Source organism: Rhinatrema bivittatum, chromosome 9 (genome assembly GCF_901001135.1).
Source record: "Rhinatrema bivittatum chromosome 9, aRhiBiv1.1, whole genome shotgun sequence".
Classification (NCBI taxonomy): Eukaryota; Metazoa; Chordata; class Amphibia; order Gymnophiona; family Rhinatrematidae; genus Rhinatrema; species Rhinatrema bivittatum.
In genome coordinates, this window is record NC_042623.1 from 150,871,442 (window position 1) to 150,943,530 (window position 72,089).

Genomic DNA, 72,089 nt, shown 5'->3' on the forward strand with positions numbered 1-72,089 from the left:
TTAAACACAGCTACACTAACTGCACTAACCACATCCTCTGGCAACAAATTCCAGAGTTTAATTGTGCGTTGAGTGAAAAAGAACTTTCTTCGATTAGTTTTAAATGTACCACATGCTAACTTCATGAAGTGCCCCCTAGTCTATTATCCGAAAGAGTAAATAACTGTTTCATATTTACCCATTCTAGACCTCTCATGATTTTAAACACCTCTATCATATCTCTTCTCAGCTGTCTCTTCTCCAAGCTGAAAAGTCCTAACCTTTTTAGTCTTTCATCATAGGGGAGCTGTTCCTTTATCATTTTGGTCGTCCTTCTCTGTACCTTCTCCATTGCAACTATATCTTTTTTGAGATGTGGCAACTAGAAATGTACACAATATTCAAGGTGTGGTCTCAGCATGGAGCAATACAGAGGCATTATGATGTTTCCTTTCATTCACTATTCCCTTTCTAATAATTCCCAACATTCTGTTTGCTTTCTTGACTGCCGCAGCACATTGAACCGATGATTTCAATGTGTTATCCACTATGACGCCCAGATCTCTTTCTTGGGTGGTAGCTCCTAATAAGGAACCCAACATTGTGTAACTATAGCATGGGTTTTTTTTTCCCTATATGCATCTCCTTGCACTTATCCACATTAAATTTTATCTGCCATTTGGATGCCCAATTTTCCAGTCTCAGAAGGTCTTCCTGCAATTTATTACAATCTGCTTGTGATTTAACTACTCTGAACAATTTTGTATCATCTGCAAATTTGATTACCACACTCATCGTATTTCTTTCCAGATCATTTATAAATATATTGAAAAGTATGGGTCCCAATACAGATCCCTGAGGCACTCCACTCACTGCCCACTCCCTTCCACTGAGAAAATTGTCCATTTAATCCTACTCTCTGCTTCCTGTCTTTTAACCCATTTGAAATCTATGAAAGGACATCGCCACCTGTCCCACGACTTTATACTTTTCCTAAAAGCCTCTCATGAGGAACTTTGTCAAACACCTTCTGAAAATCCAAATATACCTCATCTGCCAGTTCACCTTTAGCCACATGTTTATTAACCCCTTCAAAAGAATGAAGCAGATTTGTGAGGCAAGACTTGCCTTGGGTAAAGCCATGTTGACTTTGTTCCATTAAACCATGTCTTTCTATATGTTCTGTGATTTTGATATTTAGAGCACTTTCCACTATTGGTCCTGGCACTGAAGTCAGGCTCACTGGTCTGTAGTTTCCCAGATCACCCCAGAGCCCTTTTTAAATATTGGGGTTACATTAGCCACCCTCCCGTCTTCAGGTACAATGGATGATTTTAATGATAGGTTACAAATTTTTACTAATAGGTCTGAAATTTCATTTTTTAGTTCCTTCAGAACTCTGGGGTGTATACCATCCCGTCCAGGTGACTTACTACTCTTCAGGTTGTCAATCAGGCCTACCACTTCTTCTAGGTTCACTGTGATTTGGTTCAGTCCATCTGACTCATCACCCATGAAAACCCTCGCTGGTAGGGGTATACTTTGAAGTCATGAGCTTTAGCTGTAGCCACTAGGTATCACCCTTACACAATGAAGTCATCCCCCACAGCAGCCCCAGCTCCTGCGCCAGCTGGAGAATGGAAGGCACAAATCAAACTCAGATCCTTCCACAAGGCAGTGCAGAGTCCTGCCACTCAGCCCCTGGGCAGACCCATCCAGGCATTTATTTTCTATGCTGAAAGATTTAACTAAGATTTCCCTAGCGCTGAGTCAAATCACATAGAAAAACTAACTGGTAGGCAGCTGTCACTACATAATATATTAGAATAAAGGATAGTTAAAATCTTTTTCAGATGCCAACACAATTTAGGGTACATAAAAGACATACAGTTACAGCATAACAGCAAGGAATTATATATACATTGTATTGTGTGTAGATATATATATATAAATATGTACAACAAATCCCTTTTGTAGTTCTGTGGTATTCTTTGCAGCCTGTGGCACATGAGGAAGGGCAGCCACTGAAATAAGAGGACTACAATATGCATCGTTTCTGGTGTTTCTAGGCAACTTTACATTAAAAGGTCGGCTTGTTCATGTATTCTTCCATTGTCTACAACAAAAAAATAAAAGTAAAAGGTTATCTATGATATTTTCAAAGCATAACACCATGTAACTACTTTCTTTTAACAGTGTTGGTTGCACTGTGCAGAGAACAGTCATTTTGTACCCTTTTGATCCTTCTTGGACATATATTTGACAGATTTATCAGCAGAAGTTTGCAATCTCTCAAAGATATTGTTTATAAACTAGTTACTGTATGAGGGATGAACTTAGTTCTAGATACTAACCATATCTAGCTACACTATATTTTACATTTCTTTTAGAATAACAGTTAAACATGAATTAGAATTATTTCAGCTTCCATCTTCATTAGATTGTTTTTTGTTTTTTTAAATAAAAAATTTCTCTTCAACAACTTGCTCAGACAGTAAAAAATGTTTGCTGGGCTCCTCTGTGTTTACACAAAGAGCTACCTTTCATTTCATTTCAATCTGGAATGAAAGGGCTGACAGTTCCATGCTAGTGTCTAACATCAGAGGAGTGGCCTAGTGGTTACAGCAGTAGGCCACTCCTTATGACCCTGGGTAAGTCACTTCACCCTCCATTACCTCAGGAACAAATTAGATGTATGGCCTCAGGTACTATAGGTAGGGAACTACCTAAGCACCAGAATGTAATCTTTAAAATGCCCCTAAATAAAACACATAATACAATGATAACAAAATACTAACTTGGATATAATAATGCATCAGTTTATTAGATACCTTAATGCGGAAACATGATTGGGTGCCTAGTCAACTGCCATCAAAACTGTATCTCCGCTATCACCCAAGGTCTCACTTTACCCATGAGTCTTAACAAGTGATACTGTCCCAACATGTGCAAACTCCTTGGGTTGGGGTGTCTATCTGCAGGGATAGATACATGGTGAACTCTCCCAAACCAGGCTGCAGCCTAGTCACATGCACCCAGATTTTCAATGGCCTACACACGTTAAAACTGGGGTTATGCATGTGGCCAGGCCCTCTGACACATGGAAAGTACACCAAGGGCCTGCATAGGGAATGATAAAACCATCATGAAAACTGCTTAGTACTGCATCCACTGCCATCCCATGAGGATATCATGATAGCCACTGCATCATGCACTGCCATTTGACAGGGAATGGAGTAAGGGAAACTCAAGCAAACTTCACTTGGAATTGTTTTGCAATTCTTTTCAAGCACATTTGTTGGCTGGATAGGAAGCAGTACATCAATTGTAGATGTTCTTATATTAGCAATTGGTCACAGAGCAAGCTCCCCTATTAAATCACCAGCACATAGCACTTGGACCAGAGCTTCTCTTATTACCCCCTCCTCTGCCAGTGTGACTCAAAAGGAATGAGAATTTGGTTTGGCACCATAGACTTGGGCCATTATCTTGGTAAGCCACAGACCAACATCATAAGTATGCCACATGATATGTTCTTGCATGCTCTCCTCTCTTGAAAGACCTCATCATAATTCAACCCCACAAACCTGCTGTACTCTCTGTAAGCACCCAAAATGGAGTCAAGGTAGCTCAACAGAACTTGAACTAGGGCAGCATCAGTATAGATAATCACAGAGGCCATACAAGCAAATGAATGCATCCAAATGTATGATCTCCCGTTGTAGGGGGTTGCTTGTCTATCTCTTTCCCTTTCACGGTGGATCTCATCCCTCTTCCTACGTCTCTCCAGCAGCTTGAAAATATTGACGTAATGTCAATAACTAATATGGTGCCAAAGGGATCTGGGCACTTTCTCCCAAAGTTTGTGCTCCACTCCTGCCAACCACAAGAGCCCCAACATAGCCATGCTGAACAGTTGACCAGCAACAAGCAATGACTAAAGTGCTGAAAGTGGAGAATAAAGTCCATGAGGAAGTGCTGGAAACAGAATAGGAAGACTATCTGTGGCTCCTGCATTTACACTTTTGCTTTGGATTTGAGACCTGTCAGAGAAGAGGGTGGCGTGTCAAGAGGAATGGATTCACCATCCATTAGAAAAAAGTAAAACAGGATAGCTACTGGTGCCAGTAACAATGAAACAGAGTTACCACTGGCTATGGATTCTAGATAGGGGCATCACCACTGGGTCCCTATGAGAAGGACATCAGAATGAGGTGGAGCAGACAAACTGGTGGAATGGGGCAGAGCTGTGGAGGGAGACCTATGACAGTGATAGGGTTCCTGATGATGGCGCAAAGGGCTATACGGCAAACATCTTCTATTTTTATTTATTTACATTTATATTCTGCTTTTCGCACTTTTTCCAGCACTTCAAAATGGATTACATTCAGGTACTGTAGGTAATTTCCCTATCCCCAGAGGGCTTACAATTTAAGTTTGTACCTGAGGCAATGGAGGGTAAAGTGACTTGGCTAAGGTCACAAGGGGGAGTAGTTATGGTAAGGGTACCTAGGAGGAGGGTGTTCCAATGGGGGAATAGCAGCATTCCATGCGACCTAGAGAGAAAGAATGAGGAGCTATAACTGAGGAATCATCCGCTGCACCAATAGTCATAGTATTCTTTTAAGGAATAGCACTGGTAGGCATAGCTGCTTTGATACCTGAGCCTCTATGATATCACTTAGAAGATTATCTAGAACCTGGAAGGTATGGGGATCTGTTCCCGACCCTATCCCATGCATCTGGAGGGAGGTGGGTGTTAGGTTCACTAGGGACAGTAGTTCCTGGTCTGACTTTTACCTGTACCAGTGTGGTTGTCTAATGGCTGGACTGTGTCACAAGTTACATATCAGCTGTGTGTGTGGATGGGTGACCCAGAACACTGATCAACTGTCCCTCCCATATCAGGACTTCTCACTTGGGTCCCAACCCATCCCTCTCTCCTTCCACTACAGCCCCAGGGCTTCATGGCAAGGATACCTGGGACCTGCTCCACAAAAAGCTGGATGATAGTAACACAGCTCGTCCCAGACTGCTTGTGCATGACCATGGGCTGTGATGGTGGCATAGATGCCCTAATCTTGCCCCTTTGGCTTCTAGCTCACTGTTGGTCAGTCACACCAAAAAGCCAAAAGGTCAGCACACTCCTGTTCCAAATCATCAGGCACTATGGAAGGGGGGGGGGGCCCTCAAAATCCCTGCTCCACACTTTGTTGGGGTTTGCCTTACAAGGCATTCAAGGCAAGAGGCAGCCAACCATCCTGCAAGGCAAGAAGCCTTTGCTTGCCCCCTTATTATCCTCTTTAGGGGTGGGCAGCAGGAAGCCCAAACCCTGCCACCCAGAGGTTGTGGCAGGGAAGGGAGGTGAGAGTAAACAGGGGAGAAAAGTGCAATAGGGAGAGGAGAGTGAAAAGGGAATGGGATGGGGAAGTGCATTAGAGAGGGGAGCACCGGTCCTAAAGAGACAAACACCTAATGCCACATATGGTCCCAAGCCATAAACAGCCTGCCACTCCCAAACCCTACTAACTCCCAGCCCCAACACACATACTGCTGTGGTCTTTCACATGCTTATCCCATTCCGCTCCACCTATATGCCCCCTGCCACACCTTAACTGCATACATACACCAGGGAATAGAGCATATAAAAATTATAAGAAATTCATATACACCTTAAATCGAATCCATCTGTAAAAGTGCCAAAAAAAATTGTAACTTGTGGCATGAAAAGCCTGATAAATACCTATTTTTAGGTGCAACTGGCACGTACTAATTGCCTGAAATATAAACCCCTAGGATCAGAAACCATAAAAATGATCAGCAAGAAGCAAATGGAAATAAGTGGTCAGAACAGGTGCAGAAGCACCAGCCTGCATTTTCTGTGTTTCAGAGCGACCAGACAAGACCCTGAATCACTTGAGAGTGAGTAACAGCTTTGTTCATGCTTCTCAGATAAAGATTTCAGCATTAGGCATGCTTAATAATTAATATGCAGCTGTTGCCCAAGTCATAAATGTGATAGGTCTTCAGCATTTAATGCTCCTCAGGTGCAAGATCAAGTCTCTTTATTAAATGCATGGTTGATGGCTGTGTTCAGTAGACTTACAAGAGATATTCAGTCTAACTAGAAATAGTTTTGTCATCCTACCAAAAAAAAACAAACAAAAAAACCAGAAAAGGTTCTATGAATTTCTCTTTCAACGACCTGCACCACCACGTTACTGCATCCATCTTTCATGGTGATTATATTGAAACTGCAGTGAAAACACATTTCCTGGGGTAGCTGTTCAGTCAAGTGTACATATGCCCAGCAAAGATAAAATAACTAAGTTCAAACAAATCTAAGTAAATATGCAATGTTTATTGTGTCTCCTGCAGAAAATTAATTTGACGCATTTTGTGCAGCCGAGGACTACACCTGTTTAGAAAAACATACAAAATGTTTTATCACAGTTGCTGGCGACACTTGCAGCTAAGTTCATGTGAGCAACTGTCATAAAACAGTTTTTATTTTTCTAAAAGCAACCTTTGAGAATATATCTTTAACACAACTCCATCTAGGGCTGCTCAGAGATCTACTGCAGCATAATATTTTATAATCTGCATATGTCTACCTCCCCCCCCCACCAATAGACCCCCGTATGCAATGGTTATACACAAATATCCGCAACACAGTGATAGGAAGGAATGGTATGGGCTATTTTATAGACATATGCATGCATATTTTCCGCATGAAAAATATAACTTGTTCACATAAGCCCTTGATTTATACATGGAAGTCTGTATATTTTAAAACGTGTGCATGAAATTGAAGTTACCAGATTGCCAGTAATCCCCACCAGTTCACCCAGTCCTTCTCCAGATCATGGAGACATTTCTAGTTGTTCATCCTGAACTCCCCCCAGTTCATCTAAACCTCCTACCCAACCAATAGCAGACAAGATAGCAACTATCAAATAAGTTACCTAATATATTTGCATAAATCTCTTATAAAATAATAACTTACACACATTCCTCCTCTCCTTGCCCTGGAATACCCCCCTACAGTGCCCAATTTTTGCACATGTAAATGTGTGCGCAAAACCACAGATACACACATTTTTTATGTTTACAAAATGGAATGTACACAAGTACAAGGTACTTGCATGGATGTATGCTACTTTTACGCATGCAACTCCTTTGAAAATTTACTCCTCAGGAATTGTTTGTTTTGTTTTTTTTTAAACTCTTCTTGGAACTTTCTTCATGGTCGTAGTAGAATAGTGGCCCAATACCACAATAAGCACACATACCTGATGCTTGGAATCTGTGGACTGCACATATTAGAAGGCAATTTTGAACCATCACCGATAAGCGTATGCATCAAATATACATACAAGTTATACCAATTTTCAAAATGGAGAAATTACTTACCTGATCATTTCATTTTCCTTAGTGTAGACAAATGGACTCAGGACCAATGAGTATAGTGTACTCGTGATAGCAGTTGGAGACGGATCAGATTTCAATCTGACGTCAGCCCTAGTACATATACCCCTGCAGGAAGTGCAGCTCTTCAGTATTCTCCTCAAAAAGCATTGTGGATATATGCATGGCTGAATAATTTGAATAACTTGATTAATTTGAACTGGTTGAATTGGTAATAGCTGGAGACCACGAGTGCCCTCAACCGAGAAACGTCAACACCCGGTAGGATGGGTGTCCTAGATGAAGGAAAGCATGGCTTACCCGTGAATCACTCGCTCCCGGGGATGTCCCCAGAGAATTCCATGAGTAACAGCAGCCGTGGGTGGGATGCTGAGTCCATCTGTCTACACTAAGGAAAATGAAATTCAGGTAAGTAATTTCTCCATTTCCTAGTGTGTAGCAGATGGACTCAGGACCAATGGGATGTATAAAAGCTACTCCCGAACCGGGTGGGAGGCTGCCCGTGACCCACTTAGTACTGCCCATGCAAATGCTGTATCCTCCTGAGCCTGAACATCCAAGCGGTAAAACCTGGAGAAGGTGTGGATGGAGGACCATGTCGCCGCCCTGCAGATCTCAGTGACAGCATCTTGGCTTCCGCCCAGGACACTGCCTGGGCTCTAGTAGAATGGGCCTTGACTTGTAAAGGCGGTGGCTTGCCTGCTTCTACGTAGGCTACCTTGATGACTTCTTTGATCCAGCGGGCTATGGTTGCTCACAAGGCCGCTTCTTCCTGCTGTGAAGGACGAATAGATGGTATGTCTTTTTCGTAGGGATTCCGACCTTGCCAGGTATCGGACTAGGAGCCTGCCGACATTGAGATGGCATAGACTTTGAGCCTCGTCCAAATTCTTATGCTCATCCAGCGATGGTAGTGAGATGGTTTGGTTGAGATGGAAGCGAGACACCACTTTGGGGAGGAACAATGGCACTGTGTGTAACTGGATGGTTCCCGGGGTGAGTCTGAGGAATGGCTCTCGTCAGGACAGTGCTTGTAGCTCGGAAATACAACGGGCCGAACAGACTGCCAGCAATAAGGCTGTCTTCAGTGTTAATAGTCGGAGAGACAGGCCGTGGAGAGGTCTGAAGGAGGTTCCTGCTAGGTAGGACCAGGTTGAGGTTCCAAAGAGGCACCGGCCACTTCAGGGGTGGTCAGATCTGCTTGACTCCTTTCAGAAAGCGGGAGACATCCGGGTGAGAGACTATGTTGCCGCTCTCGCTCTTGGTTCCGTAGCATGACAATGCAGCCATCTGTACCTTTATGGAGTTGAGAGACAATCCCTTCTGTAGGCTGTTCGTCAGGAATTCCAAAATTGCAGGAATTTTGACAGAGCGTGATATGATGTCTCGGTCCTTGCACCAGGCTTCGAATACTCTTCAAATCCTTATGTATGTTAGGATGTGGAGAATTGCATGCTCTGAGTAGGGTGGCAATTACTGCCCCCACATATCCGCTCTTCTTCAGGCGAGTCCTCTCAATGGCCAGACCGTAAGAGAGAATAGAGTTGGATCCTCGTGGAGGATCGGTCCCTGTTGGAGCAGGTCTCTGTGTGGAGGTAGCAGAAGGGGGCTCCCTGTTAGCAGTCTTCGCATGTCTGCATACCATGATCTTCTTGGCCAGTCTGGGGCCACTAGAAGTACTGGTCCCCTGTGGTGTTCTACCTTGTGGATGATTGCGCCCAATAGGGGCCACGGTAGGAAGGCATATAACAGAGTCTCCTGTGGCCAGGTCTGTACCAGGGTGTCGATTCCTTGGGACTGGGGTTCCCGTCTGCGGCTGAAGAAACTGGGTACTTGGGTGTTGGACTGGTTTGCCAGGAGGTCCATCGTTTGTGTTCCCCAACGGTTTACTATCAATTGGAATGAGGTGGTCAACAGCCTCCATTCTCCTGGATCTAGACTTTCTCTGCTGAGGAAGTCCGCAGCGATGTTGTCTTTCCCGGCGATGTGGACGGCAGAGATCTCTTGCAGCTTCACTTCCACCCATGACATTAGGAGATCTATTTCCAAAGACACCTATTGGCTTCTGGTTCCTCCCTGACAGTTGATGTAGGCCACTGTTGTGGCGTTGTCCGACATTACTCTGACCGCTTTATCTCGGAGTCTGTGAACGAACCTTAGGCAGGCTAGTCTGACTGCCCGGGCTTCTAGGTGATTGATGTTCCATCCAGACTCTTCTTCGTTCCATTGACCTTGGGCGGTTAGCTCCTGGCAGTGTGCTCCCCATCCTCATAGGCTGGCATCTGTGGTGAGTAGGATCCAGGTTGGTGAGGATAGTTTCGTTCCCTGGCTCAGATGGGCTTCTTGTAGCCACCATCGTAGTTGGGCCCGAACTCTGTCCAGGAGCTGAAGACATACAGTGTAGTGCTGGGACAGTGGATTCCATCGTGATAGTAGTGAGTGTGGTAGGGTTCTCGAGCTCATGCCCATGGCACTACTTCCAGTGTGGATGCCAAGGACTTGTAGGTAATCCCATGCTGTGGGGTGAAGTTCGCGCAACAGGGTTCGTAACTAGGTCATCATTTTTTTTTTTCCTCCTTGTCGGTGTCAGGATGACCTTGTCTTGTTTGGTGTTGAACCGGACTCCCAAGTATTCTAGGGATTGGGAGGGCTGCAGGCAGCTCTTGTTTGTGTTGACCACCCAACCAGAGGCTCTCCAGTAGAGATTTGACTCTGTTGGGTGCCTGGTGCCTGGTGGCTTTCCTCTGGGGATTTTGCCCTGATCAGCCAATTGACCAGATATGTGTGCATGCGGATTCCTTCCTTCCTCAGTGTTGCTGACACCACCCTTTATTATTTTGGTTGCCCTTCTCTTTACCTTTTCTAATTTTACTATACCTTTTGAGATGTGGTGACCAGAACAACACACTACACTCAAGATGAGGTTGCACCATGGAGCGATATAGAGGCATTATGATATTCTCTGTTTTATCCTCCATTCCTTTCCTAATAATTCCTAGCACTCTATTTGCTTTCACGGTTGCTGCTGCACACTGAGCAGAAGATTTCAATGTATTTTCAAGGTTACCTAGATCCTTTTCCTGAATGGGGATGCCTAATGTAGCTATAATTTGGGTTACTCTTCCCTAAGTGTATCACTTTGTATTTGTCTACAGTAAATTTAATTTGCCATTAGCATGCCCAGTCTCCCATTTTTACGAGGTCCTCTTGCAATTTTTCACAATCGTCTTGTGATTTAACAACTTTGAATAACTCATTAACAAATTTGATCACCTCACTCATTGTTCCCATTCTCATCTTATTTATATTAAAAATCAGAGGCCCCAGAATGAATCCCTGGGGTGTGCCACTATTCACCTTTCTCCATTGGGAAAATTTACCATTTATCCCTAATCTCAGTTTTCTCATCTTTAACCAGTTCTCAATCCATGACTTTTTAATTTCTTAAGTAGTCTCTCATGAGGGACTTTGTCAAATGTTTTCTGGAAATCCAGATACACTATATCAACTGGCTCAACTTTATCCATGTTTATTTATATCCTCAAAAAATGTAGTAGATTGGTGAGGCAAGAATTAAACTTGGCTAAATCCATGTTAACTTTGTCCAATTAAAACTTAGCCTATCTATATATTCAGCAAATTTCTCCCATTTTTTCCTGGGACAGGACTTCAGACTCACTGGTCTGCAGTTTCCTGGATTACAACTGGATCCCTTTTTAAAAGTTGGCATCGCATTGGCAGCCCTCTAGTCTTCAGGTACCATAATAAGAGTTTACAAATTACTAATTGCAGGTCCTCAATTTAATTTGAGTTTTTAGCACTCTGGAATGTACACCATCTGATTGAGGTGATTTACCTTATTACATTTTCCAGGCACACAGGTTTATTTCAGTTCTGCTGAATCATCATCTTTGAATATCATTTCTGGCATGGGTCTCTTACATCTTCCTTAGTGAAGACCGAAGCAAAGAATTAATTTAGTCTTTCTGCTATGGCTTTGTCATCCCTAAGTGCCCCTTTTACCCTTTGATCATCTAAACGGCCAACTGAGTCCCTCACAGGCTTTTTACTTTGAAATACCTGAAAGTTTTTATTGTGAATTTTTGCTTCCACAGCAATCTTTTTCAAATTCTCCGTCTTCCCTACCGATGCTTTGCTTCTAACTTGCCAGCGATTATGCTGTTTCCTTCATTCATATCCCTTTCCCATTTCTTGAAAGATGTTTTTAGCTATTATAGCCTCTCTCACCTCACCTTTTAACCATGCTGGTAATCATTTAGACTTCCTTCCACTTTTTCTAATGCGTGAAATACATTTGGTCTGAGTTTAAGGTGGTATTTTTAAACAAATGTCCATGCCTGATGTAAACTCAACTTTTTGCAGTTGCTCCTTTAAGATTTTTCCTAACCATTTTCCTCAGTTTATCATAGCATTTAACTTTCAGAAAGACGACTATTGCAGTAGATTTCTTTAATGTCCTCCCTCTACTTATTAAGCCAAATTTGATCATGTTGTAAACACTATTGCCAAGTGTTTATAACACTGTTACCTCTTGCACCAAATTGTGTTCCACTAAGGATTAGATCTAAAATAATTCCCCCTCTTGTTGGTTCTTGCATTAGTTGCTCCATAGATCATTCATTTATTTCATCTAGGAACTTTACCTCTCTAGGATGTCCTGATGTGACTTTCGCTCAGTCAATATTGGGGTAATTGAAATCATTTATTATTACTATACTGCCAATTGTGTTAGCTTCCCTAATTTTTTAGCATTGTCTTTTTGTTCATTCTGGCCAGGTGGATGGTAATATACCCCCATTGCCATTTTATTCCCCTTTTCACATGGAATTTCTATCCATAAAGATTCAACATTGTTTCCTGCAGACATTTTATCCCCTTTGACTCAATTCCCTTTAATATATAGTGCCACTCCTCCACCAATTTGAGCACTCCTATCATTTTGATGTAGTGTGTACCCTGGCATCACAGTATCCCATTAGTTATCCTTCCACCAGGTCTCCAAGATGCCAACTATATCAACCTCTTCATCCAGTGCTATACACTCTAACTCTCCCATCTTATTATTTAGACTTCTGAAATTTATATATAGACATTTCAAAGTATGTTTTTTTGTTTGTATTAACAATCTGGCTCTCGGTTAACAGGGGTAATTTGGAATCTCTCTGTTCTGTCTGCTCTGACACCTGGTCCATTTTAGCATTTATTACAACCTCTCTACTGCGAAGCCCCAACTCCCCTGTTCGCTTAGTATCTTTAAAAGAGATACTGTTTCCTTGAATGTCTCCCTCTATATACCTCAGTTTCCCTTTGCTCCTCTAGGTCTGCCACTCAAGCCTCCAGATATTGAATTCATTTCTGAGGGCTAGACGCTACTTCCACAGAGGGAAAAATACATAAATAGAACAGCTCCAGCAAATCTCAGGCTACAAGGCATTAAAGTATCAGACCACAACTACATATACCCTCTGACAGAAACATTAAACTGAAAAGGAGAGCTGAATGCGGATGGAGATGCCACCCTTGCATGTCAGACTATCTGCCAAACCTGTAGCCCAATATGACAACCTCACATGGCGGAGCAGAGGGCATTAGTCTGTTAGGTTTATGTATGCATTAAGAAATAAGAGCATTATTGTATCATTAACAAAGACGACGAGTGTTTTATTTTTTTTTTCTCCTGAACAGCTAAAACTATTTGTTGAGTCTCGGAAACCACTCACCTCTTCCCCAGTGCCTCCATAAAAAAAAAAAAAAATTGTTACGCTGGAAGTCTATGTTAAGCCTTTAAGCTTGAGTATATAGCTTTGCCTTCGATCTCCCTTTAATTTTTTGTTTCTCCTCCCCTATTTTCTTAATGAATTTCTGCTTAGTAGTAGAATTATTTACTATCTTAAACATTTTCATGATATGTATGTTAATTGTGATTTTCCACATATTTCTTTTACAAACTGGTGTTATGTTTGTAAGTAAACATTCAATAAAGAGTAAAAAAAAAAAAAAAATGAAATAAGAGCATTACAATAAGGATAGGCAAGCCAGAGAGGGCACATTGTAAAGGGACCACAAATGGGATAGGGGTACAGATCTCTCCGAAAGCTCAGAGTATAAACTTCAATGAGGCATGTTCATTTCCCATAGCATCCTGCAGTATTGCATCAGGTAAAACAAATGTCAGAAACTGTAGAACTAGATGTCACTACTAAAGAATCTATCTGCAGCATAGAAAGCCTTTTTCTACTCTGTTCCTCTGGACACCAGAGACTTATAAGAAAGGCATACTCCAGGTGAGGTATGAATTCACAACCTTGGCAAAACCCATAGTCAGTACCACCCGCTAATCAATTGTGCTGCTGGAGCCTCCAGATGAGTGCCTTAATGAACCTTAGAGAAACTAATTGAGAAAACTATTCATGCAGTGCAGAGAATGCACATCTCTAAAAAGACCATCAATATTTATGGACTCAGACTGCGTAAAGATGGCCACATAACTGCAGCATGCCATAAAGCGCCACATTGACAAGGTGGCTAGCCCATGGGCATATAACCTAATACAGCCAAACACCTCTAATAAAAAAAGATTGCTTGCCTTAAGGCAGTGCCAAAAACATGGTCACCCTATCTGGCCACCAAGACTGATTCTCAATTGAGATCTTCACTTTTCGTGCTGCTTGGGGCACTGCTCCTCACCTATGAGGGGGTTCCTTCACTACTGTCATCTCTAAACCAGGCTAAAACTCTGCATGGCATGACATAAGACCAACTAATTTAACATGCAGCTGAATGCCATCAAATAAAAGCTTACAGATTGATATTAGGAAAAATCTGAATTTGATGTATGCAGTTCAAGCCATGTTTATGCATTTAACTGAAGCAAAGATAAGTCCTTTTCTCACTCATTGCAAAATGCAGAATTAATATCTGTAAATGAGTCATCACAATAAATTCAGCATTTTTCGTTAATGGGCATTACCCACTTGGCAAAACAGAGGCCTCTTATAGGGGTTATTTAATAAACACAGTCTTTGTAGGCCAATTGAGAAGTCATTTGGAATGAGCCTGAGGGCAGCTTTGTGTGATATACTTGCTTTGGATATTATCTTGAGTTTTTTTAAGCAGTTCATAAGTGTTTGTGACTTTTGAAGCACTTTATTTTCCTGCATAAACCTTACAGGATTTTTTTTTTTGTGCTAGTGATGATTAAATCTTCTTGCAAAGCCTGGTGGCATGCTTAAAGCAAGATATTTGCACTAGGGATAGGCATTAGATTTAAAAGAGAGAGTATAAAGAACATGACAAAAAAGCAAATAGTGTCATTCAGGGGGCCCCCCCAAATGAAAAACAAAACAAAAAAACACCTTATTTGTTGCATTTGTTAAAATGAATACACTGGGCCTTATCCTGAGGCTAGGGTCTTGCCTAGGGAAAAAAACAGAGGCCCAAGTCAGGAGCTGCGGCCTAGGCCTGAGCATGGCACTGGGGACACGGACTAGGCTTGTGCTGATGCCGGGGAATTCTGCTGAGACCTGAGCCCCCTGATTAGTCACTGTCAGGAACCTGAGGGCCAGGCTGGGCCCCAAAGCCCAGAACCAAGCCCAATGCCACAGCCCAGCCTGGAGTCTGGGGCTCAATGCCAAGGCCTTGGGCTGGACCCTGGCCTAGGCCCACCATAGCCTGGCCCAGAGGACAGGTCCCAATGATGGGGCCTCAGCCCAGACCCTTCCCAACTACAAGGCCTGGCCTGAAAGCCAGGTTCTGATGCCTGGGCCTCAAGCCTAGGTTAGGCCCAAGCCTCAAAGTTCCATTGATGCAGTCTTCTTTCTTTAAACTTCATCTCATTTCCTATTTTGTTTCTCCTGAATGCCCATCCCTAATATATTCTAAACTGTGGATTCAAAACATGCTCTAAAACTTCTATCAGGTACAGCCATTTCAATGCGGGAGCTGCCTTAAATTACACAAAATAAGTGTAGTGCAGAGTTGTAGTAGTCATGTCGGCCCTAGAGAAATTGGCATCTTTGTAGGTTATTATGCCTTTAATTGCTCAGAAAGAAAAAGAAAAAAAAAAAAAAAAAGAGAAGATGTTATGCATCACAACCTCTTGACCACAATACTACAATTTTCACTTTGTTTACTTGGTTTATTCTTCCTTCACAGTTTGGAGGGATTTTCCTATTTTGTGTTTATGGGAAAAATGCTTAGTAGATAGGGCCCCAAGTCAGAGAAGATGCAATATACCAGAAGTTGTTCTCTGTCCTCTGTTCCTGTACTACTTACCTCTTGTAACATATCACACTCTTCTATGGACTTTACTACAGATAATTTAGATGTTTCTTGAATTTCTCCTCCCATTAGAAACTCATCCAGTAGAAAATAAGCCTTTTCAAAATTAAAAATAATATCCAGCTCACACACCTGGTAGAGCAAAAAAGAAATATATATATTAATTTGTAACTATTAAAATAGCATTTTACATCCACGTACAAAATCTAATACTATAATAAACAGAACAGAAACTTGTATCTGAAATTCTAGAAGAAAAAAAATGAACTAGTTCTCATTCATTTTCTAGAGGAAAAAAAAAAATCAGTATTTTATATTTATACATTAAGTTATAAAGAGGACAATATTCAAAAAGTTAAGAATAGAAGTATATTTTCCCATCTAAAAACAGTTTGAAAATTACCCCCCCATTAAGTTCAGACTAAGGTTATTTTTAAGTTTCTCTGCCTTGCTTATAGGGCTTTTACAGAAGAAAGCCTGTCTAACCAGTCTGCTAATACCTTACAAGCCTTTCAGAGCCCTTAGATCATCCCACTTGGAATTATTGAAATTAATATCTCCGCATGAAGTTAGATTGGAAAATTCTAGATTTACTACTTTTCAGTACCAAGTTCCACTTTTATGGAATCTTCCTTTGGATTTAAGATTGGAAAGAACTACCTCAGATTTAGGAAACTGATTAAAGCCTGACTGTTTACTCAGGTTTTAAATTATGTCTTGAATTTTTTTTTTTTTTTTTTATTGGTGCTATTGAATTTATCGCTTCAGGGTTAGCTTTTTATTTATTTATTTTTTAATTAAATTCTAATAGCATAAAAGTTTTTAGTTCTATTGTTTTTAGGATATATGTTTGTATTTTATATTTTAATTTGTACACACTTGATTATGCAGAAAATTAGTATATTATATAAATTGAAATTTACATAAAATGTATGTTTGACACAAAGTGAGCAGGGTAAGGTCATGAGAGGGGCAGTGCACCTGGGATTGTATTTTCAATCAATCACTGTATGTACTTGCATGTGTGTGGTTTATGCCTGCTCACCTGCTTTAGTGCAGATACAAAGCAAGTATAAACAGTATTCATGGTGTGCGTGCCACCTGCATGTTCAAAGAGAAGCCTGCTAAGACTAATTATAGTTTAGTGGAAAAATAAAATAACTCATATCAAATTCCAATTAGATTTAATTTTCAACATTTATTATCCAATATTTGCATGGAGGATGTCATTTTGATGGATACATAATATGAGATCACCAAAAACATTTTATCATCATTTATGGGACTTCCTTTGAACTATAAATATACAGGCACATACTATAATTAAACAGTTATTACTAATTAAATTGTTCCTGTGAAGAAATCACAATGCATGTTATCAATAAAGATGGCTTTTTAATACTTATATTTTGAAAAATATTTAAAAAGTGAAAAGCATAGTTGTAACATAGCTAGGCAAAACAATCATCTGAAATGTACATAGAAACATAGAAATGACGGCAGAAGACATAACGGCCCATCCAGTCTGCCCAGCAAGCTATGCACTTTTTTTTCCTCTTACTTGTTACGCTTGGCTCTTAGTACCTTTTAGTTCTATTTCCCTTCCACCCCACCATTAATGTAGAGAGCAGTGTTGGAACTGCATCTAATTGAATATGTTAGGGGTAGTAACCACCTCAATAAACAAGCTACACCCATGCTTTTGTTTACTCGACTATGTAATTCAGTCCTTGTTGGTTGTTGTCCATATATAGTTCCTCTTTTCTACATTGCCCCTGCCGTTGAAGCAGAGAGCTATGCGTTGAAAGTGAAGTAACAGACTTTCTCCCCTGCCGTTACAGTTACAGCTCAAGAAATAATTGTCCCATTGCACCTCCAATGATGTGTTCAAATTTTGATTCAAAAACTGACTGGTTATGAAATGATATCCTACAAATGGCCATGCTTCTATGACTGGCAGTGTGGACAGGAATAATTAGGCAGCTGCCTTCCTAGTTTTGGTAGTTGCTCAGAGCATTACAATATAAGGCATTGGGGCAGGTAGGGATGCTGGGTGTGAGATCCTGTATATTCATGGTAACAAGGAGGGTATGTATATCTCTAGGGAAAAAGAAAACAAAAAAACCAAACTGCTAGATAAGGAAATATATGCAGTCAAACATCTTTGGCTGGCAGCTGGGATACATCTTTAAAGTGCAGGCAGGAATAACTGGGCAGACTGGATAAGTATCCGTTTTGTCTGTTATTCAGCCTCACCGTACCCCGATTCTACCTGCTTTGAGACCTCCCTACCAGCAGAGGCCTCCAGCGAGCTTTGATTCTAATTATCTGAACCACCTTCTTGCCGACTATCTGACTCAACAGTTCCTAAACTATTTAAGCCAGCCTTGCCAATCCCTCTTCATGGAGTCACCTTTGGATCTCTGACCAGGCCACAATTTCCTTGTTCTGGAAGCTACAAGACCTGGGCCTTCTTTTCCCTTATACCTTGCTCAGTGACCCACTGAGTCCTTTCCTTGATCCTTGCTTTGCAGCCTACAGACCTTAGTGTTCCTTGTTCTGTGTTGCCCTTCTTTAGTCTATGTATGTGCTTGCGTCCAACTGCAGCCCTTGCTCAGTATCCTGCCCCAGTCCTTGCCCAATTCTCTGCTGCCAGCCTATTCCAGGATCCTGTCCTCAGCTCCCAGCTTGTTCCAGTATCCAGCCTCCTAGCAGAGGTTAACTACCGCGGCAGTGGACCTGGACACGTGCCGGGGTGCAAAAGTATTTGTGTGCGCATCTCTTGGCCACACCACACCACACCTCCCTTTTTTTTTTAAAGAAGTGAGATGTGCGCAAAGCGGGAGATTCGTGCACATCCGGGTGGCTTTTAAAATTCAGTGGGCATGCGCGAGTCCAATTTGTGCATGCATCTCCTAATTTTGGCACATGCCAGGCTTTTAAGATTCACTTTAAGTGTTATATATGTGCATAATATGTAATTTGTTAGCATGGCACTTTTTTCTGGAGCTTTATTGTGGGTGCATTAAATTAGCCAGTTAGAATTTGGTGCTTTATATAATTCCTCTTTCCATCTTGCCATCATAGGCTGAGCCATTTTGCAACCAATATGACCCAACAGATGTAATCCTTTTACTGAAGACACATCCTTAGTGTAGTAGGCTAGAATAAATTGGGCAGACTGGATAGGCCAATTGATCTTTATCTGCCATCATCTACTATGACTATTAGGACTATAATCAAACCTGTGTCATGATCTTAAGAGTGGGGGCTCTAATCAGTTCATAACAAATCAGACTCCTTGTTAAATGTGGTTTTGAAGTGTCACCTTGACTGTATTTGTTTTTGCTCTTTAAATGCAACAGATTATTTTTTTATAAATTTCATTAAATATTTTTGCATTAAGGATGGCATGTGAAGAGAGCAAGATGCATTCCTATGTTATGTTTTTGTTACTTTATTTTATTCTTTGTACATTGTTTTATTGTATCGCCCACCTGAGTTCTTTGTAAACCGGCATGATGTGCTGCACGAATGTCGGTAGATAAAAGTTAATAAATAAATAAATACCCACAACTATGAAACATTAATAAGATAGTAGCTTCCTTTTAACTCAACTAGATTTCTAGAAGAATCCATGCATATTCTATTACAAAAGAGCATTAACTTGTTTGGCCGATGGAAACAAGTGTCATTCAGGATGTATAATTGCCCTGGTCTGCTTAAGGTGAAGGGAAACATTTTTTCATAAAACTTATCTTTAGGGCTGGATGTGGAATGACCTCCAACATACCCCATCCATACCACAGGATCTCTTCAGCAGGCTCGTCTAGAAGCTAACAGAGGCCTCTTAATCAGCTAACACACATGTTATAAAATCTGAAACCTACAAAATCGAGCACGCATGTGTGTATCAGTGCATGCACAACTGGGGGGGGGGGGGGGGGGGTTTATAAAAAAAAAAAAATAGAAAAAAAAAACCAGACGTGCGGTGACACAATTGGACCATCCCCAGTTCCATATCCCCCTATCCTTCCTCCCTTTCCCCCCCCCCACCCCTAAACCTATCCTATTTTTTTGTTATAGAACTTTTATACCAGGACACCATAAAATGGCTCTATCCCGGCCGGCCCCTGTCCTGCCCCCTTTGACCTGGTCTTCAGGGCATACACGGAGATAAGCGCGTGGCTGGGGCCCTTTCAAAATCCCCTGAGCACGCGCACAGTCCAGCCATGCGCGTATCTCTGTGTTTTTAATGCATGCTGGCATTTGAAAATTTAGCCGTAAGGGTTCCCCCCCCCCCATAGACACAAACAGGAATAAAAGCCTTAACAAATCTGGCCCTCTATGATCTCAAATTACAAATATGGCATGCAGATATTAAATCTGTCTACATCACATATTTATTTTTTTCTATTGAAGAGCTGCATTAGAAGTAAACAAACTTTGAATAGGAAATAAAGACTTTTTTCTTCCCCCCGCCCCCAATGACTTCAATCTGAAATTACACTTTCACTGCCTCCAGCTTTGTAGCAGCATGCACACTTGCAAAGAAAAAGCACTGAGCCCCCGACTGCATAAAGAGATCATAAAAATAATACGAATCCCCGGGCAGGTTGGGAAGCACAAGAAGAAAAAAAAAAAAAAGTGTGAAACAGCATTTTCCAGATCAGAATTTTTTTACATTAAGCAATAAAAATATAGCACGCAAACAGATTACAAAACAGCTTCAACTACATTCCAGAGGGGACTAGGAATTTCATAGGAGCTGTAAGGGTTGATGAGATAGCCTTAACTTTAAAAATTGTTCATATTTACATGGATGGGGTAATTTTCAGATGTACACAGACTGCTGCAAAATCTACAGGTACCCATAGAGGTTTGTACCTGCTGTTTCTGAAGATAGTTTTTCCCAGAAAAAGGCCATGAATAGTTTTGAAAATGCAACACTATCCATGTTGTTGCCTCCTCTGACCAGCCTGTGATGCCATCTATTTGTCCCCTAGGTAAAAGCATGATCACTACTGATCCCCACATGTACTTCACCCGCATATAGGCTAGGCAATTTTCACTTTTACCCAAGTAAATGCTTTTGAAAGCTGCCCTGGTGGTCTTTCAGTGTCCTACATACAATCATTTCTCAATTCTTCATGCTTCAGTCTTTACAGACATCTTGGTGCCAATTTAAAATTTCATGCAGAGATAAGCAGAGAGGTGTGAATTTCAATGCTCCCCCCCCTTACAAAAGAAATTCATGAAAAAGAGGAGGAGGAGGAGTTTGTGCACTTGTGCAACAAATGTACAAAAAGTCAAAATGTTTACAGGTTTGCCAAATTAGTTTTGCAAACAGTAACAGCCAATATGCACCACTTGAATCAGTGAATTTGCATTCAAGGGAGCCAAATAGGCGGATTCAATACAGATTCCCACAGATCAGCCAAACTTGGTCAAATCTGCAAGGAGTCTGCATTAAATCTGGATGCATTATCCTAACATTTGCTGGGAAAATTTCAAATATCCCGAGCTATTTGGGGAAAACTTGGAAAATGCTGTTTAACTAGAGTGAGTCTGAATTTCACCTGTTTTGAGTTAAACCTCAAATTCTCTGCCCATCTTTAAAAATAAATCTAATCCAAGCCTGTTTGCCCAAACACCACCCCACCAAGAAGGAGGGAATATGATAGTTTAACTAATCTGAGTCACCTGCAGCTGGAGGCAAAATCTTCCTAATCACCTGATTTAAATCATTTTTGATCCAGTCAGGATGCAAATATTTGCTGCTAATGTAAATGGTTAACAATTGATAGGACAAACACTTACATTTCCAAAATATCTGTCCAGTAATTCTACAAAGCGATGAACAATCTCTAAAGTCAGTAATTCATTATCCTGGTCTTCTACTGCACAACAAAAATATAGGCTAGCATATCTGAAACAGAACACAAGAAAGAATCAAAATATAATTATGTCACAGAAAATCTCATGGCATGTGCTTTCTTCCAAAACAGGGTGAGGTGCATGAAAATTCTGAAGTAATGTAGTTCCTATTCTAGCTTAGTTAGTTGCATAGAAATAAAAAGGTCAATAGGCAAGTTGTAGGTGATCTCTTTTCAATGGACTGACTTAATGCATAGGCGACTAGCTTAAAGAGCTACTCAAGAACCTAGAAGGTTCAAAATCAGACAGATCTGGGGCTGGCTCAGTAGCTCAGAGGCAGTTTTGCACACTACAGTGTGGTAGGAGCTGGCTTCAATTCCTGGCTCAGGTCTTCAATTCTCCACAGCGGGGGAAGCACCATCAAGTCCCAGGAGGGGGTAGGCTCTGCCCCAGTCATTACACAATGATTACTCCTAATGGCAGGATATAGGACCCATCTGATTGTAGGATTAGTGGAAGAAGCCTTGGTGCAGCAAGGACACTAGCAAAAGGACTGTCGCAACAACAACCAGGCTACGGGAAACAGGAGGAGAAATGAGAGGAAAAAATCCCTGGGTATTTGCAAATGAAGGCTCATGGCACTGGATCCTAGCCACAGTTAAGACAGAGTTGGAAGCCCAAAACAGTGGTATAGTGAGGAGGCAGCAAATCCCCCGGACACCAGGTTGTAGGGGGCACCCAGGAGCCTCTTTTTGTATTTATTTTTCCAGTCACATGCAAGTAGAAGGCAAAAAGAGGGCGTTATTTGAAATGCCTGCTATTTCTGCAACAGCAAATATTTTAAAAGGCAGGGTGGTGGTGCAACACAAATGTATTGGCCCCCAGGCACTAAATAGCAAACTTGCATAAGAAGAGAAAGCAAGCATGAGCCAGCCAGGAGTTGAACCTAGAGTCTTCAGATCCGTATTCAGATTGCACCACTGGCCCTGTGGTACAAAGATCCTGCCTCATAGCTACTTCCCTCTTTACTGCCACAGGTGGACTACACTATTGTAGTATGGATAATGTTATCACTTGAATACATTTGGTATTCAGAATATTCATTTTATAAATATCGCCATAGATTTCAACAATGAATGCTTTGATAAAAGAAAATTTTCACATTCAAGAACTCAAATACGACTGCTTTCTGTGCTTCACGCAGTGATGATCAACGCGAATGAAGCAGAGATGCAGATCAGACACAGAAAGGGGATAGGAAAGATGGTAAGAGGAGTCCAGAGACATATTTGGAAGACAAATTGAAAAAGAGAACCTGGAAAAGAAGACAGGAGAGGGCACAAATGCATGCACGGGACACCCAAAGAACGTGCATTGTTAAACTTCTGAAAACCAAAGTAAGCAAAACTAACTATTTTAATCTAAAGATTAGAATTGGTTGCCTTATTGAAATTCAAATATTTTATTGCTCAAACCATTTATTTTTTTTCTTTCACGGTACCAACCAAGTTGTTGGCTTAATATTACCCTTTTGTAGTGCTGTTGAAAATAAAAAAATTACCAACTTTCATTGCCAGAAGAGGGGACTAGACAAGGGTAATCCCAGAAGCATATAAATGTGAAATATTCCTGAGCCTTTAATAGTATCATTTCTATCCTATCAAATATGTGGCTTCCTTTCCTATCAATTGATACAAAAAGAAGCATATTCTTTCAAGGATCCGGGTAACTAAAGACCAGTGAGCCTTACTTCAGTGCCGGGAAAAATAGTGGAAATAGTGGAAACTATTCTCAAGATCAAAATCGTAGAGCATATAGAAAGACATGATTTAATGGAAAACAGTCAACACGGATTTACCCAAGGGGTTGGGTTATCAAATTTGTGGATGATACAAAATTATTCAGAGTAGTTAAATCACAAGCAGACTGTGATACATTACAGGAGGACCTTGTAAGACTGGAAGATTGGGCATCCAAATGGCAGATGAAATTTAATGTGGACAAGTGCAAGGTGTGGCATATAGGGAAAAATAACCCATGCTGTAGTTACACGATGTTGGGTTCCATATTAGGAGCTACTACCCAGGAAAAGATCTAGGCATCATAGTGGATAATAGTTTAAAATAGTCGGCTCAGTGTGCTGCAGCAGTCAAAAAAGCAAACAATGTTAGGAATTAAGAAGGGAATGGTTAATAAAACGGAAAATATCATAATTTATTTTTTTATTTATTTAAATTCTTTTACTATACCGATACTAAAGACGAGGTCTCTTCGTACCGGTTTACAATAGAACAGGGGGAAACCAATTAACAACTATATAGAAGGTAAAGTTACATTAAACAGGGAGCTGGAAGACAGGAAAGATTTTAAACGATAACAACTGGAGAGTGATAAAATGGTCAATGAAAACCAATAGAGCCTCTATAATCGCTCCATAGTGAGACCACACCTTGAATACCGTGTACAATTCTGGTCACCGCATCTCAAAAAAGATATAATTGCGATGGAGAAGGTACAGAGAAGGGCAACCAAAATGATAAACGGGATGGAACAGCTTCCCTATGAGGAAAGGCTGAAGAGGTTATGGCTGTTCAGCTTGGAGAAGAGACGGCTGAGGGGGGGATATGATAGAGGTCTTTAAAATCATGAGAGGTCTTTAACGAGTAGATGTGACTTGGTTATTTACACTTTTGAATAATAGGAGGACTAGGGGGCATTCCATGAAGTTAGCAAGTAGCACATGAAGACTAATCGGAGAAAATTCTTTCACTCAATGCGCAATAAAACTCTGGAATTTGTTGCCAGAGGATGTGGTTAGTGCAGTTAGAGAGGCTGGGTTCAAAAAAGGTTTGGATAAGTTCTTGGAGGAGAAGTCCATTAACTGCTATTAATCAAGTTTACTTAGGGAATAGTCACTGCTATTAATTGCATCAGTAGCATGGGATCTTCTTGGTGTTTGGGTAATTGCCAGTTTCTTGTGGCCTGGTTTGGCCTCTGTTGGAAGCAGCTTGGTCTGACCCAGCATGGCAATTTCGTATGTTCTTATATCCTTCCAAGCCCCCTCTGAGAAACTGATCAACACAGAGAACCTTTCTAGAACCCTGGTTTCTCATCCCTGTAAATTCTGTCTCATCAGTCCCACCCATTCATTGTACATTTCTCGGCAGGATTTGAAGACTGATTTCAAGCATCTTTTATTGGCATGGCCACTTTGACTCGTATTGCTAAAGTAATAAAGTGGTAAAAGGAAAGAATTAAGAAAAGGAAGAGAACACACACCACCACTGTATTGCAACCTCTAATTTACATATATATTTAAGCAGCAGCATCCATAGCTCGATCTTGTACTCTTGTTTCTAGTGGATTGTTTAGGATCACAGAGAACAGTAGGACACTAGAATGAAACATGGGTCAGTCTGGGTGTTTATTTTGGGTCTCCGAGTATAGCATTATTTAAATTATTATTTTTTAATAAAGGACATAGAATCACACCTGCCCATCCCACTAGCTGTTTCTTTATGTAAGCTCTTAAGAAGCCTCAGTCCTTGTACCTTTCTCAGTTACAGTTGTCTCTTCTTAAATCAGGGGTGGGCAAGTCCAGTCCTCGAGGGCTGCAAACCAGTCGGGTTTTCAGGATACCCCTAATGAATATGCATGAAATAGATTTGCATACAACTGAGGCAGTGTGTATGCAGGTCTCTCTCATGCATATTCATTAAGGATATCCTGAAAACCCGACTGGTTTGCAGCCCTCGAGGACCGGAATTGCCCACCCCTGCCTTAAATAAATCCCACCTTTTACCCACCTGGTTTAATTCTTCCCAATTATGGCTTCACTGATTTAACCCAGCGCCATTTATTTGTTTTTCTTTTGGTGATGCAACTAGATTCTGAGCTCTGAGGAGCGGGGCGTGACTAACGTTTCTCTGTACTGCACTGCGTACACCTGATAATTTTATGCAAATGATTAATACAATCTGCACTGATCTGATGAAGTACGGCTCTCAAAACCAGCCAGAAATGCATGTCAGTCAAAAAAAAAAAAAAAAAAAGTAGCCCCCACAACCTGTTTGCTGCCTATTTCTGAAAATAAAAGTACATTGTAGGTTGGATGACACCATCTCTGCTTTCAAAGCTGTAAGGAGTTCTATAGTGGAAGCCTATGGATAGGAAAGGAGGGCATGGGATGGATATGTCCATGTGTCCTAAAAATCTAAATTTATGTATGCAACCAATTTAAAAATTACTGATTTACTAAGATGTGCTTAAAAAAAAAAAAAAACCCCACAACCCCAAGCCACCACACATTGTCCCCTATGATTCCCACTAATAACTGGTTTTAACACAGCTTACGTTACAGCAAAGGGAGCCTCTTTAATAAAGTGGGTTAATAATGCACGTTACCATGCATTAATTAATGCATGGTAACATGGTAGCTCACTTTAGTAGGTCAGCCCCTTAGAGGACCAGGATGGCAAAGGATTCAAGCCAACAAACACAAGAATCTGCAGGGAAAAAACCAAGCATAACCAGACTTAGAGATACTGGTTTTAGCAGTTACTGTCAGACAGAAAGACAATGTTCCTACAACTGCAAACTCTGCTCTCTCTCTCTGCCCCTCTCGCTCCAATACTTTTTAAAGTTCCTAAATAAACTTTAGCAGGCATAGGGGCCGATAGGAGCTGTGCGTTAACCCTGTGCTGTTTAATTATTTAAACATGGATGGTTGCTATGTACTCCGCACTGAACTCACTGTGGAGGTAGTGGAATATAAGAAATGCTAAATAAAACAAAATAAAAACAAACACTGTGCCCTGAAATTCAGCACACATAAAAATTAACTTAACACCCATACAGCAGGAGTTTTATAAAAGCAGGCTAAACTGAAAAGCACACAGAAGATGTGCTTAGTGCTCATAAATAGTAACTTTTGTGCACAGAGCATGCGGTCTGCATACAATATTCTGTGTACATCAATCATGTGCAAAGCACATCAAAGAGTGTAAACCATTATTTCTGTCCCTAAAAGCTGAGTGCACAGCTTCTAAATGCCTAACATGCTACGAGACAACTTTTAGAAGCACAACTTTGGAAGGTAGCTTTCAGCAGCCCGCAGAGAACTAACGTTTGCATGTACAAAGCACACGCAGACTTTAGCCCAAGTTTTTTAAAAATGTAGATTTATGCAACTGTCTGCTTTGAAAAATCAGCGACTAATAATAAACAATTCCTGAAACACATAGGAAGTGGGAAAGCTCACAGAGACCTCATAATTAGGTGCCCAACGGCTAAGCTGGTGTAAGCTTTTAATAGCGCAAGCTTTTCTTTAGTTCTTTTTTAATCATTGGTCTCAATGAGCTATTTATGAGAGGTGCAATGCAATATATAGCTGCCCCGATGTACTTAAAGGGGCGGATTTTCAGAGCCCTGCTCGCGTAAATCCGCCCAAAACCGGGCGGATTTACGCGAGCAGGGCCCTGCGCGCCGGTAAGCCTATTTTACATAGGCCTACCGGCGCGCGCAGACCCCGGGACTCGCGTACGTCCCGGGGTTTTCGGAGGGGGGCGTGTCGGGAGCGTTTTGGGGGCGTGGCTACGGCCCGGGGCGGTCCGGGGGCGTGGCCGCGCCCTCCGTACCCGCCCCCAGGTCGCGGCCCGGCGCGCAGCAGGCCCGCGGGGATTTACGTCTCCCTCCGGGAGGCGTAAATCCCCCGACAAAGGTAAGGGGGGGGGTGTAGACAGGGCCGGGTGGGTGGGTTAGGTAGGGGAAGGGAGGGTAAGGTGAGGGGAGGGCAAAGGAAAGTTCCCTCCGAGGCCGCTCCGATTTCGGAGCGGCCTTGGAGGGAACGGGGGGAGGCAGCGCGGCTCGGCGCGCGCAGGCTATACAAAATCGATAGCCTTGCGCGCGCCGATCCAGGATTTTAGTGGATACGCGCGGCTCCGCGCATATCTACTAAAATCCAGCGTACTTTTGCTTGAGTCTGATGCGCAAGCAAAAGTAGGCTGATCGCGCTTCTTTTAAAATCTACCCCAAAGTCTCTAAATGTACTTCAAAGTCGTACTTAACTTGCAACTTTATGTCCGACGTCAAGCCACAGAGTAATGATGGTAAAATGGTAAAGTCCGACGTTGTTCCGACACGGTGTCTTTCGGAGGAAACCTCCTTCCTCAGGGGGTCGGGTACCACTATTACCGGCTTCTATCGCTGTCCAAAGGTGCTTGACATTACTGCGGATGAGATGAGTACAAGAGAACAAGTACATACTGGATCCCAAGAAAATGAAATGATGGCAAATAGATTTGAAGGAACACTTACTGTGCAAAAAGTTGTTACTTATGTTGCTGCGCCCAAAGGCGTCTCGATGTGACTCTGTAAATAAAGCAACATAAAATTATGGTGGCCTTTATTATGCATTACATATTGCTTTATTTACAGAGTCACATCGAGATGCCTTTGGGCACAGCAACATAAGTAACAACTTTTTGCACAGTAAGTGTTCCTTCAAATCTATTTGCCATCATTTCATTTTCTTGGGATCCAGTATGTACTTGTTCTCTTGTACTCATCTCATCCACAGTAATGTCAAGCACCTTTGGACAGCGATAGAAGCCGGTAATAGTGGTACCCGACCCCCTGAGGAAGGAGGTTTCCTCCGAAAGACACCGTGTCGGAACAACGTCGGACTTTACCATCATTACTCTGTGGCTTGACGTCGGACATAAAGTTGCAAGTTAAGTACGACTTTGAAGTACATTTAGAGACTTTAAGTACATCGGGGCAGCTATATATTGCATTGCGCCTCTCATAAATAGCTCGAGACCAATGATTAAAAAAGAACTAAAGAAAAGCTTGCGCTATTAAAAGCTTACACCAGCTTAGCCGTTAGGCACCTAATTATGAGGTCTCTGTGAGCTTTCCCACTTCCTATGTGTTTCAGGAATTGTTTATTATTAGTCGATATCATTTATTTCCTGTTATCCATGGATTCTTCATTTTGTGTATTGAAAAATCAGCGGGCATGCATGCAAAGCAACATACACGTACACAAACGTGTGCAAGTAGATTTACGGGCATCTTCTGGAAAATCGAAAGGATGAGTGTTAATGCGATCCCCACCCCAAATCCACCTCCACCCTCTCCCGTTCAGAATTGCTTTCACATGTACATAGCCCTGGGCAATTTTCAAGAGACCATTTATGGATATAAAAGCACATTTGTTTACTTAAATTTTCCTTCTAAGGGGGTCATTCATCAAGTCATGTTAGGGCCCCAACACCCACTATAGCGCCATAAAGCATGGTGGGATGAGTATGCAAATTTAAAAACTATATTCAACCGGGAGGAGTTTGGGCAGAGTAAATGAAAATGAGGGGTGCATGACGCTGCGTGCGATAGCATAATGCATGCTGTTGCACAATTTTAACGCCGAAAATAAACTACACCTTTTTTTCCTCGAGATATGCTGTGCGTTATGGCAGAGACTGGATTTGCGATATTTATCGCAAATCCAGTTTAGGGCAGAGGGGAGGAGAGGGGAGAGCACCTCTGGGGAGGCACACAGACAACTTTTTATACCACTCTAAGAGGGGCCATTCTGATATCTGGGTGAGGTTTTGGTGGTGAGCTAGGTTTTGGGGGGCAGTTTTTACATATACAGTCAGAGGTACGAACAGCACAGAAGACATCAGTGAAGATTGTGTGTGATGTGGAGTGATGAAAGGTACACAAAGATGAGAATTGTACAATATACTCTCAACCTAGCTTGATAATAGCTAGGTAGAGAGTGCATCAATCTAGGTCGAGAGTATAATGTACAATTCTCATCTTTATGTACCTTTCATCACTCCAAATCCACGATGAGGCTGATATTCAGAAGCCATTTAGATGGATAACTGAAAAAAAAGTTATCTAATTTTTCAAAGCGGCGATATTAGAAGCCATATGCAGCTAGAATTAGCCGCATAAGTTATGTGGCTAATTCCAATATTCTGAGTTAACTGCTTAAATTTATGGAGCTAACTCTGGTTGACCCACAGGGCTGTCCTAAAGTTGGCCGGATATACTTATCCCTATTAAGTTAGCTGGATAGCGTGTAACTTAACTAGCCATTCCACGACTGATTGATACAATTATCTTTCTTAGTGTTTAGATTTGGATTCCTTCAATTTTTTTTTATGGCTTGATATGCTTTGCAATTATTCTTTTTCTCTGTTATATATTTCTTAATTTTTCTTATTTCATTGCTGGTTTCTTAGCAAAGTGTCATTCTTAAAAATTGTGTTTATATTTAACCTCTCTTAAGCCCAACTTCTTTTTAATATGACATACATTTGTTTCTTCTGCATATTAAGCAATAGACATGCATATTGTACCCATACAGTTTTCAATTCCCATCATTTCAAACCCCTCTCCACCCATCTGTAAACTATAAACAGCAACCCTTATTGCAAAATACAAAACACTCTGTACCCCAGTTTATAAAATGTTCACTAGATTATACTTTATAGATATTGAAAAAAATATATGGTTTATGCACATAAATGTTTTTGAAAATTCAGCTCTTTATGCACACAAATCGCGTTCTGCACAGGGACACTAACTTTTCGATAGGCGTGCGGGTGCACATATACATGCGTATATGGGCGTGCAGATAGAGATACGGCAATTTTATATCCAGCACGCATGACTATATAAAATAGCTCTGGCGTGTGTGTGTCTGCTCCTAATTTTAAGCTTGTGCACGCAGAAGCTTAAGTCTGCTTTCAGATGCATAAGTCAGGGAATTTTGTAACAGATGCGTGTTCAGCCCATGACCACCAGTTTGCTCAGTCTAGAGCTAGGTCCTCCAAATCCCCCTGGCTCTTTAGCCTGCACTCTCCCCGGTTAACTCAACCCCTCAAACACTTCATAGATGTCTTGGAATAGTTAAAAAAAAAAAAAAAAAATTTACACCTCCTCCAGAGCAGAAGTAACTTTGCACTGAAATATACCTGGGCTCACACCCAGATGAGAGGCTACTTGTGCGCACATCTCTTGGCCCTGCCTTGCAACACCCATGCCTCACCCAAATCCAACCCCCTTTTTCCCCCCCTCGATGTGAGATATTTGCGCATCAGTACTCGTGCGCAGCTTATAAAGTTGGGTGGACACGTGCATATGCTAGATGCATGCCCGGCTTTTAAAGTTCATCTTACAATGCACATCAATCCTGTTTTACGAGAAGAAAAAAAAAAAACAGTTTGTGCAGAGATTGTGTTTTCTGTAGATAAAATGCTGAGTACAGGACACCCATGCCAGAAACTCCAGGTTCAACCCCACAGACCAACACTAGCCCCTAGAATCTTTATGCCACTTCTAATCAGGAATTCAATTTCCAGTATTAGGTAACCATGAGTTAAGCCTCTGCAGCTTTCTGCACTGGAGAGTAATAGCTAATGCCTTGATTAACATAGGACACGAATAGAGGCATGCTAATTTGTGCGCACGGGTTTGCTTATGATTGTGCATGCTAAGCTTCTTGCAGTGACACTGTCTGCGCAAAAAGGTTTATTACATCAGAGCCTCATCAGATGGAAGGGTATTTAAGTACAGCCATCCCTAGTCCTCCTTCCCCACTTTGAATTTTTTATTTTTTTTTTACAGTTTTGAAAAACAAAACAAAAAAAAAAAACCATTGTGTACTATAGTCTACAGTTTACCTCTATATGCACATTAAAAATGTTTGAATTAGCACAAATCTGAAACTTATCCGCAGCAGTACCAACCTTAGCTGCTCATAGATTTAGACAATTTCTTTGGCTCATTTACATATGTGATCAAAGTTTTAGCTTTCTAAAGCTAGTGACAAACAGAAGGACTAAATGCACAGGAGGTGGGACTGGAACAAGGGGTCATGGGACAAGCATAATAGGGGCACAGCTAGACTCAGGAGTAAAAAAAAAATTAAAATAAAATATTGTCTTTGATTAAAGGGCGGTGGACACAGAACAGCTTCCCCGGAGATGTGGTGGAGACTAGGCCAGTTTCAAAATTCAAGAAAACATGGGAAAAGCATGGAGGATCTCCAAGAGAGGAAGCAACGTGGGTAGGCCGTCTGGTCTTTATCTGCCAGAAAAGGATTATCGCCATCCACGGTAGTTCCGGACAGAGAGAGAGAGAGAGAGAGACAGAGAGACAGAGACTTACTATAGTGCCTATGCCCTACAGCCAGTATCATCCCAAGGTCTCTCTCTGGGTCCATGCGCATCAGTCTTCCCCCCACCCCTTACAGCTCTTTTGGATTATTGTACCCCATATGCAGGATTCTGAACTTCTTGGCATTGAATCCCAGCTGACAATCGTCGACCAGTCTTTGAGCTTTCTTAAGATTACTTTTCATTCTCTTACTCCTTCAGGTATGTCCATTCTGCTACAGATCTTCATATCATCCACACACACACACACACACACACACAAAAAAAAAAAAAAAAAAAAAAAAAAAAAAAATCGCAAACTTACCGGGTCATTTTTCAAATCGTGATGGGCCCTTATCGCAATGTTAAAGTGTAAATAGGGGAAAGGGGAGAAGTTTGGATGGGGTTTAGTTAAATGAGGGGCCAGTAGCACTGTGGGCAATAATGTTTCACGCATTAGATCACCAGCAGTAGCGCCGGAAATACCTACACCTATTTCGTTGGCACTACAGTGGTGATAGTGTGCAGTGCACCTAACCATGGCAGGTGAAAATTGCACTGCTGCAATGAGACCACCTGCCCCTTTTTTTTCTGGGCGATCATTTCGCTATAATCTAGGCCTTAGTTCTAACCCCTCTGCAATATCGTTCATGAAAATATTAAATAGAACCATTCCCACAATTAATCTTTGAGACACTCCACTTATCACCATTCTCTCTTCAGAGTAGGTTCCATTTACCATTACAAAATGCAAAAAAAAAAAAAAAGTGCACCGACTAAACATCTGGTAAGTGATATTAATCCAGCTTCCAGCTGACATCTCTAAAAGATCTTTATTATAGAAATTCTCATGTCACAGCCTTCTCTAGATGTAAGTACTTCCTTCAGTCTTGTAGTCACATCTGAATAAGGGATCAATATGGGCTCAAAAGTTCATGCGCCACAGCAAGCATAAAAGCTACTAAGATTCTATATATGGGTTGCAGAAAAAAATAAGTTCATAAAATGTATGTATTTTTAAAACATTTTGTACTAATCCATACATTTTTTCAGGCTGCATATACAGCATTTAGAATGCAATTTGTTTTACTATACGGTGCATATAATGATACTGCATGTGATATAGAATATGTACGATACCAATATAGCACTTTTCACAGTAAGCTTCAGACAATTATAGGCTTTCACTTTAAAATTAGTGTGATTAGCAACAAACCTCAAGAAGCACTTTATTCCAGATTCCTACTCATGAACTTAAGACAGGAAGTTTAGGTTAGCTCCGACAGCAGAATCCTATGCAGAGGCAGAAATTGTAAGTTATTTTGGGCCTAATTAACTGAGCTTTTTCCCTTCAGACACAGAATGGGAAAAAAAAAACCAAACGCTTTAGTAAATCAGTCCCTTTACCTCCTTTTGTGTTGCACCACTTTCATCCTATTTTATCTGGATAATAAGAATGCAATGGCTAAAACTGTAAAAAGTCTAAAGGTCCTGTTTGTATTCTATAAAAAAGTCCTAAGTTGTTATTTGATTTTAATTTCGTGTTTCTTCAGCAGTTTTCAATATTTATTTAAAACATGTTTTTAGTACTTTCTCCACCCTGAAGCTACAGTAGGGAATGGGACTATTTGTGGTCATCATGCATGTTTCGTTCCAAAACCAAAAATGTTCTACTTAAATTACTCACACCTTTTGTAAACAAGTTTAATGTCTTTCCATTCAACGAAGCTGCTTGCCTTGGGATTGCGGGCCAGAATAGTCTGAATAACTTCCCGCACGGTTTTCTTCTTCTCCTTGTCAGACAAGGAGATGTACCATTTCTGTAGCCGTAACTTCCCCTGCCGGCTGAACAGCAGCATAAAACGAATCTAGGTGCAAAGACAGCAGTCAGTACAAGAATGAAAATGCAGACTTGACTTTTTTTAACCTATAGTGACCTTCAGTTTCATCCCTCTCTGCTGAAAGGACAAAGGACCTCTTCATCAGAATAGTATGTCTCTTATCTTTAAATAAAGATCACCAAGGAAAAAGTAAGTAAACACACAGCTGAGAAAACATGCATACAAATGTGAATCTAGATAAAGAAAACCGAACGACAGTATATAAAAATCGATAAATAAAGAAAATAAAATCTACTTAGCCTGCATGGGAGAGCTGAAGTTGCTGCTCTCTATATCTACAGCAAGAATATAGGATCAATTCCACCATAGCCTCATAACCCAAAAGAGGCAAACTCCCCACACCACAGATATAACCTACACAGTACAAATATTCAAATCAAACAAAACATACATGGAAATCCCAAGGGCCATGCACAATAGACACAGGTAGGGATATGTATGGCCAAAATATTTATGTTTTTCTTTGGTTTATGTTTTTGCATGTTTAAATTTGTTTTGTTTTTTTCCAGTCTGCACAATTTGCAAACTGAACATTATTTGCAGAAAATGAATCAGAATAAGATTTTGGGGTTGAATTTGTTGTTTGATAACAAACAAAAATTGCCTCATTCATCCTGTTTTTCCCATTTTTTTTTTTAATTTCAAATGAATGTATATCTCTGTAGCCAGGAACCTACACCATTCCCAAAAAGCTTTCTACCAGCATGTCTAAGACAAAAAAATTGTATCGGTACTTTTTCTGTGGATAAATGGTTACATTACCCAGAGGATGTAATAAAATTGTTTCAATAAAAAGCAGAGGCAAAAGAAAGATGCAGAAAAAAAATGTCTGAAAAGTAAGAGAAACTATATCAATTCCTAAAAGCCATTAAAAAAAAAAAAAAAAAAAAAAGTCTGTCTTAAAAGTGAAATGCCATTCCTGACTAATTTCTTTATAAGATGACTTTTTTTCAATAGTCATCTCATCAGTGGTATAATCAGTCCACTATTTTTCTAAACAGTCAGGAAATTTAAAAAAAAAGAAAAATTCATAAACAAGAATGTAATTTATTTTATTTTTGTATACCGATATTAGTGGTAGTTTCAGACTGGTTTAGTTTTGTCCCACATTTATAAAAGAAAATAAAAAATTTATTCCAGGTCCGAGACAATCTTAAGCACCGACAATGCCACCACGTCGCTTACCTTCCAGAACACTCGCATCCTAAAAACAAAATATAATCCCTTCTAAGAAAAGGCAAAAATCACAGTTTTGTTTTAGGCTGAGCTGCTAACACAAAACACATAGGATCACTCTGAAAGATAGTCAACAACCACAACTTCCCCTATTAAGCATCCTGTGATAAATACTTAGGGGCCGATACAGTAAAAGTCGCGGCACGCGCATAGGCCACTCTCCTGTGCGCGCGATTCTGTATTCAAATGAGGGCCTGCGGCAAAAAGAGGTGCTAGGGACACTAGCGCGTCCCTAGCACCTCTTTTTGAACAGGAGCAACGGCTGTCAGCGGGTTTGACAGCCAACACTCAATTTTGCCGGCGTCCGTTCTCAAACCAGCTGACAGTCACAGGTTTGGAAACCGGACGCTGGCTAAATTGAGCGTCCGGTTTTCAACCTGCAAGCCGCGGGCCGATTTCAAACTTTTTTTTTTTTTTTTTTTTTTAACTTTCGGGACCTCAGACTTAATATCGCCATGATATTAAGTCTGAGGGTGCACAGAAAAGCAGTTTTCACTGCTTTTCTGTGCACTTTCCCGGTGCCCGGAGAAATTAACGCCTACCTTTGAGTAGGCGCTAATTTCTGAAAGTAAAACGTGCTGCTTGGCTGCACATTTTGCTTTCCGAATTGCGCGGGAATACCTAATAGGGCCATCAACATGCATTTGCATGTTGCGGGTGCTATTAAGTTCGGGGGGGGGGGGGGGGGGGGGGGGGTTGGACGCGCGTTTGACACGTTATTGCCCCTTACTGAATAAGGGGTAAAGCTAGCGTGTCCAATCGCTGGTTAACAGTGCGCTCCACCGGAGCGCACTGTACTGTATCGGCCTGTTAGTAAGCAGGGGATAAGAGAGAGAGAGAAAAAAAAAAGATTAAATGCATATAAAGTTCAATTCCTGTAAAGCAAATTATCAGAAATTTAACAGAAACAAATATGCTCTTTGCTGACCGTCTGTTCAAAGAAAGGTCCAACAGTAATCCGTGCAGGCCACTCCCTCCCACAATTACAGTTCATTTAAGAGTTTTCCTGCCCCAGGCACCAAGTTTAAGACAGTGACTCTGGGTGTAATAATGCACACATTAGCCCTTTCTGTCAGTCAATTTCTGGAGCACACAAAAATTTTAATTCTGAAAATACCCAAATACGTTCAATACAATGACACAGCAAAGTAGCTGACATTATCCAGTTCCTCAAGCAGTAATGGATGATAAATGAACTAGGCAAAAATAACTGGGTTCTTAAACCAGTGTGTCCTTAACATCACAATGCAATAAGTCTACATATTCAAATATAGAAAAAGCAGCAGGAGACCAAGATGGCCACTGAGAGGTGAGGTCGTGAGGGCAGCGCTCCCGGCTGAAAGTTTTCAAACGAGCAATTTCTATATCATTTTTTTTTTCTTGAAAGCACAATGCCTCACTCCAAAAGGAAAGCTCGTATTCGTGAGATTACCTCCACACCCGATTACTCCTTTCAACCGAGGATAGATGAAGCCTTTACGAGGACGCCAACATCAAACCCGGAAGTGCAGGTCGCTGGGGCAGACAGAGAGCAGCTGCCGAGCCCCTTGACCTTAGAGATCTCGCTTAGCCCGGGGCTTCCAACGTTCCCGGAGCCACCAGGGAAACGACTCGTGAGTGCCGAGGCATTCGGGCAGTTCTCAGAGATGGCGAGTGGTAACCAGAGAGGGGTGGAAGGAACCCCCTCGAAGGACCTGAACTCGACAGGTTCCAGGGACCACTCGGAGCAGGCACAACAACGCCCGGAACATCAGAAAATTGGCGAAGGACTCCTGGAGGTAGGAAACAAGATGGACATTCTAACCCCACTAACCACCTCAGCTTTGGTCCCCTCGTTTGAGGAAATTAAAAATATTTTAATTACTGTGCAGAAATCAATAATTGCTTTAACATCAACTGTGCAAGAAGCAATGCTTAAGACACAGAAAGTGGAGGATTCGCTGGCTTCAGCTGAAGAGAAAATAAATACTTTAGAAGGGAAAGTTAAGAAAATTGAAGAGGTCCAACTAAATCTTATAAAATCTGAAAAGATGGTGGAAAACAAAATAGAATTTTTTGAAAATCAAGTTAAAAGAGCGAACTTAAGGTTCCTTAACTTTCCAAAAACGAAACTACAGTCTCCTGCAGACTTATTGAAAAGTTATTTCATAAATATTTTAAAGTATCCTACAGAAAAGATTCCAGCTATATTATCCACCTATTATTTAACTCAGAGAAAATCTATTGGGAGTAGTAACAACTATAAAGGGAAAGGAGAAGAAGAATAGTTAGATTTGACGGATTTTCTGGAAAAATCTTTCGAAATGGAGATAAACCTGAGGGAAACGTTGCTGGTGCAGTTTGCCTCAAAAATGGATAGAGATGAAGTATTAAAACATTACTTTAGGTTTCAAAAATTAAAATTCTTTGGACAGTGTATACAGATTTTCCCGGACATTGCTAGATTGTCCCAGTTGAAGCGTAAAAAATTTCTGGAAATGAGGGGGGAGGTGGTGGGAAGGGGGGCACGTTTTATGTTGAGGTTCCCTTGTCGTTGCTTTATATATTAAGGTAATGTAAAATATATTTTCACAGAGCCAACACAGTTACGTAGCTATTTAGATAGACCATCAAGTACCTAAGTGAATCTAGGAGTAGTTGGATAAGAGAATTATGGGTATTGGCTAACCTCTAATCTCAGTACTTTACCTTTAATATTTAGATTACTTATGATCTGCTTAAAATAATTTTGGTCTTCCCCGATTTCCAAAATATATTACAATGTGTGCCAGACCAGGATTTAATATTTCCTTTGTTGTAAGATGGAGTATATCTATATTTGTATTGTTTTTTTTTTTCTTTCTGGAATATGGATAACGCATTGAAATATTTTCTTGTAACTGAAATTAAAAATTAATAAAGTATAAATTAAAAAAAAAAAAAGCAGCAAGCAGAAAGAAAAGTAAGAATGGCAAATCTGTCTGAAATGAGAAAAACTGATTCCCAGTTTAAATAAATACAAAAAGAATGATACTAAACTATAAAACTGAATACCAAATGAAAGTAATCCATCAAAACAGCAGGCAACAATGAAATCATTGTTTAAGTGGCCAGTGTATGACAAGAAGATAAGACTGTGCATGAGGTCTAAGGTGAGCATACCAGAAAATGCTAAGGAAGAGCCAAGCCAAAGTGAGGTCTAAACCTTTAAGGGGGCAATGTTCAGCCACTGACTGGCTGGCAAAGTTAGTTGGATAAAAAAAAACAACAAAAAACAATTTATCTGGCTAACTCTGGTAGGATATTCAGTGGTGCGACTGCATCCTTGAATATACCCAACTAACTTTAGAACAGCAGGACCAGAATTAGACTGGCAATTAATCCATCTAACTTTGAATACTGGAATTAACCAGAAAACGTATCTGCCTGGAATGTGCCTACATTATCTGGCTACATTTTAGCAGGATAAGTGGTAGCGATAGTCAAGAGTCAGCATTTAGCAGGATATGGATCCCTAAAACTAATACAAGGATAATTAGGAATTTCTCCAAAGGAAGGAGAGTGAGTGAGAGATGTGAGCTAGGAAACAGATACTTGGAATAACTATTTGGTCCTCACTATCATTTTTATTTCATATTGGATTTTGCCCTTTTCCTCACAAACTCTCCCTCTGCTTCATTTTGTGCTCATCAACAATTTTCCATTACAAGGATTAAGGATCAGATCACTCAACTCTGAAGTTATAAACAGCACCTTCCACGTGCACAGTTCCAAGCAATGAATAAAACCCCAATGCTAGCACAGTCATTGCTGTTTTCCTCCACCGCTGAGCTAAGGACCCTCTTAAGTTGAGGGCTAGAAGTGCAATAGTTCTTGTTCTGGGTCTGGGTCTGGTTTTTTTCTTAATGTTCTTGCTTCCCACTCTTTCTGGAACTGGAAGAGGAGATGTACTCACAGGTGGCCACAGAAAAGCTCTGTCTCTGTACGAGTTAGGAAAGGCAGAGAGAAAAAGCTTACAACGTGCAATACTCCACCTTTGTTAGGAATTGGTTTTTATCCAACAGAGAGGTCAGTGCACCGAGCAAAAGCAAAGAAAAAGAGGGTCTGGGGAGAGGATTTAAAATAAACAAAGGAAACACTGTGGCCTAAGCAAACACACACATTCCTCTGGCTTCATGAACAAGGGAAAATGTGTGGCTCACATGAATTCAACCTTCCCTGCCATTACGATGCGTTACTGATCACTCGACTCACATTAAAGCATGCAAGGATCTTTACAATGGGGGTCAACCCCCCCCCCCCCCTGCATTTTGAGCTTATAGACATGTAACTGCTTCTTGGTTTCACAGTAATTCCCAGGGCCACCTCTCTCTTCTCAATCTCACCACAGCCCAGCAGGAGGAGGACAAAGCCTCCGGGGCCCTTGATGCTGGTGTTGGGCAGTCCAACTCAGTCACAATGCCCCATGCTATACTCACTGGTGTAGCTCTCTTCAGTCAGTCACTCCACGGATGGAATTTAAAAAAAAAAAATACAGAACTCAGGACAGACAAAAAAAAGAGTGGAGTTAAAAATAAAAAAGGTTTACTGAAGTTTATATAAAAAAAAAAAAGTACCGAGTAAGGACTACAAAAATAATCATGAAAACAAAATAAATCACTCCCAAAGCTAGTATCTGCTTGTCCATCCTTAGCCTGAAACAGCGTCCTTCTCCCAGTATTGAAAGAGGGAAAACAGCTCCTCAAAATGGAAAGACCCCACAGTGGCTCCAAACTCCCTTCCCGAGCTCTGCAGGTACCCGTTGAGGGTTAGGTAAGCAGGCAGCCTCAAAACCACTTCTACCCTGAAGGGCAGCTTCTCTTCAAGGTTGGCTCAAACTCAAAAACCAGGCCCTCTGGAAGTCCAAAAATCCTCCTTTCCTCAGAGTACAGGGAAACTCCTTTTTGACGGGAAGGCACACAAATATGAATTTCCTGCTATCCCCTTTGGAGTAGGCCGAGGACCCATTGGTATCGCTAATCCTCCAAAAAGGCAAGCCACCAACTCCAAGTCACCTCAAACCATCAACCAGCTGAAGAACTCAGAATGAAGAAGGGAACACTAACCAATCCCAAAAGCAGACTGAAGGGTCATCACCTGGGGAGTATCTCTCCCCCCCCCAAAAAAAAAAAAAAGCAGCTAAATATCTCCTGGCAGATAACAAAAAAAGGAAAACTGCTTGGTAAGCGTGCAAAGCCGCCATTAACACAAAACCTTCTGTATTGTTAATCAGGCCCAGAACAAAGTTAAGTTTCACTGTGATCTCCATTCACCCAAGTTCAGGCTACAGAACAATTTCTGATGGAAAAATATTCCTTTGACTACAGTGAATAAAAATAAATTCCATTTTATGGTTTTGAAAAATTAGTTTTGAGGCCCTGCATATCTTGGAGGAACTGATTACATCACTTTACTTGGGAATTTAGGCCAGTCCATGCTCCAAGTTATTTGTTACATTATCAATTTTACTACTGTAATGCCCCCCATGCTCATTACCATGATCGCCTGGTGCTAGCGCAGTATAGACTAGAGAAGGCACCACTGGGTACAGCACCTCCCTTTCAGGGAGCTGGGATGGCCGTCCCCGGGATAGGATTTATAAGCAGCTCTCTGCTGAGAGACTGGAGGGAGTACCTTTGAGTTGCGAGTTAGGCAGCAATGTAGGAGAGGGATTTGCATTGAATTTTCAGGTCAGCTTGGAGGATCCAGGCAAACCCTGCCTGGGGAGCCTACGCAAGGTTGGGAGCTTGCACTTCCAGTCCACTCACCGGCTGGTTGGGCTTACCTCTGGGTTATTTTTCGGGAGTAGTATTTTTGTTGTAGGAGGTCTTGTGAGACCCCTGGGTGTCACCTAGGTTCAGGGCATGGGGAACCCTGTTCCTGGGGTGTCCCAGGTAAGGAATATGTGCCCATCTGTGAGGACCTGAAGCAGAGAGACTCCAGTGTTACCTTCCACTTTGGGGCAAGGAATTCGGTTTACTGAAGGACAGAGAAGAGTACTTTGCTGCCCATCTTCTATCCCTAGCGAGGATCATTGAGGGCTGCAGGTTCCTGAGAGGATCCCTCCCATCTGGAATTCAACTGAGAAAGAAAGAGATCACCACCTAACTGTAAGAACCGCTTGAGATCTTGGAGGACACAATTTAAAAAAAAGTCTTCATTCCTGGGAAGAGAGGATTTTGGACTCTTTGTGCTAAGAATGTACCATGGTACAGATACCATTTTTGGCAGTTTGGAGAGGTTTTCCTCCTCAAACAAGGATAACCTGGCCACTTGGAGACCTCACTTAGCCAAGCCCTGAAGGGTAAGGATTTCCCAGGTCCTGGTGATATGAGACCCATCCACAGATAGACCCATCCTCCCCCACCTTCAATCCAGCTCTACATATGGGAGACCTAGGCTTGATTCCCAGACCTATCTGCTGATTCTTACCCCTAGCCGAGCCAAGGCAGCCCCTGAGGAGTCCTGGCCATCCTGCTGTAGTAAGACTTACTATCTGGTTGGTCATTCGGTGCACTTGTATCGACTCTAAAGGGGAGCGGGAGCTGTGGATCATGGTTTTCAATCATCATCATCATTGCTGTGGCCAGGCTTGGGAAGGATTTATTTAAAAAAAAAAAAAAAAAAAAAAGAGGGAAACAAATCCCAGTAATTGCACAGGAAAGCTCATGATCACGGAGACCTGGGAGGATCTGGGACTGTCCAAAGTTGAAAGCCCAAAAATAAACAGTGAAACTGCCAGGCTAGAAAAATAATTAAAAAAAAAAAAAAAAAAAAAAGTTGCAACAGTTGCGTGTGTGTGGCTGCAAATCTAAAATCCCCTGCTGTGTGTATCTGCAGCCACTCACTTATGTGAGCAGTGAATTATCACACACTGACATCGTGGGTGTGCCACTCATGTGTCGATAAGCTTTGGTCATTTATTCCGTTTGCCGAGTGATAACATGGGAGGAGCAGGGCTTTCATTCCTCCCTGTGGCATGGTGCATGCACACATTTCTAGCCTGCCTCTCTCCTCTTTCCAAGATGGCTGGGCGCAAGTGGTTACAACATTCACTCTGACTAATGTAATGATTTTGGATATCCTTTGGATTTTCTCTCTCTAACAGCTCCATCCTTGGCCGCCACCATCATCTGTCCCCTGTTTTATGGTAAATCTTCTCCAAGTGTAGCATTGAAGATTACCTGTTTTCTTTGGGCAGGGTTTACATGCAATGTTATCTTATTTGTTTCTCTTTTTTCAGTCCCACAACAGGCTTAGGAAGCCAGTGGTCACTGTCCAGCCCCCCCGAGCAAAACAGTAAAGGAGAACGGGAGAGAGTCATTCAGACTCCACCCTACCACATCCGCTCAGCCTGCTAAAAACTACCCAAGCAAGCAGTTTTATTTTTAACATTTTTCTGTTCTGTATGTAACATACTTGTTACATTGCTAGTGTGTGATACTTAGTGCTTGCCTGAACTGTTTTTGTGTTGTGACATTTAAATACTAGAAGCTCTGACAGGGCATGTGTCTGTGATTGTGTTCTGCTAACCTGTGTAGCACATTACATGCTAGAGATATTAGAACATGTAACAGCGCTATAAGCAATCACTTTGGGTCAGTCATGCCTATCTGTGTAGCTGAGCATCTCTTCTGATATCGTTACAGTCCTAAGGATATACGATCAGATACGTGCTATGTATTCGAGAAGATGAGAAATGGTTTGAAAGGATGCGTAAATAATCTGAAGTCAAACCCAAAGCAGGTAGATTTCATCCTGGTTCAAAGTATTATTATTATTATTTATTTATTAAGCGTAGCCCCATCCCCGTCAATTTTTGGGTACAGGGGCTCCTCGAGAGCATCATAGACCAGACACGGCCCTATGGCTTCCTGGGGGTCCCGTACAGGGGATAAAGAAACTAGTCTTTCAAGGTCCATAGACTTTTCTCATACTGGTGCACTTCTGCTCACCAGTCCAATCACACCAAAAATCACCATATGGACTTTCAAATCTGTTATTCAAAAACAACAACAACAGTCTTTAGTAGCATTGATGAGCAGGTAAAAAAAAAAAAAAAGTTCAAAAGATAACTGGCACACCTCAATGATAAATGAACCACATTACAAAGCAAGACCAAAAAGTGTCATTAGGGATATCCTGAAAACCCGACTGGCTGGGGGTCCCAGAGGAACAGTTTGAGCACCCCTGGTCTAGAGACAAAATTACGGGTGTTGCACTTTATGCAGAATCTGCATAAAGTGCAAGGTTTACTGTTCAGTTTTTAATCTGCATATTTCTATTGCTAGTTTGTGGTCACTTATTCTTACAATTTGCTCTGTTTTTCCAAAAGGAGGTATATTGGTGGTCCAGTGTGATATTTCCAGTGCTGCCTTTCCATACGTAGGGTGGTGGTGGTTGTTTGAGTCCCGTCGGTGCCACTATAGTATGTCAGGTTTGCTATAGGTTCCAAGTACATTTGTTTTTTTGCAGTGTTTTGCATTACTTCATAAATGTGCCTGGCAGTGGATGGAAGCCGTTACTAAGGTGACACCAGAAATAGAATATTTAAAAAGTTTAATATTTAAGAATGTGGAGTCATTTTCTTAGAGCTTGTAATGGTGTATGTAAAGTCTACAAGTACTTTTTACCTGCAGACTTTACGGTGAGTTTCAAATGAAAGGTAATTGTGTGATTTGCCTTTGGAAATTATCCCACAAAAAAAAAAAAAAAAAAAAATACATGCACACATTTACACCTGAAGATTTAAAAGTATGGATGTAAGTGCAAACTCCTCTCCCACCTTGAGCCTTGGAAGGCCTCCGCTTGCTGTGGGTAAGCGCATATGTGTACCCATGTTCAGTGGGCAATGGTTTTTGAAAATTATTCCCAGTGAGTAATTCCTTACAGGATAGTTCTTGGGAGAGATTTTGATAGCTAAATCAGTGATCACAGATTTGAGTAGGGCTATATGGGCCTGAGTCTTGATTCTTTTAAGTGCCTATTAGCAATGTGTCTGTCTACTACTCATAGATGTCATCAGTCACCTTCCTCTCCCTCCTCACACCCAACAGCTTGATTGCCAGCTGAAGGAAGGAATCTGTGGTGCATCGGGCCCGGGTCTTCTCTAATTCACTCTCCTGCCACTAGTGCCTCTCCCTTTTGGTTCACAACTATTTGAACCACACATGCACTGGAGAAATTTGCAGCACATCATATGATTCAAACAGCCAATCTGAGAGGTGCTGGTGGCAGGAAAAGTGGGTTAGAGAAGCACCAGACTCACTGTGACACCAACCGTGCTCTCCAGCTGTCAGTCAGGATCGGGCTGGGGGGGGGGGAGGGATGTCATTACTCTGACACTGGAAAGGAGTGTACGCACTGAATCACATGGTGTCACACATGATAACCCCCTCCCTTAGTGGTAGGTGCCCAGAGAAGAGCTGGACATGCTCTGCCTAGCTCATGGATGACAACAGCCAGAGGTAGAAGGAGCAGGCACTGTTGGATCAGAAAGAAACATGTGCTAGAATAAAGTGGCCAGCATGATCAGGGAATCCCATTTAGCTCCCATGCTGGGCAAATTGATGTGCTTGGGAGGTTCATCTGGAACAACCCTTTAGGAGTTTTCAGTCTTCAGAAATTATGTGAACCCCAGCCACCAGAAGAGAGTACTGTGGGATTTAAATAAATACAAATAAATGTCCCTTCCAGAGTATTAAACAAAAAAAAAAAAAAAAGGGGGAAGAGGAGGCAGCAAACAAGTCAGTATCACCCACCGATGCCCATAAGAAGAGGAAGCTAAGCACAGAATATCCCTGAGTAAAAGGCTCTAATGGGATACTGATAGTCTAGAGACAGCTTACAGATAGTACAGATTTATTAAGAGGGATATTCCTACAATTATTCTTAGCAGATAAGGAATAAAAGGGAGCGTTACAGATCTGCCTGAGAAGACTTAACAAGCAAACAGAACTAGTAACTGTTAAAACTCCATGCTCTCCATTTCCTCTGTAAATAAAGTCACATCAGTTTGGAACTACCCCCTACTAAGTGTTATCTACACTTATTGAGATATCAAGGGACAGGATTTGCACCAGCATCCACAGGGAGATAAGTATAAAAATGTATTCCTCCTTTGTTTCATTTCTTACTCACCACCAAGCAAAGATCCCCAAACCTATGGGGGCCCTTCTCCCCATCTGCAATGACGTCTTTCTCCTATAACTGTGGCTATTTCAGCTAATTGCAACCTGGAGACTTCCCCCAATGCAGCTAAACTTGTTTGACAGGCTGCCAGAGGTGTTGCAGTGGGTTCTGATTCAGGTGCCAAACCCTAGCAACATGACAAACAGATGAATCGGATTCAGTTCAAACACTAAAGTTACCGCCTACTTGTTCACCAGTCCATAGGAAAACATAAGTCATCCCGGACGTCAGAAGGGGCAAGAGATTAGTAGGCACTAATTCACCTGTTGCTGCCAAGTGTCTCCACCTGTTTCAGATACCTTTCCCCCGTCAGCCCCATATCCCCCTCCCTGCTCATTTTCCAATATAAACCTGGCTACCCCGATACAGACAAAAATTGATTTTCCAAACTGACTTACCATGTCAGCTGCATGCAAAGCCCAGACGGACAACAGGTAACAGCTAACTTCCCCGGCTCTGCTGAGGTTCCACCCGGTGACAGGTGAGCTCTCAGGAGCTCCTACTACGCCTTCCCACAATGCTCTGAACTGAAAGTTACCCTCCCACTGATTAATTCTTCAGGGAAGGGCACGCCTACATCCCTCAGCTGGCTGGGCCCAGCGAAAGATGAGCTGCTGCATTACCTGCAGATGCAGAGCACTCGGTAGGGGAGGAAGCATTTTTTTTTTTTTTTTTTACCACACACCACAAGCCTCGTCTATTGCTGACTTGCTCTGTGTACATTGGTAAGGATGCTTGCATGGCCATAAAAGAAATTCCACTATGTTATATAATCTCATTTTAAAAAAAGTATTTACTGCATTAATCTCAAGTACAGTGGTGGCCTGATGCTATAAATAACTTTGCACACAGTGGATTTGTGGCTAATCCATTTAAGTGTGTTTGATTTTTGAGTAATAATTCTATAGGCCTTGTGGTGGATTAGCAGGTTGCCAGTGTAGACTTTGCACTGGTCCAGTAGTGTCCCTGTCCAAGGGGTAACTCAAGCATATTTAGCATCTAATGTGTAAGATGCTGAAAACAGAGAAATAAACATGATCTAATATTCCTCCATTGAATGAAGTGAGTACTCCATCGGGTAACTCTGCAAAGCACAAATCAGAAACATGAGGTTTCATCCCTAAACTAAGCTGTCTCTGATTATAGATGGAAAGAATCACCATATCAATTTCTTTATTTCATTCACGTGGAGGTTAGTATGTCTATTCTACAGATCCTTATGGCACTTCTATAATGTGTATATATGTACAGGCACGAAAGCATGGTTTATTTATATTAGTACTTGTAAAGCCACTGTGTAGTCAAAGACCAGTTAAGAGTGATTTACTTTTCTATGGGTCCTGCTTAACTGCTTTGCTAATCCCACTAGCGTACCCATCCTAGTAGTCTAGCAGCTGCAGAACCGCCAGGACCAGATCACAGTAGGACTCTACTGCAGACCCGGCTGAAGAAATGCTACCTATTAAGGTACAGAGGGGTGGAAGGGAAAGGGTAGGGGTGGGCATCTGCAGAGTATGAAATAAAAACAAAAAAATGGGAACCATGAGTAAAGGGTGGGAGATGGAATTGCTGACTCACGGCACTAATAGTTTTTATTAAACTTAGAGATGGGGCAGGGGCCAACAAGTTTGGAGCTGGAGGTCCTTTTGGAGTTCAGATGGGAGGAAGGCAGGAAACAGGTTTGGGCCTGTGATTTATTTATTTATTTTTAACCAGGGAGCTACTTAACTGGCTATATTCAGTTCAGTATAGCCGATTAAGTCTAAAGTTATCTGGCCAAACATGGCCAAATAACTTTATACATAACTGGAGATATTCAAAAGAATATCCGGTAATGTTTTAAGTTACCCAGCTACCGTTAACAGGGATATTCAGTGGGACATTTATCCTACTGAATATCCAGGACAAGTTATCTGGCTATGTTTAGCCAGATAACTTGTCCACTAAACATCTTACTGAATATGGACCTCAAAATTTCTTCCCTTTATATTTTTATGCTTTATTTTCAAAACTTACTTAACTGCAAGAATTCCTTAGAAATGAGAGGAAATGATTGGCATTACATAACAAACTGGGGGTATGTGTCCGGCGTGTGGCTGAAGGCCAAGAGACTCAGCTGCAAGAGGCAAGTTGTAATAACACCCAGTTAATACCTGTTTCGGAGTAGGGCAGGGATTTAATTCACAAAGGTACTTTCCATAAATGGTGCCAACACTGGTCTAGTTGGTAAAATGCTTCAGTACCCACTCTCCTTCCAGTAAAAGGGGCCTATGTAGTCTGTATATGTAGGTAGTGGGTGCCATCATGCTAGACCAACCTTGCACTGGGAATCACTACCATTTATGGGGGCAGCTGTAATTGGTCAGTAGCTGTGGTTTAACGGCAAAACAATTGGCAGAGCTGACTGCTATAATACCACATCTCCATCTCGTAATGTGGGCCGCAGCATCTAAGCACTGGTTGCAACGCCATACCACCACCGCCTGATGAAGACTGCAGTGTTCCAGGATGGGGCTGAAATTCTACACCCCTGAATACATTTTTAGTTCATTATGGTAATTGCATGGAAAGATATGGAAAGGCTATGTCTGGATAGATATAAGTAGCTCTTTTTCATCATAAATTAGATCCTGGATCTATCAACCCTTCTCTGCAACCAGTATCCATCTGCAATTTAATTTACCAATTAAATAGTACAAAAATATTTGTATCCCTTATGTTCACTGTGCTGACTAGTGCCCATTAATGCAGAAACAAAATTCCAGAAGAAAATCACAGACACAGTTATTGATAAATCTGCACTCCTTGCAAGAGACCCTCTCTGGACACTTCCCAAATGTTACCTGCAAGTTGGATGCAGACTCTCTGTCAATACACATAGGGACTTTCCTTTCCAGGGTCTATTATATTTTCTCCCAGGAATGTATCAGTGTTTATTATAATGAAAAAAGAAACGGGAGAACATATGTGGGAAAAAATGTCTTTTTATTGTTGTCACACATACAGAATAATCACAAGACAACTCATTTCAGGAAAAATAGAATGCAGAGTACAAAATCTTCCAAGAAAATAAACAGTGGTATCAAACACTACATTCATTGCAGTACTCTAAATAAAGGGGGTGGGGTTGTGGGAAAAAAAACCCTACAGGCAGGGAATAAGGGGAAAAGAAAGAGAAAACTAATCACAACCTCTAAATAACTAGATGCAAGAATAGAGGTAAACTCGAATCCTATATCACCAGCTCTAAAATGGACTAACTCCTGCATCTACAGAATTAATGCTAGAGGCTGAAACTTTTCGTATTCATAAAACATTTCAACTTAGAAAACTAAAAAAGATAGACATAAATGTGTGTGTATATATCTATCTAAGGCACAAGACATTAACAAGGAAATCGGACAAATAATTCTGCTCCCAGAGCTTGCACCTCTGCAAGCATTGCCAGAAATGTTTTACTTCTGTTCTGATCAAAGACAAAAGAAGCCAGAAGAGTAGCTCTAGGCAGCTGCACATCCACTGATTGCTCCAATAATGCTGTAACATCCAAGCTATCATCTATGGGGGTTGAACTCCTCTGTCCTTCATTCCTGCTTGGCAGATGGGTAAAAAAAAAAATACACTTTGCTTAAGGGTGGCATTGTTTCTCTTGAAATCGTAAGCACTTCAGAAAAATAACATTTAAGAGTGACAATTGTTGCTTCCATGGTTACCTCGGGGAAGTTAACAAATCTTAAATTGAGGTGTCTGGAATTATTCTCAAGCATCCGTTTTATCCCGCCACAGATAACTCACACTTAAAGTGTATATATTGTGCGTGAGTATTGTGTGCCCACAAATTTTTTCTTTTATCATGGAGCCTTTCCTTTTTTCATAAATTTCAATCCGCACAAGCAGGGCATCTTAGTCTGGCAATGATACTAAGCAGGAGAAACCAGTGACAGCAGGATTTTTTTTTTGTTTTTTCTTGAGCGCTTGCCTTGCGCTGTGACTTAACGCCAGCTCTGGGGCTGGTGTTCAGTTTGCCGCAGTAACGAGCGTGCGTTGGGCGCCGGGGGTTTCTGCATCAGGGGTAACATTAGCTAATAGCCTCATCTACATGGGATTTACATGTGATGAGCGCTATTAGCAATGTGCTTGTTTGGACTCGCGTTTTGGGCGCACTAATCCGTTACCCTAATCTTGAGTTATTCTGGCACGTCCAACTGCGTGTTAAACTGTGAACTAGGCTGAGCAAAGTTTTTTGCATTGGCCTGTCAGTAAATATAGTCCAGATAGCATCCCGTGTTATAACTAATGGTCTTACCAATTCTGAGCTCATCTTTGGATCCTTAGGAGGGGAAAACACTGCCATAGCAAATGCTATTCTGTTCTTCCCTCCATAGGCACTCTTTAGCTTTACTGGGCCAAGTTGTTGAGACTATCAATCCCTGAGTCTGCTGCAGGATATCCCCTGCGGTACTAACACTCACTCCTGCAGCACCTTCCCCGACAGACAGGACTAGCAGCAACACCTCAGCTGCTCCGGTACTGCTTCTCAGTTCTGCACCCTCCATCCCCGGAGGCACTGGTACATCCTGCACACCCGGGCTAAGGGTCACTTCGAAATCCGAGGCCTCTCTCAGCCCAGCAGCTTTCCCTGTAAGCACAAAACCAGAGGTAGGGGCAGAAAAGTTGGTTTCTGAGAACGGTTTCCCCATAAAAGACACAGGAGATTGAAGGGTGAGGGGCGGGAGGACTTTTCACCTTCCTCTTACACTTAGATGGCATTAGGAAATCAAGCTTAAGTCAATGGGGAGAAACAGTTCAAGAGCTAAACCAATGCATGCTCTCACTCCATTGCCATCTTGCTCCCCCTAAAAAAAATGAGTCATTTTTTCCCCCACAGATTTTTCTCCTGTTTCTGTTTGCTATAAAGTACACACTAGGACCTCCTGCTGACTCTCTGCAGAAGCTCCTGGTTGATACTTGTATTATAGGCAGCAGCTCTGTAGCAGACGCCCAAGTCTGCCAATCCACCCTGGACTCCAACTTGAACCTCCACTCACGCTCAAAGATTTTACGGCATATAAGAAGTATGGGACTAACTTCCCTCTAACTGTGGATACAGTTTTCTGCTTCTTCACTAATCTCAGAAGTGTGTCTTGGATCCCAAGACAGAAAAATATCCCAAATCCTAATGGCATGGGCACCCCAACCTTGGACTCCATACAGCTTTGCGGGACATGAGACAGCGCCAGCAGTCCGCACTGTGGAAAGACCATCCAGAGTAGAATGGCACCTTCCACTGGGGAGTGTCAGAGCACAGCTACTACATTTCCACTGTCCTCTCTCTCGTCACCCAGTGTCTGATGAGAGGGACACTAGAAAGTTCACTAGTCTGACCCTGGTCTAAAAACCTTTGCTTTTAAGTCTGCATGGTATGTACTTACCACTACTTAATATTCACTTAACCCTCACTCATGTAGCTCAATGGGTTGCAGTAGATTTAGTGGGAGATGGTGTAAAATGGTATGTGACTGTGTACCTCCAAGCTTTGGTGATGCCATAGGAGAATATCTAGTGATACAAAAGGTGAAACTTGCACATTCCTGTTTAAAAACACTTTTTTTGCCTGCTTGCCATGTTTTTGCTCCCTGGTGCACAGACCAGTGAAGGCAACACTGTTTCCCATGGAGGGAGTACATTTTATACTCTCCCCCTAGGCTTAAGGTCTAGTTTCCTTTGGAGAGCCCCTAGGAGGAATAATGGTGGTCACCACAAAAGAGAGCACCCAGTTTATCCTAACATGGAGTAAGTGACTGATTTTCTCAGATGACTCTGGGCCTCATTTTCCAAGGAGAAACAGTCGCAGTGTTAGAATAAGAGAGAGAGAGAGAGAGAGAGAGAGAGAGAGAGAGAGAGAGAGAGAGAGAGAGAGAGAGAGAGAGAGAGAGAGAGAGAGAGAGAGAGAGAGAGAGCGAGAGAGAGAGAGAGAGAGGAGAGAGGAGAGAGACTTCCTATAATGCCTATGCCCTAGACAGGTATTTGTATCCCTATGAGAGGCCCACCTAGTAACTCGAGGTGGGGATTAGGTAAGAATGTAGGGGGTTGGGGCCACTTTCACATTCAACATGAGACGTACGAACAGAACAGTGGTCTCTTGTGAAGATTTGAAGGCCTTCGGAGTGAGGAAACTCACTCCAAGATGAGATTTAGACAATGTTCTCTCCACCTAGCTTGATGGACACTCTACCTGGGCAACAACAAGCTAGGTGGAGAGAACGTTGCCCAAATCTCTTCTTGGAGTGAGTTTCCTCACTCTGACGGCCAGCAAATCTTCACTAGAGACCACTGTTCTTTCCGTAGGTCTCATGTTGAATGTGAAAGTGGCCCACAACCCCCTATGCTCATACCTAATCCCCACCTCGAGTTAGTGTGGTTTTGTAGCTCCCCCTTGTGGGAAATTGAAGTTGGTTTGTTCCTATTCTATATAAACTGAAGTCACCTTTTTCTTGTGTGGACTTCTTAGTTATCCCTTGTTGGTTTCTAGTGGTGAACCCCCCTCCTGCACCTCTAAAACCACCACTGGATCTGGCACTGGGGCCCAGGGTGCCTCCTAGCCCCAGGCAACATCATTTTTCAAAATGGCACTTTGCCTGAGTCACATGACTGGGGCAAGGTTCGCCACTACAAATCAATGAGGTTTTCTACACTTGGGGGACTGAGGGGGAGGCTTCCAGGGACCCTATACCCCAACAAATCCTTTTTTTTTTTAATCATTGGAAGGGGGGACCTGGCAAGACATATTACTATTGAAAGGGAGGTGGGGGATACACTTTATAGAATTTTGACAGGGTTGGGGGGGAAGCTGCCATCGCATGACTTGACCACCACATTTATATTTTATCCACTTGGTATGCCAGGTTGCCTTGAGTGGCAACCCCAGGGTGAGGAGGGGGGACAGCTTTGATTTTTCCTTCCCCCCCCCCCCACCATTTTTTTCTATTTTTAACAGGGTTTTTTTTGTTTGTTTGTTTTGCTTGGCCCTTTAAATCTGGCAAGGGAGCCTCAGAACTTGCGTTAGGGCCTCAAGGCACCCACATTAGATTAACATGTCCTTGATAGGTAGTGTTAAATTAAAGTGGCTGACAACTTTTTTTTAGGTTGGCCGCAGTAATGTCTTAATATTAGATTGCCTATTCATGAGCTGCTTTGCATAGATTTGAAAAATGTATACATGCAAATCCCTTGCAAAGCAGCTCATTGTAATAAGGGAGGGGATCTGGGCAGGGTTATGCAAAATAATGATATACACTGTTTAACATCCGTTAAAGCCCTACTGCGGCTTGATGCTGTTACGATTCTGCCTTTTCTGGGCACTATCTCACCTTTATTCTCCTTTTTCCCCTGCTTTGCCATTTCTTCAGTGCGGCTGGAGCTGCGCTGTTACTGCTCTTCCTGCAGCCCGGGCTGCCGACGCTCCCCTCACACGGCTGGAGCCGCACCTCTGCACATCACATGGCCCGGAGGCCACCGACGTGCTTCACACACAGCTGGAGCCACCCTGTACAGCCCTTGCGGCTCAGAGGTCGCCGACAGTCATCTCTGCTGTGACCTGCAGCAGGGAACCACCGCCGCTGCTCTTCCTTCGTGGCAGGAGCCGCACCTGTGCAACCCCCTGAGCTCCAGGGCCTGCTGACGGCATTCCCACGCGGTCCGGAGACTGCCCCTGTCCAGCTATTGCATGGTGGGCCTTGCCGCTGTGCCTCCATGCGGCCAGGAGACCGCTGACCTTACCTCATGGCCCCGCAGGGAAGGGCCTTCATCCCCGGTCTTTCCTGCAGCATGGAGTCACCAGCAGTCTCTTCTTGCCGGTCTGGATGCTGTCACTCACCCCGAGGCCCGTCCTGCAGCCTGCTTCCTGCTCCTGCATTCTTCAGCGGCAGGGACGCCACTCTCCAAGATCCTGCCCCTTCTTCCTAAGGGGCGAGGCCGCGCTTCCTCTCCCTTCTTAAAGGTACAGCGAGGGAGTGGTGCTCTTCTGACATCATCAAGGAAGTTTCCTCTTCAGCCCTATAAAAAGGGCCTGGCTTCACTTCTCCCTTGCCTTCACAAGGAGCCAGTCCTCCTTTGGACTTCTCTTCAATCTAGCTTCTCGTTGGCATTCCATATCTACGTCTTCATCTTCGTTTGGTCTCTTGTCTGACCCTGCATCTTCGTCTCGTCAGTTCCAGTTGTCCTGATGTCTTCTCTCCTCCCCAGATCTGCTGATGTTTTGTTCTTCAGATGGTCTTCATCTGGGCAGCACAATACTCCAGATGATCCAGATTTTTATTCTTCCCAGCATAAACATCCATACTCAGAGGCACTCGAGCTTCTCGCTGAGCCTCACTCCGAGCCCCTGGATCCTGAGGGCTTCCTTTGCCGGAACCCCGGTTTTAATCTGCAAGCTTCAGATGCAGATCCTGAAGTCTTCTCCTAATCCTGTCTGGATCTTTGAAGCCTCTTGCATCTGCCTCCGCTTAATATGAGCTCTGCTTTTTCTGTCCGTCCTGGTGTGTCCACCTTGCCTTGATTGGCCGGGTGGGTGCGGTCGGTTCAGGCCTCGCTGGAGTCTTCATGTCTTCATCCTGGATCTTCAAGCAACCTGGCTTGGGAGACCTCAGAATGTGGTCCACGACCTGCCTTCGTTGGTAGTGTAGGGCGCATGATGTGGTAGTACCACTTCAGTATTCCTCCGGATATCTTCATTCCTTGTGACTCTGCCGGAGTCCTCTGTAAACCAAGGCTCACTTTAGCCTACAAGACTTCTTCCTTTCATTGGATACCTTGAGTCTCGTCTCAGCCTTACAAGTCTTTGTCTCATCGTGGATTACCCTCGAGTCTCGTCTCATCTCTTCAAGTCTCCGTGAAGCCCTCACGTATCCTGAATCTTCGTTTTCGTCTGATGTCTTCGCCCTTCAGCCACTGTCTGTCCTGTCGCATTTGCTGCTCCTGTGCGGCAGGTCCGAAAGGGCTATCGAATGGCCGGAGGGCTACTCCAGAGACCAACATTGCGTTGTTGGGTCTCTCTATGCGATCAGGTTCGGTAGTGGCTAGGGTTCAGCATTCCTGAATCTTCAGCCCGTGCTTGGACACTCCTTGCCTGCCATGATGATTGCCGGAGCTCCTCTGCGGTGGTGTCGTGGCCCAAGGGTACACGAAATCCCAGAAATGGGACCACCTCCAGTGTTCCCAAAACAGATGCATCTTCCAGTTAGATTGTAAGCCCTCTAGGGATATGGAAAAACCTATAGAACCTGAATGTAATCTGCTCTGAAAGCATAATATAAATCAAAGAAAGAAAGAAAAATAAAGAAAAGTGTAACATCCTTCCTTTCTCTTCTTTTGGACTTTTGTTTCTCTAACATACCTGAGTATTCATCTAGGGGCTTAGGGGTAGATTTTATAAATGTACGCATGGGCGTACTTTTGTTTGTGTACCAGGCGCGAACAAAAGTACGCTGGATTTTATAAGATACACGCGTATCTTATAAAATCCGGGGTCGGCGCGCACAAGGGGGTGCACATTTGTGCAACCTGCGCTCGCCGAGCCCAGCGCACGCTGCCTGTTCCCACCCCCCGGCCCTATCTAAACCCCCCCTACCTTTGATGGCAGATTTACGCCTGCGGAAAACAGGTGTAAATCTGCGCGCGCCAGCAGGCTGCTGGCGCGCCATCACCCAACCCGGGGGCTGGTCCGGAGGCCTCAACCACGCCTCCGGGCTGGAGCCACGCCCCCGAAACGCCACATCACTCGCGGCATGCCCCCCCCCCCCCCCCAAAACGCCCCTCCGTGTAAGCCCCAGGACTTACGCGCGCCCCGGGGCTTGCGCGCGCTGCCAAGCCTATGGAAAATAGGCTCGGCGCGCGCAGGGGGGGTTTGGGGTAGGTTTTCGGGGGGTACGCGTGTACCCCTTTGAAAATCTACCCCTCAGTGTACGCCATTCGGAGGTGTGGTATCTCTCAACTAGAGAGCATATGTGGACTAAATCTAATTCTGGTGGAGGAGTGGGTTTTCATCCATTCTTGGGGGAAAGGAGTAAACGTGAGAGAAGGAAACTTTGTGGACTCATCTTCAGGTTCACTATCATCTCAATGATATAATAAGAGGAGTAAAACAGCTACCAATCAGATCCCAGAAGGGAGAAAGAGAGAGGACTGGAGAGAGGTGTATAAAGTAAATATTGTAGAACCTTTTACGTGATTGGCGCAGAACTTTGGAACTCAGTGCCAGGAAAGATTCATCAGGAAATGAATTATCTGGCCTTTAGAAAAAAGTGAAAACTTGGCTTTTCTCTAAGTAAGCAGTTATCAGATCGCAGGTAGGAGGTGAAGCAGAGCGGATTAAAGACTAGGGAGAAGAAATGCCAGGTTGTGGGTAAGAGGTGAAGCAGAATGGAATAAGAATAGACAGAAGAAATGTCAGTCTTACTGCCCTCCCCTTCTCCTTCTGCCTTTATTTTGAATGGATGGAAAAGAGGGGAAAGTTTGGTTAGCAGATTGTGGGATATGGGATGAGTTGTAAAGTGTTTTGAAGAGGGGGGAAGGAGGGAGAGGGGTGAGAGGGTGGGGACAGGCTATGCAAGATGTTTTAATGTATTAAAATACCCATGCAAATGTTTGATAAAATATAAGCAGGCTAATTATGTCTTTATAGAACCAGAACAATTGAGGGCACTATTGGATGCTCCAACATGAACGGTGCTAGTATAGAATAGCTGGGGTAGGTCAGTGCTTACATCTATTTTTACTTGTATGTAATGCTCTTATTTTCCTTTCCTGCTCTCCCAAATTACTACATGATAATAAGGGTTACTAATTAATTATGCATGGTAATTAGTATACATGATAAGTAAGAATTTGTATTTGTTTATTTTGTAACCCATAATTCTATGCAAGATGCTTCTTGTTAATTTGTAAAAATGCAAAAATATATTTAAAAAGTTTTAATGTATTTCTTATAAGCTGTTTTTATCTGTTGTAAACTTCCTTGGAGTGCTTTGTAAGTTTGGTAATTGCGGTATATAAATGTTAAATGAAATGAATATGATCTGATTAACTAGAAAGACTATTTCCTAGCATTTGGGAGGGAGCTTACCAATTTCCCAAATTGATTGGAAAAGAGAAGAAATTGGGCTTATTAATTGAAATTGGACATTGTCCATTAAATCAAATTGATCGAAGGAGAAAAGGTCACAAATTTATTCAAGAACTAACTTTGTAACAAAAAAACATACTTTGAAATGTCTGTATTCTAATGCCAGAAGTCTGAAAAATATGATGGGAGAGTTAGAATGCATAGCACTGAATGAAGAGCTAGACATTACTGGCATCTCAGAGACCTGGTGGAAGAAGGATAATGAATGGGACACTGCTATAGCAGGTTACAAATTATGTTGCAATGATAGGGTGGATCAACCTGGCTGTGGTGGTGGTGGGGGGGGGGGGTGACATTTTATGTTAGGGATAGCATAGAGTCTAACAGAATAAAGATCCTGCAGGAGACTAAATGCACAATAGAATCTGTAAGGGTAGAAATTCCATGCATGATGGGGGAAGAGAGGTGATGGGGGTATACTATTGTCCACCTGACCCTAATGAACAGATGGATGATGAAATGCTAACAGAGATTAGAGAAGCTAATAAATTTGGCAGCACAGTAATAACAGAAGATTTCAATTTCCCCAATATTGACTGGGTAAACGAAGGGAGGTAACATTTCTAGATGAAATAAATGACTGCTACATGGAGCAGTTGGTCCGGGAACCAATGAAAGGGGGAGCTATTTTAGACCTAATTCTTAGTGGAATGCAGGATTTGGTGCAAGAGGTAACAGTCAGGCCACTTGTCAAAATGATGATTGTATGATCAAATTTGACATAATGACTGGGAGGACATTAAGTAAACCTACAACTCTAGCATTAAACTTTCAAAAGGGAGATACTGATAAAATGGGGAAAAAAAACTGGGAGGTGCAGCTGCAAAGATTGACTTTTTAGCAGGTGTGGTCACTGTTCAAAAAAATATCATCGTAGAAGTCCAGTTCGGATGTATTCTATTCATTAAAAAAAGTGGAAAGAAGGCCAAACAACTGCTGGCATGGTTAAAAGGTGAGGTGAAAGAGGCTATTTTAGCCAAAAGAATGTCTTTCAAAAATTGGAAAAAGAATCAATTTGAGGAAAATAGGAAAAAGCATAAGCATTGGAAAGTTAGATGTAAAACATTGATAAGGCGGGCTAAAAGAGAATTTAAAAAGAAGCTTGTCGTACAGGCAAAAACTCATAGAAAAACATTTTAAATACATCTGAAGCAGGAATGGATCATTAGATGATCAAGGGGTGAAAGGGGCACATAGGGAGGATAAGGCCATTGTGGAAAGACAGAATGAATCTTTGCTTCTGTGTTTACTGAAGATGATGTCGAGGAGATACCTGTGCCGGAATCTATTTTCAGTGATGATGATTCAGAAGAACAAATAAAAATTACTGTGATGCTGGAAGATGTAATAAGGCAGATTGACAAATTAAGAGTAGCAAATCACCTGGACTAGATGGTATACACCCCAGAGTAATGAAAGAACTAAAAAATGAAATTGCAGATCTGTTGGTGGTCATTTGTAATTTATCTTTGGGATTGTCTGCCATGCCTGAAGACTGAAGGGTGGCCAATGTAACCCGAAGCTTTAAAAAGGGCTCCAGGCATGATCCTGGAAACTATAGACTGGTGAGCCTGATTTCAGTTCTGGGAAAAATCTTGAAGCTATTCTAAATAACAAAATCACAGAAAACATGGATTGGGACACAGCTAGCATGGATTTACACAAGGGAAATCTTGCCTTGCCAATTTGCTACATTTATTTTTGAAAGGGTTAAAAAAACAATGTGGATAATAGTGAGCTGCTGGATGTAGTGTATTTGGATTTTCATAAGGCATTCAACAAAGTGCCCCATGAGAGACTCCTGAGAAAATTAAATGGTAGGAAGCAGAGAATAGGACCATTTGGTCCTATTTTCTAAGTGGAGAAGGGTAAACAGTGGAGTGCATCAGGGATCTGTACTGGGATCACTTCTTTTTAATATATTTATAAATGATCTGGAAAAGGAAACAATGAATGAAGGGATCAAATTTGCAGATGATACAAAATTAATCTGAGTTGTTAAATCAGAAGCGGATTGTGAAAAATTGCAGGAGGATCTTGTGAGACTGGAAGACTGGCCATTTAAATGTCAAATGAAATTGAATGTGGACAAGTGCAAAGTGATGCACATAGGGAAAAGTAATTTCCACTTTAGTCAGATGTTATGTTCCATATTAATTACTGCCCAGGAAAAGGACCTGGGCATCATAATGGACAATCTTTAAAATCCTTGGTTCAGTGTGAGTTAACAGTCAAAAAAGCAAACTGAATGTTAGGAATTATTAGGAAAGTAATGGAGAATGAAACGGTGAATGTCATAATGCACTTGTATCATTCCATAGTGAGGTCACACAGAGTACTGTGTGCCTGCATCTCAAAAAAAGATCTTGTTGCATTGGAAAAGATACAGAGATGGGCGAGCAACATGATAAAACAGATGGAATGGCTCCCCTACATGGAAAGGCTAAAGAAGTTGGGTCTATTCAGCTTGGAGAAGAGACATCTGAGGGGGGAATATGATAGAGGTCTATAAAATCATGTGTGGAAAAGAACAGGTAAATCTAAATCGGTTATTTATCTGTCAAAAAGTACTATGGACCCAAAAAGCAAGAAGGAAGACAGTCTAAAAAAGCCGTGAGGAATAAAACAAGGAATAGCCGAAAGTCCTCAAAAAATATTTTTTTATTCAGTCAATAAGTGCCCGACTCTAGGCCTGAGTTTCGCCCATTTGTGGGCTGCTTCAGGAGCTCGAAACAGCAGAATTTCACTTTTAGGATGTATTTTACAATCTTTCAAGCCTCATTCAGAACGATGTCCAAAACATAAGTAACAGAATTAGTTGGTGTGCTCATTCCATGTGAGTTCATAAACGGACTCTTAGGCATACAATTATTAAACACTCCGGTTTTTTCACTCAGAGCAGCTACAAAGATAATATGCTTTCAAACAGCAGCATAATTCTGAATGCCAATCAGAGTAGTTCCAAACGTCGACAAACGGTAATGTACATTCAACCAACAGTAGATATTCAACCTCAGCCAAACTATAGTAACATCTTGAATAGTGTTGATACTTTTAAAGTACACATTGCATACCAAGTAAAATATCTACTGTTGGTTGAATGTACATTACCGTTTGTCGACGTTTGGAACTACTCTGATTGGCATTCAGAATTATGCTGCTGTTTGAAAGCATATTATCTTTGTAGCTGCTCTGAGTGAAAAAACCGGAGTGTTTAATAATTGTATGCCTAAGAGTCCGTTTATGAACTCACATGGAATGAGCACACCAACTAATTCTGTTACTTATGTTTTGGACATCGTTCTGAATGAGGCTTGAAAGATTTTAAAATACATCCTAAAAGTGAAATTCTGCTGTTTCGAGCCCCTGAAGCAGCCCACTAATGGGCGAAACTCAGGCCTAGAATCGGACACTTATTGACTGAATAAAAAAAAATTTTTGAGGACTTTCGGCTATTCCTTGTTTTATTCTAAAAAGTACTATGGGGCACTCCATAAAGTTAGTAAGTAGCACAAAACAAATCGGAGCAATTTTTTTTTTTTTACCCAAGGTCATGATGATAGTGGTGGCTGCACTCTGCAAATCAGGCATATTGGTCCACCCCTACTTGGATGACTGGCTTATCAGAGCCAAGTCTTTCCTGGAAAGTCAACAGGCATCAAACACAGTTCTCCATTTGTTAGAACAGCTAGGCTGGGTGATAAACTATGACAAAAGCAGTTTACACCCTAGCCAGTCCCTATTTCTTGGGGCCCTCTTCAGTACAGCAGAGGGAAAAGTTACCCTTACCCTAAAGAGAATGGCCAATCTAATAACTCAAGTACAGAACTTCTAAGTTCAAGAGGCAACCAGAATTTGAGACTGAGATTATCTTCATCTCTCGAGGCTGATGACAGCCTTATTAGACTCAGTCCCCTGCGCCAGAGTTCAAAAGCGCCCATTTCAAAGATCCCTCCTATCACCAGTGGTACCCCAAATCTCAAGACTACAAGTTGCACCTTTCTCTATCTCAGGTAGTGAGCAAGAGCACGGTCTCCCTCTGGAAAGCAAGCATTCCAGGCATTCTGGAGTTTATTTACAAAAGGTCTTGGCAAAAGGTTTATCTCTTAGCTCTCTAAAGGTGCAGGTCGCAGTCATGCTGCTACAGAGGGCCAATTAAGGGCTCAAGGGGAGCCACACATCCAAGCATAGCCCATTTCCTCAGAGGGATTAAAAATATCAGGCCCCTCTTTAGGCCCTTGGTCCCACAATGGAACTTGAATTTGGTTATTAGGGCCCTAACAACTCCTCCCGTTGAGTTGATAAGACAATCTTCTTTAAAGGACCTCTCCTTCAAGATGGCCTTTTTGGTGGCCAGGTGTATCTCTGAGATACAAGCCCTATCAGGCAGGAATTCTTATTTGGTATTTGTGCCAAAGTCTGTCACCCTTCAACCAGTTGCCTCATTCTTGCCCAACATGATGTCTCCATTCCACTTAAATCTGACAGTATCCCTTCCATCCTTTTTGAAGATAACAAATCATGGAAAAAAAGGGCTCAAGCTTTACTTCCTTGATGTGTGGCTCACGCTCCTAAGGTACCTAAAGATTACAAACTCCTTCCCAAGGAAGGCAGAAGTAGCTTCCAAGTCTACAAGAGCTGGATGGATTAAGGAGGCAACTTTTTCAGCCTACCTACTGAAGAGTAAGCAGGCACCAGTCATGCTCCATGCACGTTCCATCAGGGTCCAGGCAGCATCCTGGACAGAGATATCTGTATCTCCAGAGGACATTTGTAGGGCACTCATTTGGTCTTCCCTGCATTTCTTTACTAAACATTACAGAGTGAACGTACAAGTCAAGGCAGATTATAGCCTTTGGAGAAGGCGTACTTAGAGCAGCACTGTCTTCCTCCCATGTGTATTTCCCATGTGTAAGGAATGTTCTAGCAGGAAGATAAGGAAAATGAAATTTGGTATTACCCATTAAATTTCTTTTCCTTGAGTTCTGTTAGACCAATCGAAGGCCCAACCAGTAATATTGTGCCGCCAAAACCTAATAGTCTAGAAGTGATGCATTCTGTTTCTTCCCTCTTCCCCTTTCAACGCATTTCTCTGTGGGGGGAAGAAACTCCAGTTTTATCTATTCTTTCCTTTAACAGCAGGAAAAGAAGGGAGAAATAAGGTAAGGGAACAGGGAAGAGCACAGAGGGACTGAAGAAGCTCTCTCTCCCGCTCCCCATTAGCTCCTTTTGTTTGTTTATTCCAAAGTAAGGATAGGGTAGTTGTCCACTTTGTGCTCTACTAGAAGGCTACTGGCAACTGCCTAGGGCCAAACCTCCCTCATACCTACACATTGTGTCACAAGGGGAAAGGGGGTGACCTCTGGCTCCAGCAGCTGTGGAGGGGAAATCCCATGGGTAAGGACTGGTCTAGCAGGATTCAAGGAAAGAAATTTCTCCATAAGGTGGCAGTTTTATGCAGTTCCTAAATGTACAACTACTTTGTGGTGTAAAAGGGGAGGGGGGGGGGGCTGTCATGGTTATGCAAGGGCATAACATTTCCTATAATTCCCCTTTTCTAAAAAGTGGCAATGTTTGAAAACAAGAGTTGGGTTTGTTAAATGTGGTATTTTAAGTTTTTAAAGACTGCTCTTAAAAAAAAAAAGCAAAACAGACTAGAAATGAACTGCTTTCCTTAGATTCTGATCGCTCCTTTATGCCCTGGGAAGGAGAGTGTGGTGGACCTAACTGCTAGAATTATTGAAGGCTACAGCTCCCCTATAAGTGAATTGATTATTTGCTTAAAGTTTCTGATTGCTGAGCCTCAAGGAACAGCAACCCCTGTGTTTTTTGTTTTTTTTTTTAATGCAACAAATGGTTATGCAAACCCCCTTTTGTAATAACTTTCCGATCCACACATGACAACCGAGGTTTCCAGCAGCCTTTACGCCCCATTGCCACCTCGCCCAGTGGCTGATCTGATCGCGCTTTTCTTAGAGAAACCAGAGCTTAACTTCCGTCCATGCTGTGGGTTAAAACCAGGACTGGATCTGCTTGGGAGACAATAAAAAGAGTTGGCTGGCAGCCCTCATCATATTGTATAGATATATACATTTGTAACCAGGGTGAAACTATGCTGACCTGAATGCATCTTGTTTTGTTTCAAGTGAGTCAGAAATGTTAACCACTTTTTTTTTTTTAACTGTAATTATCTACTTTTTAAGAGATATGGTTATAGCACTGATAAGCCTGCTGTTCACCTTTAACTGTTATTTGCTGAATTTACACAACCACCTCCTCCCCGCCCACAGATCAAATTCAGAACTCAAACCATTTTTTTTTATTTTTTTTTTAAATTCACTAATGTACCATATCCAGTGGGAAAACTGGTGAAAAGTACAGTGGCGTAGCGGGGGGGCAAGGGGGCCAAGGCCCCCGGGTGCCAGGCTGTAGGGGGCGCCAGGGGCAGAAGAAGAGGAGGCTTGTGGCTGCCTGGGGAGCCCATCCTGCCCGGTGGCAGAAGACAAGGAGGCCTGCGCCCACCTAGAGCGGGAAAGGGCGCCCGCAGCTGTGAGCCGAGATGTTCCGGACCACTGGGGGGGAAGGAGCATGCAGGTGCCGGTGGACCCGATCCCACCCTCTGCCTAAAAACTTGGACCTCATCCAATGGCAACCAAGCACAGGACACCTTTCCCCTCGTCTGTGCGGGCCCGCTCTATTGGAATTCACGAGAGTAGCACGCTCTCTATGCTGATCGCGCGATGCTTGAGATTAGCATGTAAGAAGTGCTAGTCCCGTGGATTTTTAATGTCGCGGAATCTGCACAGAGGAAGCAGAAGCAACGACGAGTGATCAGCGCTTCCCCAACAGCAACCCGGCGACGGCAATGACAGTAGCGGCCACAGAGGAAAGAGAGGCTCTGAGGCTGCCGGCAAAACAAAGTGTGGGGGCCTGATTTCATTGTGTGTGAATGCATGAATGGGAGCTTTTCTGTGTGTGTGAGAGAATGGGTGCCTGCCTGGGGGGTCTATGTGTGTGTGTGTGAGAGAGGATGGGTACCTACCTGGGGGTCTGTCTATGTGTGAGAGAATGAATGGGTGCCTGCCTGGGGTCTGTGTATGAGAATGAATGGGTGCCTGCCTGGGGGTCTATGTGTGTGAGAGTGAGAGAGGATGGGTACCTGCCTGCGGGTCTGTCTATGTGTGAGAGAATGAATGGGTGCCTGCCTGGGGTCTATGTATGAGAATGAATGGGTGCCTGCCTGGGGGAAGGGGGTCTGTGTGGGTGAGAGCCTGTGTGTGTATGTGGGAATCTGGGGGAGTAAGACTTTTTGTAGGTGGAGGGGGGGAGGAAGAGGGTCTTAGACCCTGTGAATGATAGTGGGTGGGTGTGTATAAGAGCATGTATGTGACTGTATGTGAGAGAGAATGAACATGCGAGTGCGTGTGAGAGAGAGAGGATAAAGTTTGTGTGGCCCCCTAATCCTAGACAATCTCAGGGTTACTGGAAATCAAGAATTGCCAGGTATGACCAGCAGGGGTTTTTAAAAAATGTTTTATTTATTTATTCATTTTCAAATATACATCAAGATTAAACATGAACGGGAAAACACTGAGACAGTAAAACCATACATATAAAGTACAATAATAATTCAGAAGAAATATAATTTACTGTCACATTACTTTCTAAATCCTTAATATGGAGGATCCTAACACAACTGTAGGCAAGAGAGAAAGAAATAGAAAATATATCTCAATCTCCAGATATAAAGAAGAAAGACTAGTACACAGGGGATAATTACTTAGCTAATTTGGATCCTGACTGGTATTCTAGGACATTCTCAAATAGAGATGAGTACCCACTGACTGAGGAACTTTATCTTTCAGAAAAGAAACGAGCTATGAGGAATGAATAAAGACATAGGAAACCCCCTGATATTTTATAAGACATTTGCAGGGAAATTTAAGAACAAAAAAAGCACCTAATTCCAAAACTCGGGGCCTTAAGATCAAAAACTGCCTCCTATTCCTCTGAGTTTGTCCGGAAATATCAGGATAAACCTGAAGTTTAAGGTTCAAAAACGATTCCATACGATGAGAGAGAAAAGCTTTAGAACCCAGTCCCTATCAGATTCTAGAAGAAAAGCAGCAACTAAGGCAGCAGGGGAGACTACCTCAACCCGGGGGATTCCAAAATTATAGTCGGATTTAAATCTGGTGGTCTACTCGGAGACAACTCTTGCATGTCCTCATCTGTCGGTGAGGATTTTTTATAAGGTGGTAAGTAATAAGCCCTCAAAGTGGTAGGCAAGGTTGATTCAGGTATTCTTAGAACTTCCAGGAAATATTTTCTCAGCATGTCTTTAGGAGGGATACAAGAATCATTGGTAAAGTTAATAAAATGAAGATTTTTTCCCCCAAGTGGGATGAGAAGTACTGATGATTTTCCTTAAATAGATTTTTGCTGCAAAGCAGTGTTACTGGCCACTTCTAATTTAAGGGAAGATTTGTTTCGTTTAAAGACTTGGGGTAAATTTTAAAAGACACGCACAGGCGTCCATGTGCGTGCGGTTCCTGGTGCGCTTGTTGTAAAATTGGCTACCCGAATGCACGTGTGTGCCCGATTTTTATATTGGCGCGCGCTTTTGCACGTGAGTGCCGACACACGCACACAAAGGGGGCAGATTTTAGGACAAGTATGCGGCGACGGACTCGGCCTTTCCCCAGTTGCCTCCCAGCCTGAACCAATAAAGGAGCAGACTGGGAGGGAACTTCCTAAAAGCCCTACCTACTCTGCCTGCCTTTTCCCCTATCCTCCACGACCCCTAAAACCCATCTAGCTAGCTTTCTTTTTGTTTTTATACTTGCCTGCTCTCCACAGCAGTAGTAAGTTGAGTGTGCCGGCCGGCTGCCGGTGTGCGCTTCACCAGGGCAGAGCCTAATGGCGCTGTCCTGGCTGGCCCCTAGGGATGTGAATCGTTTTTCAACGATTAAAATTATCGTCCGATAATGTTTATATCGTCTTAAATCGTTATAGAACACGATACAATAGAAATTCTAACGATTTATCGTTAAAAATCGTTAAATCGTGTTAGTGCGCACTAACTCGAGTTAGTGCGCACTAACTCCCCGTTAGTGCGCACTAACTCGATTTAGTGCGCACTAACTGAAAATGATACAAATAAACACTTTCCAGGTCACTGAAGGTCAGTTAGGAATGAATATGTGTTCCTATTGGCTGGCTGCCCTCTTATCTATTGATGTTACCAAGGTTACCACTGAGGTGATGGTTGGGGGGATGGGAAATGGAACTGGAAACTAACGAACACCAACAGAAAATGAAACAAAGTGTTCACACTTCCCAGGTCAGTAAAGGTCACTTAGGAATGAATATGTATGTATGTATTCCTATTGGCTGGCTGTGCTCTTATCTATTGATGTTACCAAGGCTAATACTGAGGTAATGGTTGGGGGGATGTGAAATGGAAACAGTTGGAAGCTTGACAAAAAAAGTAATGTAATGATCAGCACTCACGTGACTAGAACTTGTTTGTTTATTATTTTTGTTAGCAGGCACCTGAAATGCTAGTGCATGTTGAATTTGCCAATCACTGTGCATTTTAGAAAGGTGGTCCTGGCTGGAACTGTACACAGTTCAAATATATGTAATTGATTGTTGGTAAGTGTATTTTTTAAGTAGCCACACTGGCACAAGTATGTTTACTTTTCCTCCTACTTAACTCACTAGCTCAGCTTTGTAAGAAGGGCTTCTCTGCTTGTGTGTTGTTTTTGTTTGGTGTGAGGAGAGCAGAAACATCAGATCTTTATTCAATCTACTACAGTCATCTCTTACAGTGCCCTATCCCTATTAATACCAGGAGTGTTGTGATCTTCCTGCACACAGTGCCCTAACCCTGATACCAGTCTGAGACAGCTCCCTCCCTGCATTACTAGTGAGAGGCTGGCTTCACAGACAGGGGGGAGCTGCCTGACCCTCACTCCTGACTTCCCCCATGTCCCAGCTAGTGAATGGTGTGTGGGTGAGGGGGGGGGGAGGATGGTGAAGTCTGAGACAGCTCCCTCCCTGCATTACTAGTGAGAGGCTGGCTTCACAGACAGGGGGGAGCTGCCTGACCCTCACTCCTGACTTCCCCCATGTCCCAGCTAGTGAATGGTGTGTGGGTGAGGGGGGGGGGGGAGGATGGTGAAGTCTGAGACAGCTCCCTCCCTGCATTACTAGTGAGAGGCTGGCTTCACAGACAGGGGGGAGCTGCCTGACCCTCACTCCTGACTTCCCCCATGTCCCAGCTAGTGAATGGTGTGTGGGTGAGGGGGGGGGGGAGGATGGTGAAGTCTGAGACAGCTCCCTCCCTGCATTACTAGTGAGAGGCTGGCTTCACAGACAGGGGGGAGCTGCCTGACCCTCACTCCTGACTTCCCCCATGTCCCAGCTAGTGAATGGTGTGTGGGTGGGGGGGGGGGGGGGAGGATGGTGAAGTCTGAGACAGCTCCCTCCCTGCATTACTAGTGAGAGGCTGGCTTCACAGACAGGGGGGAGCTGCCTGACCCTCACTCCTGACTTCCCCCATGTCCCAGCTAGTGAATGGTGTGTGGGTGAGGGGGGGGGGAGGATGGTGAAGTCTGAGACAGCTCCCTCCCTGCATTACTAGTGAGAGGCTGGCTTCACAGACAGGGGGGAGCTGCCTGACCCTCACTCCTCCGGGGTATTGTGATCTTCCTGCACACAGTGCCCTATCCCTGATACCAGGGGTGTTGTGATCTTCCTGCATGCAGTGCCCTATCCCTATTAATACCAGGAGTGTTGTGATCTTCCTGCATGCAGTGCCCTATCCCTATTAATACCAGGAGTGTTGTGATCTTCCTGCATGCAGTGCCCTATCCCTGATACCGGGATGTGTGCAAGAAGATCACAACACCCCCGGTATCAGGAATAGGGCACTGTGTGCAGGAAGATCACAACACCCCCAGTATCAGGAATAGGGCACTGTGTGCAGGAAGATCACAACACCCCTGGTATTAGGGATAGGGCACTGTGTGCAGGAAGATCACAACACTCCTGGTATTAATAGGGATAGGGCACTGTGTGCAGGAAGATCACAATACCCCTGGTATCAGGGTTAGGGCACAAGTTCTAGTCACATTGACTGATCACATTACTTGTTTGTCAAGCTACCAACTGTTTCCATTTCCCATCCCCCATATACTGTCAGTAGGAAACTTGGTAACATGAATAAATAAGAGGGCAGCCAATAGGAATACATATTCATTCCTAAACTGACCTTAACTGACCTGAAAAGTGTCAAATTGTATCATTTTCAGTTAGTGCGCACTAACTCCCAGTTAGTGCGCACTAACTCCCATTTTTTTAGTTAAAAAATCCCATTTTTTTAGTTAAAAAATCGTTTTTTTTAACTATTTTTAACGATTTTTTAACTAAAAAATCGTGCCTAAGACGATTTTCTTGCCCTGCCACACGATTTCTATCGTTAAGACGATATGGAAAACGATTCACATCCCTACTGGCCCCCACTCCACCCCCGCCCAGACCCTACTCCATCCCTTTTTGTTGAAGCCGGTCTTCGGTGCGTACCAGGAGATAACACGCGTGGCCGGAGCCCTTTAAAAATCCCAGTGGCGCACGCATGGCCCAGCTACGCGCTTATCTCCTGGTTTTTACGCACGCTGGCTTTTGAAAATTTGCCCTTTACTATCTAATTACAGTAGCTCTACTCAAGTTTCCAAGCCATTCAGACAATGAACCACGGGGTTTAATTGGATAGATACTGTTTAGTTAGTCCCTAAGTTCTATGTAAACCGGTCTGATATGAATCTTGTCATGAAGTTCAGTATAGAAAAATGTTAAATAAATAAATATATATATTATTATTCAAAGTCTTTATAGCTTCCCAAATAGTTTCAAGATAAAAGGTAGCAGTTCTTACCAAGGGTAAGGATTGTAAAGGTCTTCTCTGCTGCAAGTCAGCGTTCTTTTCCTCTCTCTGTTGAACTGCCTCTGTACCAGTCAGCTGCCCCTCGAAAACGCGGATGTAAAGGAGCTTCCAAACCCGCTCCTGCCAGACTCGCAGTCCCAGACCTCAACCCGGCAGTCTCCATGTCATCAGGCTGCGCTGAATATTGTCACTCCTCCAACATCAGTGCCTGGGCAGGATTTGAGGGCGCAGTCCAGTCCACCGGGGACAGAGAAAGCATCGACTCATGGAGGAATCCAGCTCCTTCTCGAGTCCCCTCCAGCGACTCTCCTCCCCCGACTCACATGGGTGTGCATAGGGCTGGTAACGGGTCCTGGGGAGGAGGCAACTGGGACTTCTCACCCACTGGCTCTCCGTTTATGGGTGGAATGCGGTATATTCACTTGACCAGAGGAATCGATAAGAGGAACCCTTAACCATGAGTAGCTATCACGGCGATCATGGATCCCGAGTTTTATACCCAGCAGAGGCTTTTTTTTTTATCCTTATCAGTTTTAATTATTGGGTGTTATTTGATATGTGTGCTGTTTTTGAAATATTTTATTGGGACATTTAAAAAAAATGTTTTTCTTGAATAGAAGTTATTCTATTTATCAGTAGTTTTAAAATTTTCTTTTATTAGTTATAATTGATGCTTTATATTTCTTGATTTTATTATTATTTTTTCTTTTTTTTATGAGGAATGATGGTTCTGTTTTTCCAGTCTGGCTTCTTGGAGTTTCCATGTCAGTGTTTGTCTGCATGTTGTTAGTTCTAATTTGTGATCCTTTATTCTGCGTTTGGTGACGGTCTGTCTCTGCTCTGTGCGTGTTACCAAGGTGAGAGATTCTGCTAACGTGTAATGTCTGTGAAGGGATCTATAGCAATCGGGTTTGTTTGGTCTCCCCCGTAGGTGGTGTATTTGTATTCTGGAACCCAGTGTAATATTTCAGTGCTGCTTTCTCACAGGTAGGGTTCTTGTTTGAATTCTTGGTGTCACTTGTGGTGTCACCATTTGTATTACAAGTTTCGTCTTGGCTTTTATGCAGGGTTTTCTGGAATACACCACAGCAGTACATGTAAATATAATATACATGCTGTTGCGATATTTTTTTCTTCAAAAGACTGTACTTTCAGTGTGTTTTTTCAGGTAAGATCTTTTATTATAGATGCATAATTTGAAATTGTGTATGGAGAGGACCTTGGGCACAAAGCTGTAAGATTCACTTAGGGTGCCTAATACCCTTGCACTGACCCTGATTAGTAAAAGAATACAAATTAAATGTTTACAGAATGAGGGGGGGGGGCCAGCCCAGTAATTGTTTGCACAGAACTGCAGAAAAGTTAGCACTGACCCTGCATGGTGGCGCCCTGTGGTGATGCGGTGATGGGGTTCCCAGCGCTCCCCAGTGAAGAGACCCCACGCAGTGGTGCCGTGCGGTGATGTGCTGGCAGATGATGGGGGGAGGAGAGGGCCCCCCCCCCCCCCCCCACAGGGGAGACAATACTGAATGCTTTTTGCAAGGAAGTTGCGAATATAAAATTTAAATGAATAAATATAAAATGGCCCCTGGGCACCGGAGACTCTGGCTACGCCTCTGGATAAGTAATCTTCTTCTCAGCTGGCTGCCTTTTATATCTCTGAGCCTGATCCAATCCAACATCTACCTGACCTCGCCTTTTGAACCCAAAGACCAGGCGGCAGGAGAAAAGCCCTTTGGACTTGGTTATTTCATGTGCCCTAATAGGGGTTACATATATTTCCTAGTCTTTCTTTGGAAGATTTTACTGGGATCTGTCTCACCTATTTATTAGTGAGGCATCTTTTTGTGGTGGTGCAAAACTTTTTCCATACTTACTATAATCTTGTCTAATTCTTGTGGTTATAAATGTTTTACTGCTCACATACCTACAAATTTAAAGAGGCTTTTTGACTCTGAAAATAACTTCTGTCTCTTTATATATATTGTGCATAAAACATTAAAGATTGCTGCTTCTTGCTCAGATTTCTGTAAATTAGATTTATCTTAATTCTTTTTAGATAGTACAATATTAAATAGTAAGTTGCCTTTAGCTGTGATGTTGACTGTTTCAGCTCTCTGTCCATGCATAGAGCAGAGTTTGTGTGTGGCTGAATCTCTCTTCTTTTGTCCTTCAACATAATGCAAAGTGCTTCAGGTAGAAGCACCATGTATGACCTAGTTCTCCCTTCTGCAAAATTCCACATATGCAAACAAACCACCAAATATCTGCAGATATTCACTCCACAGCATTTTTTTTCTCATATTGCAAAAATGATTTGGGTTGGCCAGGGAGATATGTCTCTGCTCCTTTGAGATTTATTCCTCTGCATAACTTTTGGTGCATCTTTGACATTTATGGAACAGAAGTCATAAATAATAGGGGCAGAAGTATTTACTATGCAGTATTCTATCTTTTTTAGCCTACTTTCTGATAAAAGTAAAGTAGGTTTATGAGATCACAGTGTGTGTGTCCCTAATAACTTTTGTCAGGCAGTCCAAGGGGATTCTGAGTGGGGCAGATGACAGATTATCTTATAAGTGCGGATGCATGCATCCCACAAAGTGGACTCCTATATGCATCTGCACAACTAAGAGAATCTGCCATCTGCCCCTCAAAATACATACTTTTCATGAAGTTTGGACATCTGACCACCAGAGGAGGCTCTAGAAACTAGAGAGTAGTAGTGGCAATTCTGGGGCAAAGCCCGATGGGAAATGGAGTTTTAGCAGAATCTAGCCTGGGGACCCAGGTGGAGGTAATTGGCAAATCAGAAGCAAAATACAGAAAGACAAAGGGTCTGCAGAGAAACAGTTGGGCTATGGAAAGTGAATTTGCAATGCTGGTAGGAGTTGCCATTTAAATGCCAGGATATTATGAGTTTACAGAAACCAAGCTTACTAAGTAACTGCATGTCTTTATATGGACTGATGTTTATATCCATATGTGTTTGCCTGGAATGCCGCATGACTGAGTTGTCATCTGCTTGAGTGTACACAAAAAGAAAAACTCTAAGGTCCATATTCAAAGGCATTTAGCAGGATAACTTGTGCGTTAGCTGGCTAAATGCTGACTTTTATGGGCACTGACCCAGCTAAATTTTAGACAGATAACTCCTTATCTGGCTAATGGTTTTCATGCCATAGAGTAGTCATAAAGTTAGCTGGATAAAGTTAGCTGGCTGTCTTTATGATAGTCGAGTATATTCAATGGCGAGGTTGCACCACTGAATAGCTGGATACATTTATCTGGCTAACTCTCCAAGCTAGCCAGTGGCCAAATGTTGACCCCCATATGAATAGTTCTTGCCTCAGTTCTGGAAGGCAGGAGGAAAGTCTGGTCTGCAACCTCGGGTTCAGCATAGCCCAGGTGACAGGTTTCCATGGCACCAAAAAATGTCACCGTGGTGCTTGAGCTCTTCTGCTCTCGCTGTCGTCCCTCCTGCAGTGGATGTGGATGGCACTATTGAAATGGGGCAACTCAGTAAGGTAGAGCCACGGGTGCAGGAACTCATGTGCTATTTTTGCAGTCTCAGGTCTCATAAGACTAGAAACCATATGACCAGCATGGGTCTTCATGCACCACATGGCCCAAACTTGCTGAAAACTGTGTAAGGCAACTGTAAGAGAGCCTGTTTGTCAGTGGCGCCAGCAGCCACATTAGCACACAGCAAACTTAGTGGGAGGGGAGGGTTCATCAAGCATGCTGGGTGGCAGTAGAGGGAACTGGGACTGGCTTGCTGCAAGGTGGCAGGCTAGCTGGGGGGGTGGGGGAGAGAACTGGATGACTTAGGGGCGAGGCGTTGAGAGAGGGGG

At 42.6% G+C, this 72,089-nt stretch overlaps 1 protein-coding gene across 2 annotated transcripts; it reads right to left on the reverse strand.

The window, feature by feature from the left end:
• Positions 1-1,384: 1,384 nt before the first annotated feature.
• On the reverse strand, positions 1,385-45,614 carry AP1S3 (adaptor related protein complex 1 subunit sigma 3). 2 transcript variants are annotated; one of them, XM_029617141.1, is made up of 5 exons: positions 45,502-45,614; positions 33,447-33,625; positions 21,529-21,637; positions 15,703-15,840; positions 1,385-2,095 (listed from the first exon to the last, which is right to left on the reverse strand). In XM_029617141.1, the coding sequence occupies exons 1-5, from the start codon at positions 45,502-45,504 to the stop codon at positions 2,060-2,062; spliced, it is 465 nt and encodes a 154-aa protein (XP_029473001.1). In that variant the 5' UTR covers positions 45,505-45,614; the 3' UTR covers positions 1,385-2,059. The 2 variants fall into 2 exon arrangements, with proteins under 2 accessions (XP_029473001.1, XP_029473002.1); XM_029617142.1 differs by lacking the exon at positions 45,502-45,614 and adding an exon at positions 45,053-45,197.
• Between the last annotated feature and the right edge of the window lie 26,475 nt (positions 45,615-72,089).

What these genes read in the sequence shown, in the direction of transcription:
- AP1S3 (XM_029617141.1), bottom strand. An exon ending in ATTAAACTTGTTTACAAAAG is followed by an intron (nt 21,638 to 33,446) that starts GTGTGAGTAATT and finishes GTTCTGTTTCAG; the next exon opens with ATATGCTAGCCTATATTTTT. An exon ending in TGGACAGATATTTTGGAAAT is followed by an intron (nt 15,841 to 21,528) that starts GTAAGTGTTTGT and finishes TTGCTCTACCAG; the next exon opens with GTGTGTGAGCTGGATATTAT.